The sequence below is a fragment of the Amblyomma mixtum genome, chromosome 1 (assembly GCF_055824585.1).
Source record: "Amblyomma mixtum isolate Tamu chromosome 1, ASM5582458v1, whole genome shotgun sequence".
Taxonomy (NCBI): domain Eukaryota; kingdom Metazoa; phylum Arthropoda; class Arachnida; order Ixodida; family Ixodidae; genus Amblyomma; species Amblyomma mixtum.
This window is the reverse complement of record NC_143012.1, coordinates 140,580,572-140,652,660: the sequence shown is the minus strand read 5'-3', so window position 1 is coordinate 140,652,660 and position 72,089 is coordinate 140,580,572.

Here is a 72,089-nt window from a genome sequence, read left to right as displayed (position 1 = left end):
GTCGGGTCAAGATCACATGCTCCATGAGTTTGGTCTGAGGTCAATGCTGAGCCTTTTGTTGGGTTTAGGAATAAACGTGCCTCTCGCATGTTGCCACGACAGACAAAGTCTGAAACGTACCATAGTACTGGGTAATAAGTCATTATCCTCAGCATAGCCTTGCAGGCGGGTCAAGATCACATGCTCCATGAGTTTGGTCTGAGGTTGTCAATGCTGAACCGTTTGTTGGGGTTAGGAATAAACGTGACTCTCGCATGTTTCCACGACTGATAAAGTCTGAAACGTACCATAGTACTGGGTAATAAGTCATTATCCTCAGCATAGCCTTGCAGTCGGGTCAAGATCACATGCTCCATGAGTTTGGTCTGAGGTTGTCAATGCTGAACCGTTTGATGGGTTTAGGAATAAACGTGACTCTCGCATGTTTCCACGACTGATAAAGTCTGAAACGTACCATAGTACTGGGTAATAAGTCATTATCCTCAGCATAGCCTTGCAGTCGGGTCAAGATCAGATGCTCCATGAGTTTGGTCTGAGGTTGTCAATGCTGAACCGTTTGTTGGGTTTAGGAATAAACGTGACTCTCGCATGTTTCCACGACTGATAAAGTCTGAAACGTACCATAGTACTGGGTAATAAGTCATTATCCTCAGCATAGCCTTGCAGTCGGGTCAAGATCACATGCTCCATGAGTTTGGTCTGAGGTTGTCAATGCTGAACCGTTTTTTGGGTTTAGGAATAAACGTGACTCTCGCATGTTTCCACGACTGATAAAGTCTGAAACGTACCATAGTACTGGGTAATAAGTCATTATCCTCAGCATAGCCTTGCACTCGGGTCAACATCAGATGCTCCATGAGTTTGGTCTGAGGTTGTCAATGCTGAACCTTTTGTTGGGTTTAGGATAAACGTGACTCTCGCATGTTTCCACGACTGATAAAGTCTGAGACGTACCATAGTACTGGGTAATAAGTCATTATCCTCAGCATAGCCTTCCAGTCGGGTCAAGATCACATGCTCCATGAGTTTGGTCTGAGGTTGTCAATGCCGAACCGTTTGTTGGGTTTTGGAATAAACGTGACTCTCGCATGTTTCCACGCCTGATAAAGTCTGAAACGTACCAAGTACTGGGTAATAAGTCATTATCCTCAGCATAGCCTTGCAGTCGGGTCAAGATCACATGCTCCATGAGTTTGGTCTGATGTTGTCAATGCTGAGCCTTTTGTTGGGTTTAGGAATAAACGTGACTCTCGCATGTTTCCACGACTGATAAAGTCTGAAACGTACCATAGTACTGGGTAATAAGTCATTATCCTCAGCATAGCCTTGCACTCGGGTCAACATCAGATGCTCCATGAGTTTGGTCTGAGGTTGTCAATGCTGAGCCTTTTGTTGGGTTTAGGAATAAACATGACTCGCATGTTTCCACGACTGATAAAGTCTGAAACGTACCATAGTACTGGGTAATAAGTCATTATCCTCAGCATAGCCTTCCAGTCGGGTCAAGATCACATGCTCCATGAGTTTGGTCTGAGGTTGTCAATGCCGAACCGTTTGTTGGGTTTTGGAATAAACGTGACTCTCGCATGTTTCCACGCCTGATAAAGTCTGAAACGTACCAAGTACTGGGTAATAAGTCATTATCCTCAGCATAGCCTTGCAGTCGGGTCAAGATCACATGCTCCATGAGTTTGGTCTGAGGTTGTCAATGCTGAACCGTTTGTTGGGTTTAGGAATAAACGTGACTCTCGCATGTTTCCACGACTGATAAAGTCTGGAACGTACCATAGTACTGGGTAATAAGTCATTATCCTCAGCATAGCCTTGCACTCGGGTCAAGATCAGATGCTCCATGAGTTTGGTCTGAGGTTGTCAATGCTGAACCTTTTGTTGGGTTTAGGAATAAACGTGACTCTCGCATGTTTCCACGACTGATAAAGTCTGAGACGTACCATAGTACCGGGTAATAAGTCATTATCCTCAGCATAGCCTTGCAGTCGGGTCAAGATCACATGCTCCATGAGTTTGGTCTGAGGTTGTCAATGCTGAGCCTTTTGTTGGGTTTAGGAATAAACGTGACTCTCGCATGTTGCCACGTCTGACAAAGTCTCAAACGTACCATAGTACTGGGTAATAAGTCATTATCCTCAGCATAGCCTTGCAGTCGGGTCAAGATCACATGCTCCATGATTTTGGTCTGAGGTTGTCAATGCTGAACCGTTTGTTGGGTTTAGGAATAAACGTGACTCTCGCATGTTTCCACGACTGATAAAGTCTGGAACGTACCATAGTACTGGATAATAAGTCATTATCCTCAGCATAGCCTTGCAGTCGGGTCAAGATCACATGCTCCATGAGTTTGGTCTGAGGTTGTCAATGCTGAGCCTTTTGTTGGGTTTAGGAATAAACGTGACTCTCGCATGTTGCCACGACTGACAAAGTCTGAAACGTACCATAGTACTGGGTAATAAGTCATTATCCTCAGCATAGCCTTACAGTCGGGTCAAGATCACATGCTCCATGAGTTTGGTCTGAGGTCAATGCTGAGCCTTTTGTTGAGTTTAGGAATAAACGTGACTCTCGCATGTTGCCACGACTGACAAAGTCTGAAACGTACCATAGTACTGGGTAATAAGTCATTATCCTCAGCATAGCCTTGCAGTCGGGTCAAGATCACATGCTCCATGAGTTTGGTCTGAGGTTGTCAATGCTGAGCCTTTTGTTGGGTTTAGGAATAAACGTGACTCTCGCATGTTGCCACGACTGACAAAGTCTCAAAGGTACCATAGTACTGGGTAATAAGTCATTATCCTCAGCATAGCCTTGCAGTCGGGTCAAGATCACATGCTCCATGAGTTTGGTCTGAGGTTGTCAATGCTGAGCCTTTTGTTGGGTTTAGGAATAAACGTTACTCTCGCATGTTGCCACGACTGACAAAGTCTCAAACGTACCATAGTACTGGGTAATAAGTCATTATCCTCAGCATAGCCTTGCAGTCGGGTCAAGATCACATACTCCATGAGTTTGGTCTGAGGTGAATGCTCAGCCTTTTGTTGGGTTTAGGAATAAACGTGACTCTCGCATGTTGCCACGACTGACAAAGTCTGAAACGTACCATAGTACTGGGTAATAAGTCATTATCCTCAGCATAGCCTTGCAGTCGGGTCAAGATCACATACTCCATGAGTTTGGTCTGAGGTGAATGCTCAGCCTTTTGTTGGGTTTAGGAATAAACGTGACTCTCGCATGTTGCCACGACTGACAAAGTCTGAAACGTACCATAGTACTGGGTAATAAGTCATTATCCTCAGCATAGCCTTGCAGTCGGGTCAAGATCACATGCTCCATGAGTTTGGTCTGAGGTTGTCAATGCTGAGCCTTTTGTTGGGTTTAGGAATAAACGTGCCTCTCGAATTTGCCACGACTGACAAAGTCTGAAACGTACCATAGTACTGGGTAATAAGTCATTATCCTCAGCATAGCCTTGCAGTCGGGTCACGATCACATGCTCCATGAGTTTGGTCTGAGGTCAATGCTGAGCCTTTTGTTGGGTTTAGGAATAAACGTGCCTCTCGCATGTTGCCACGACAGACAAAGTCTGAAACGTACCATAGTACTGGGTAATAAGTCATTATCCTCAGCATAGCCTTGCAGTCGGGTCAAGATCACATGCTCCATGAGTTTGGTCTGAGGTTGTCAATGCTGAACCGTTTGTTGGGGTTAGGAATAAACGTGACTCTCACATGTTTCCACGACTGATAAAGTCTGAAACGTACCATAGTACTGGGTAATAAGTCATTATCCTCAGCATAGCCTTGCAGTCGGGTCAAGATCACATGCTCCATGAGTTTGGTCTGAGGTTGTCAATACTGAACCGTTTGATGGGTTTAGGAATAAACGTGACTCTCGCATGTTTCCACGACTGATAAAGTCTGAAACGTACCATAGTACTGGGTAATAAGTCATAATCCTCAGCATAGCCTTGCAGTCGGGTCAAGATCAGATGCTCCATGAGTTTGGTCTGAGGTTGTCAATGCTGAACCGTTTGTTGGGTTTAGGAATAAACGTGACTCTCGCATGTTTCCACGACTGATAAAGTCTGAAACGTACCATAGTACTGGGTAATAAGTCATTATCCTCAGCATAGCCTTGCAGTCGGGTCAAGATCACATGCTCCATGAGTTTGGTCTGAGGTTGTCAATGCTGAACCGTTTTTTGGGTTTAGGAATAAACGTGACTCTCGCATGTTTCCACGACTGATAAAGTCTGAAACGTACCATAGTACTGGGTAATAAGTCATTATCCTCAGCATAGCCTTGCACTCGGGTCAACATCAGATGCTCCATGAGTTTGGTCTGAGGTTGTCAATGCTGAACCTTTTGTTGGGTTTAGGAATAAACGTGACTCTCGCATGTTTCCACGACTGATAAAGTCTGAGACGTACCATAGTACTGGGTAATAAGTCATTATCCTCAGCATAGCCTTGCAGTCGGGTCAAGATCACATGCTCCATGAGTTTGGTCTGAGGTTGTCAATGCTGAGCCTTTTGTTGGGTTTAGGAATAAACGTGACTCTCGCATGTTGCCACGACTGACAAAGTCTCAAAGGTACCATAGTACTGGGTAATAAGTCATTATCCTCAGCATAGCCTTGCAGTCGGGTCAAGATCACATGCTCCATGAGTTTGGTCTGAGGTTGTCAATGCTGAGCCTTTTGTTGGGTTTAGGAATAAACGTTACTCTCGCATGTTGCCACGACTGACAAAGTCTCAAACGCACCATAGTACTGGGTAATAAGTCATTATCCTCAGCATAGCCTTGCAGTCGGGTCAAGATCACATGCTCCATGAGTTTGGTCTGAGGTGAATGCTCAGCCTTTTGTTGGGTTTAGGAATAAACGTGACTCTCGCATGTTGCCACGACTGACAAAGTCTGAAACGTACCATAGTACTGGGTAATAAGTCATTATCCTCAGCATAGCCTTGCAGTCGGGTCAAGATCACATGCTCCATGAGTTTGGTCTGAGGTTGTCAATGCTGAGCCTTTTGTTGGGTTTAGGAATAAACGTGCCTCTCGAATTTGCCACGACTGACAAAGTCTGAAACGTACCATAGTACTGGGTAATAAGTCATTATCCTCAGCATAGCCTTGCAGTCGGGTCAAGATCACATGCTCCATGAGTTTGGTCTGAGGTCAATGCTGAGCCTTTTGTTGGGTTTAGGAATAAACGTGCCTCTCGCATGTTGCCACGACAGACAAAGTCTGAAACGTACCATAGTACTGGGTAATAAGTCATTATCCTCAGCATAGCCTTGCAGTCAGGTCAAGATCACATGCTCCATGAGTTTGGTCTGAGGTTGTCAATGCTGAACCGTTTGTTGGGGTTAGGAATAAACGTGACTCTCGCATGTTTCCACGACTGATAAAGTCTGAAACATACCATAGTACTGGGTAATAAGTCATTATCCTCAGCATAGCCTTGCAGTCGGGTCAAGATCACATGCTCCATGAGTTTGGTCTGAGGTTGTCAATGCTGAACCGTTTGATGGGTTTAGGAATAAACGTGACTCTCGCATGTTTCCACGACTGATAAAGTCTGAAACGTACCATAGTACTGGGTAATAAGTCATTATCCTCAGCATAGCCTTGCAGTCGGGTCAAGATCAGATGCTCCATGAGTTTGGTCTGAGGTTGTCAATGCTGAACCGTTTGTTGGGTTTAGGAATAAACGTGACTCTCGCATGTTTCCACGACTGATAAAGTCTGAAACGTACCATAGTACTGGGTAATAAGTCATTATCCTCAGCATAGCCTTGCAGTCGGGTCAAGATCACATGCTCCATGAGTTTGGTCTGAGGTTGTCAATGCTGAACCGTTTTTTGGGTTTAGGAATAAACGTGACTCTCGCATGTTTCCACGACTGATAAAGTCTGAAACGTACCATAGTACTGGGTAATAAGATATTATCCTCAGCATAGCCTTGCACTCGGGTCAACATCAGATGCTCCATGAGTTTGGTCTGAGGTTGTCAATGCTGAACCTTTTGTTGGGTTTAGGAATAAACGTGACTCTCGCATGTTTCCACGACTGATAAAGTCTGAGACGTACCATAGTACTGGGTAATAAGTCATTATCCTCAGCATAGCCTTGCAGTCGGGTCAAGATCACATGCTCCATGAGTTTGGTCTGAGGTTGTCAATGCTGAGCCTTTTGTTGGGTTTAGGAATAAACGTGACTCTCGCATGTTGCCACGACTGACAATGTCTGAAACGTACCATAGTACTGGGTAATAAGTCATTATCCTCAGCATAGCCTTACAGTCGGGTCAAGATCACATGCTCCATGAGTTTGGTCTGAGGTCAATGCTGAGCCTTTTGTTGAGTTTAGGAATAAACGTGACTCTCGCATGTTGCCACGACTGACAAAGTCTGAAACGTACCATAGTACTGGGTAATAAGTCATTATCCTCAGCATAGCCTTGCAGTCGGGTCAAGATCACATGCTCCATGAGTTTGGTCTGAGGTTGTCAATGCTGAGCCTTTTGTTGGGTTTAGGAATAAACGTGACTCTCGCATGTTGCCACGACTGACAAAGTCTCAAAGGTACCATAGTACTGGGTAATAAGTCATTATCCTCAGCATAGCCTTGCAGTCGGGTCAAGATCACATGCTCCATGAGTTTGGTCTGAGGTTGTCAATGCTGAGCCTTTTGTTGGGTTTAGGAATAAACGTTACTCTCGCATGTTGCCACGACTGACAAAGTCTCAAACGTACCATAGTACTGGGTAATAAGTCATTATCCTCAGCATAGCCTTGCAGTCGGGTCAAGATCACATGCTCCATGAGTTTGGTCTGAGGTGAATGCTCAGCCTTTTGTTGGGTTTAGGAATAAACGTGACTCTCGCATGTTGCCACGACTGACAAAGTCTGAAACGTACCATAGTACTGGGTAATAAGTCATTATCCTCAGCATAGCCTTGCAGTCGGGTCAAGATCACATGCTCCATGAGTTTGGTCTGAGGTTGTCAATGCTGAGCCTTTTGTTGGGTTTAGGAATAAACGTGCCTCTCGAATTTGCCACGACTGACAAAGTCTGAAACGTACCATAGTACTGGGTAATAAGTCATTATCCTCAGCATAGCCTTGCAGTCGGGTCAAGATCACATGCTCCATGAGTTTGGTCTGAGGTCAATGCTGAGCCTTTTGTTGGGTTTAGGAATAAACGTGCCTCTCGCATGTTGCCACGACAGACAAAGTCTGAAACGTACCATAGTACTGGGTAATAAGTCATTATCCTCAGCATAGCCTTGCAGTCGGGTCAAGATCACATGCTCCATGAGTTTGGTCTGAGGTTGTCAATGCTGAACCGTTTGTTGGGGTTAGGAATAAACGTGACTCTCGCATGTTTCCACGACTGATAAAGTCTGAAACGTACCATAGTACTGGGTAATAAGTCATTATCCTCAGCATAGCCTTGCAGTCGGGTCAAGATCACATGCTCCATGAGTTTGGTCTGAGGTTGTCAATGCTGAACTGTTTGATGGGTTTAGGAATAAACGTGACTCTCGCATGTTTCCACGACTGATAAAGTCTGAAACGTACCATAGTACTGGGTAATAAGTCATTATCCTCAGCATAGCCTTGCAGTCGGGTCAAGATCAGATGCTCCATGAGTTTGGTCTGAGGTTGTCAATGCTGAACCGTTTGTTGGGTTTAGGAATAAACGTGACTCTCGCATGTTTCCACGACTGATAAAGTCTGAAACGTACCATAGTACTGGGTAATAAGTCATTATCCTCAGCATAGCCTTGCAGTCGGGTCAAGATCACATGCTCCATGAGTTTGGTCTGAGGTTGTCAATGCTGAACCGTTTTTTGGGTTTAGGAATAAACGTGACTCTCGCATGTTTCCACGAATGATAAAGTCTGAAACGTACCATAGTACTGGGTAATAAGTCATTATCCTCAGCATAGCCTTGCACTCGGGTCAACATCAGATGCTCCATGAGTTTGGTCTGAGGTTGTCAATGCTGAACCTTTTGTTGGGTTTAGGAATAAACGTGACTCTCGCATGTTTCCACGACTGATAAAGTCTGAGACGTACCATAGTACTGGGTAATAAGTCATTATCCTCAGCATAGCCTTGCAGTCGGGTCAAGATCACATGCTCCATGAGTTTGGTCTGAGGTTGTCAATGCTGAACCGTTTGATGGGTTTAGGAATAAACGTGACTCTCGCAGGTTTCCACGACTGATAAAGTCTGAAACGTACCATAGTACTGGGTAATAAGTCATTATCCTCAGCATAGCCTTGCAGTCGGGTCAAGATCAGATGCTCCATGAGTTTGGTCTGAGGTTGTCAATGCTGAACCGTTTGTTGGGTTTAGGAATAAACGTGACTCTCGCATGTTTCCACGACTGATAAAGTCTGAAACGTACCATAGTACTGGGTAATAAGTCATTATCCTCAGCATAGCCTTGCAGTCGGGTCAAGATCACATGCTCCATGAGTTTGGTCTGAGGTTGTCGATGCTGAACCGTTTTTTGGGTTTAGGAATAAACGTGACTCTCGCATGTTTCCACGACTGATAAAGTCTGAGACGTACCATAGTACTGGGTAATAAGTCATTATCCTCAGCATAGCCTTCCAGTCGGGTCAAGATCACATGCTCCATGAGTTTGGTCTGAGGTTGTCAATGCCGAACCGTTTGTTGGGTTTTGGAATAAACGTGACTCTCGCATGTTTCCACGCCTGATAAAGTCTGAAACGTACCAAGTACTGGGTAATAAGTCATTATCCTCAGCATAGCCTTGCAGTCGGGTCAAGATCACATGCTCCATGAGTTTGGTCTGATGTTGTCAATGCTGAGCCTTTTGTTGGGTTTAGGAATAAACGTGACTCTCGCATGTTTCCACGACTGATAAAGTCTGAAACGTACCATAGTACTGGGTAATAAGTCATTATCCTCAGCATAGCCTTGCACTCGGGTCAACATCAGATGCTCCATGAGTTTGGTCTGAGGTTGTCAATGCTGAGCCTTTTGTTGGGTTTAGGAAAAAACATGACTCGCATGTTTCCACGACTGATAAAGTCTGAAACGTACCATAGTACTGGGTAATAAGTCATTATCCTCAGCATAGCCTTCCAGTCGGGTCAAGATCACATGCTCCATGAGTTTGGTCTGAGGTTGTCAATGCCGAACCGTTTGTTGGGTTTTGGAATAAACGTGACTCTCGCATGTTTCCACACCTGATAAAGTCTGAAACGTACCAAGTACTGGGTAATAAGTCATTATCCTCAGCATAGCCTTGCAGTCGGGTCAAGATCACATGCTCCATGAGTTTGGTCTGAGGTTGTCAATGCTGAACCGTTTGTTGGGTTTAGGAATAAACGTGACTCTCGCATGTTTCCACGACTGATAAAGTCTGGAACGTACCATAGTACTGGGTAATAAGTCATTATCCTCAGCATAGCCTTGCACTCGGGTCAAGATCAGATGCTCCATGAGTTTGGTCTGAGGTTGTCAATGCTGAACCTTTTGTTGGGTTTAGGAATAAACGTGACTCTCGCATGTTGCCACGACTGACAAAGTCTGAAACGTACCATAGTACTGGGTAATAAGTCATTATCCTCAGCATAGCCTTGCAGTCGGGTCAAGATCACATGCTCCATGAGTTTGGTCTGAGGTTGTCAATGCTGAACCGTTTTTTGGGTTTAGGAATAAACGTGACTCTCGCATGTTTCCACGACTGATAAAGTCTGAAACGTACCATAGTACTGGGTAATAAGTCATTATCCTCAGCATAGCCTTGCACTCGGGTCAACATCAGATGCTCCATGAGTTTGGTCTGAGGTTGTCAATGCTGAACCTTTTGTTGGGTTTAGGAATAAACGTGACTCTCGCATGTTTCCACGACTGATAAAGTCTGAGACGTACCATAGTACTGGGTAATAAGTCATTATCCTCAGCATAGCCTTGCAGTCGGGTCAAGATCACATGCTCCATGAGTTTGGTCTGAGGTTGTCAATGCTGAGCCTTTTGTTGGGTTTAGGAATAAACGTGACTCTCGCATGTTGCCACGACTGACAATGTCTGAAACGTACCATAGTACTGGGTAATAAGTCATTATCCTCAGCATAGCCTTACAGTCGGGTCAAGATCACATGCTCCATGAGTTTGGTCTGAGGTCAATGCTGAGCCTTTTGTTGAGTTTAGGAATAAACGTGACTCTCGCATGTTGCCACGACTGACAAAGTCTGAAACGTACCATAGTACTGGGTAATAAGTCATTATCCTCAGCATAGCCTTGCAGTCGGGTCAAGATCACATGCTCCATGAGTTTGGTCTGAGGTTGTCAATGCTGAGCCTTTTGTTGGGTTTAGGAATAAACGTGACTCTCGCATGTTGCCACGACTGACAAAGTCTCAAAGGTACCATAGTACTGGGTAATAAGTCATTATCCTCAGCATAGCCTTGCAGTCGGGTCAAGATCACATGCTCCATGAGTTTGGTCTGAGGTTGTCAATGCTGAGCCTTTTGTTGGGTTTAGGAATAAACGTTACTCTCGCATGTTGCCACGACTGACAAAGTCTCAAACGTACCATAGTACTGGGTAATAAGTCATTATCCTCAGCATAGCCTTGCAGTCGGGTCAAGATCACATGCTCCATGAGTTTGGTCTGAGGTGAATGCTCAGCCTTTTGTTGGGTTTAGGAATAAACGTGACTCTCGCATGTTGCCACGACTGACAAAGTCTGAAACGTACCATAGTACTGGGTAATAAGTCATTATCCTCAGCATAGCCTTGCAGTCGGGTCAAGATCACATGCTCCATGAGTTTGGTCTGAGGTTGTCAATGCTGAGCCTTTTGTTGGGTTTAGGAATAAACGTGCCTCTCGAATTTGCCACGACTGACAAAGTCTGAAACGTACCATAGTACTGGGTAATAAGTCATTATCCTCAGCATAGCCTTGCAGTCGGGTCAAGATCACATGCTCCATGAGTTTGGTCTGAGGTCAATGCTGAGCCTTTTGTTGGGTTTAGGAATAAACGTGCCTCTCGCATGTTGCCACGACAGACAAAGTCTGAAACGTACCATAGTACTGGGTAATAAGTCATTATCCTCAGCATAGCCTTGCAGTCGGGTCAAGATCACATGCTCCATGAGTTTGGTCTGAGGTTGTCAATGCTGAACCGTTTGTTGGGGTTAGGAATAAACGTGACTCTCGCATGTTTCCACGACTGATAAAGTCTGAAACGTACCATAGTACTGGGTAATAAGTCATTATCCTCAGCATAGCCTTGCAGTCGGGTCAAGATCACATGCTCCATGAGTTTGGTCTGAGGTTGTCAATGCTGAACTGTTTGATGGGTTTAGGAATAAACGTGACTCTCGCATGTTTCCACGACTGATAAAGTCTGAAACGTACCATAGTACTGGGTAATAAGTCATTATCCTCAGCATAGCCTTGCAGTCGGGTCAAGATCAGATGCTCCATGAGTTTGGTCTGAGGTTGTCAATGCTGAACCGTTTGTTGGGTTTAGGAATAAACGTGACTCTCGCATGTTTCCACGACTGATAAAGTCTGAAACGTACCATAGTACTGGGTAATAAGTCATTATCCTCAGCATAGCCTTGCAGTCGGGTCAAGATCACATGCTCCATGAGTTTGGTCTGAGGTTGTCAATGCTGAACCGTTTTTTGGGTTTAGGAATAAACGTGACTCTCGCATGTTTCCACGAATGATAAAGTCTGAAACGTACCATAGTACTGGGTAATAAGTCATTATCCTCAGCATAGCCTTGCACTCGGGTCAACATCAGATGCTCCATGAGTTTGGTCTGAGGTTGTCAATGCTGAACCTTTTGTTGGGTTTAGGAATAAACGTGACTCTCGCATGTTTCCACGACTGATAAAGTCTGAGACGTACCATAGTACTGGGTAATAAGTCATTATCCTCAGCATAGCCTTGCAGTCGGGTCAAGATCACATGCTCCATGAGTTTGGTCTGAGGTTGTCAATGCTGAACCGTTTGATGGGTTTAGGAATAAACGTGACTCTCGCAGGTTTCCACGACTGATAAAGTCTGAAACGTACCATAGTACTGGGTAATAAGTCATTATCCTCAGCATAGCCTTGCAGTCGGGTCAAGATCAGATGCTCCATGAGTTTGGTCTGAGGTTGTCAATGCTGAACCGTTTGTTGGGTTTAGGAATAAACGTGACTCTCGCATGTTTCCACGACTGATAAAGTCTGAAACGTACCATAGTACTGGGTAATAAGTCATTATCCTCAGCATAGCCTTGCAGTCGGGTCAAGATCACATGCTCCATGAGTTTGGTCTGAGGTTGTCGATGCTGAACCGTTTTTTGGGTTTAGGAATAAACGTGACTCTCGCATGTTTCCACGACTGATAAAGTCTGAGACGTACCATAGTACTGGGTAATAAGTCATTATCCTCAGCATAGCCTTCCAGTCGGGTCAAGATCACATGCTCCATGAGTTTGGTCTGAGGTTGTCAATGCCGAACCGTTTGTTGGGTTTTGGAATAAACGTGACTCTCGCATGTTTCCACGCCTGATAAAGTCTGAAACGTACCAAGTACTGGGTAATAAGTCATTATCCTCAGCATAGCCTTGCAGTCGGGTCAAGATCACATGCTCCATGAGTTTGGTCTGATGTTGTCAATGCTGAGCCTTTTGTTGGGTTTAGGAATAAACGTGACTCTCGCATGTTTCCACGACTGATAAAGTCTGAAACGTACCATAGTACTGGGTAATAAGTCATTATCCTCAGCATAGCCTTGCACTCGGGTCAACATCAGATGCTCCATGAGTTTGGTCTGAGGTTGTCAATGCTGAGCCTTTTGTTGGGTTTAGGAAAAAACATGACTCGCATGTTTCCACGACTGATAAAGTCTGAAACGTACCATAGTACTGGGTAATAAGTCATTATCCTCAGCATAGCCTTCCAGTCGGGTCAAGATCACATGCTCCATGAGTTTGGTCTGAGGTTGTCAATGCCGAACCGTTTGTTGGGTTTTGGAATAAACGTGACTCTCGCATGTTTCCACGCCTGATAAAGTCTGAAACGTACCAAGTACTGGGTAATAAGTCATTATCCTCAGCATAGCCTTGCAGTCGGGTCAAGATCACATGCTCCATGAGTTTGGTCTGAGGTTGTCAATGCTGAACCGTTTGTTGGGTTTAGGAATAAACGTGACTCTCGCATGTTTCCACGACTGATAAAGTCTGGAACGTACCATAGTACTGGGTAATAAGTCATTATCCTCAGCATAGCCTTGCACTCGGGTCAAGATCAGATGCTCCATGAGTTTGGTCTGAGGTTGTCAATGCTGAACCTTTTGTTGGGTTTAGGAATAAACGTGACTCTCGCATGTTGCCACGACTGACAAAGTCTGAAACGTACCATAGTACTGGGTAATAAGTCATTATCCTCAGCATAGCCTTGCAGTCGGGTCAAGATCACATGCTCCATGAGTTTGGTCTGAGGTTGTCAATGCTGAGCCTTTTGTTGGGTTTAGGAATAAACGTGACTCTCGCATGTTGCCACGTCTGACAAAGTCTCAAACGTACCATAGTACTGGGTAATAAGTCATTATCCTCAGCATAGCCTTGCAGTCGGGTCAAGATCACATGCTCCATGATTTTGGTCTGAGGTTGTCAATGCTGAACCGTTTGTTGGGTTTAGGAATAAACGTGACTCTCGCATGTTTCCACGACTGATAAAGTCTGGAACGTACCATAGTACTGGATAATAAGTCATTATCCTCAGCATAGCCTTGCAGTCGGGTCAAGATCACATGCTCCATGAGTTTGGTCTGAGGTTGTCAATGCTGAGCCTTTTGTTGGGTTTAGGAATAAACGTGACTCTCGCATGTTGCCACGACTGACAAAGTCTGAAACGTACCATAGTACTGGGTAATAAGTCATTATCCTCAGCATAGCCTTACAGTCGGGTCAAGATCACATGCTCCATGAGTTTGGTCTGAGGTCAATGCTGAGCCTTTTGTTGAGTTTAGGAATAAACGTGACTCTCGCATGTTGCCACGACTGACAAAGTCTGAAACGTACCATAGTACTGGGTAATAAGTCATTATCCTCAGCATAGCCTTGCAGTCGGGTCAAGATCACATGCTCCATGAGTTTGGTCTGAGGTTGTCAATGCTGAGCCTTTTGTTGGGTTTAGGAATAAACGTGACTCTCGCATGTTGCCACGACTGACAAAGTCTCAAAGGTACCATAGTACTGGGTAATAAGTCATTATCCTCAGCATAGCCTTGCAGTCGGGTCAAGATCACATGCTCCATGAGTTTGGTCTGAGGTTGTCAATGCTGAGCCTTTTGTTGGGTTTAGGAATAAACGTTACTCTCGCATGTTGCCACGACTGACAAAGTCTCAAACGTACCATAGTACTGGGTAATAAGTCATTATCCTCAGCATAGCCTTGCAGTCGGGTCAAGATCACATGCTCCATGAGTTTGGTCTGAGGTGAATGCTCAGCCTTTTGTTGGGTTTAGGAATAAACGTGACTCTCGCATGTTGCCACGACTGACAAAGTCTGAAACGTACCATAGTACTGGGTAATAAGTCATTATCCTCAGCATAGCCTTGCAGTCGGGTCAAGATCACATGCTCCATGAGTTTGGTCTGAGGTTGTCAATGCTGAGCCTTTTGTTGGGTTTAGGAATAAACGTGCCTCTCGAATTTGCCACGACTGACAAAGTCTGAAACGTACCATAGTACTGGGTAATAAGTCATTATTCTCCGCATAGCCTTGCAGTCGGGTCAAGATCACATGCTCCATGAGTTTGGTCTGAGGTCAATGCTGAGCCTTTTGTTGGGTTTAGGAATAAACGTGCCTCTCGCATGTTGCCACGACAGACAAAGTCTGAAACGTACCATAGTACTGGGTAATAAGTCATTATCCTCAGCATAGCCTTGCAGTCAGGTCAAGATCACATGCTCCATGAGTTTGGTCTGAGGTTGTCAATGCTGAACCGTTTGTTGGGGTTAGGAATAAACGTGACTCTCGCATGTTTCCACGACTGATAAAGTCTGAAACGTACCATAGTACTGGGTAATAAGTCATTATCCTCAGCATAGCCTTGCAGTCGGGTCAAGATCACATGCTCCATGAGTTTGGTCTGAGGTTGTCAATGCTGAACCGTTTGATGGGTTTAGGAATAAACGTGACTCTCGCATGTTTCCACGACTGATAAAGTCTGAAACGTACCATAGTACTGGGTAATAAGTCATTATCCTCAGCATAGCCTTGCAGTCGGGTCAAGATCAGATGCTCCATGAGTTTGGTCTGAGGTTGTCAATGCTGAACCGTTTGTTGGGTTTAGGAATAAACGTGACTCTCGCATGTTTCCACGACTGATAAAGTCTGAAACGTACCATAGTACTGGGTAATAAGTCATTATCCTCAGCATAGCCTTGCAGTCGGGTCAAGATCACATGCTCCATGAGTTTGGTCTGAGGTTGTCAATGCTGAACCGTTTTTTGGGTTTAGGAATAAACGTGACTCTCGCATGTTTCCACGACTGATAAAGTCTGAAACGTACCATAGTACTGGGTAATAAGTCATTATCCTCAGCATAGCCTTGCACTCGGGTCAACATCAGATGCTCCATGAGTTTGGTCTGAGGTTGTCAATGCTGAACCTTTTGTTGGGTTTAGGAATAAACGTGACTCTCGCATGTTTCCACGACTGATAAAGTCTGAGACGTACCATAGTACTGGGTAATAAGTCATTATCCTCAGCATAGCCTTGCAGTCGGGTCAAGATCACATGCTCCATGAGTTTGGTCTGAGGTTGTCAATGCTGAGCCTTTTGTTGGGTTTAGGAATAAACGTGACTCTCGCATGTTGCCACGACTGACAAAGTCTGAAACGTACCATAGTACTGGGTAATAAGTCATTATCCTCAGCATAGCCTTACAGTCGGGTCAAGATCACATGCTCCATGAGTTTGGTCTGAGGTCAATGCATAGCCTTTTGTTGAGTTTAGGAATAAACGTGACTCTCGCATGTTGCCACGACTGACAAAGTCTGAAACGTACCATAGTACTGGGTAATAAGTCATTATCCTCAGCATAGCCTTGCAGTCGGGTCAAGATCACATGCTCCATGAGTTTGGTCTGAGGTTGTCAATGCTGAGCCTTTTGTTGGGTTTAGGAATAAACGTGACTCTCGCATGTTGCCACGACTGACAAAGTCTCAAAGGTACCATAGTACTGGGTAATAAGTCATTATCCTCAGCATAGCCTTGCAGTCGGGTCAAGATCACATGCTCCATGAGTTTGGTCTGAGGTTGTCAATGCTGAGCCTTTTGTTGGGTTTAGGAATAAACGTTACTCTCGCATGTTGCCACGACTGACAAAGTCTCAAACGTACCATAGTACTGGGTAATAAGTCATTATCCTCAGCATAGCCTTGCAGTCGGGTCAAGATCACATGCTCCATGAGTTTGGTCTGAGGTGAATGCTCAGCCTTTTGTTGGGTTTAGGAATAAACGTGACTCTCGCATGTTGCCACGACTGACAAAGTCTGAAACGTACCATAGTACTGGGTAATAAGTCATTATCCTCAGCATAGCCTTGCAGTCGGGTCAAGATCACATGCTCCATGAGTTTGGTCTGAGGTTGTCAATGCTGAGCCTTTTGTTGGGTTTAGGAATAAACGTGCCTCTCGAATTTGCCACGACTGACAAAGTCTGAAACGTACCATAGTACTGGGTAATAAGTCATTATCCTCAGCATAGCCTTGCAGTCGGGTCACGATCACATGCTCCATGAGTTTGGTCTGAGGTCAATGCTGAGCCTTTTGTTGGGTTTAGGAATAAACGTGCCTCTCGCATGTTGCCACGACAGACAAAGTCTGAAACGTACCATAGTACTGGGTAATAAGTCATTATCCTCAGCATAGCCTTGCAGTCGGGTCAAGATCACATGCTCCATGAGTTTGGTCTGAGGTTGTCAATGCTGAACCGTTTGTTGGGGTTAGGAATAAACGTGACTCTCGCATGTTTCCACGACTGATAAAGTCTGAAACGTACCATAGTACTGGGTAATAAGTCATTATCCTCAGCATAGCCTTGCAGTCGGGTCAAGATCACATGCTCCATGAGTTTGGTCTGAGGTTGTCAATGCTGAACCGTTTGATGGGTTTAGGAATAAACGTGACTCTCGCATGTTTCCACGACTGATAAAGTCTGAAACGTACCATAGTACTGGGTAATAAGTCATTATCCTCAGCATAGCCTTGCAGTCGGGTCAAGATCAGATGCTCCATGAGTTTGGTCTGAGGTTGTCAATGCTGAACCGTTTGTTGGGTTTAGGAATAAACGTGACTCTCGCATGTTTCCACGACTGATAAAGTCTGAAACGTACCATAGTACTGGGTAATAAGTCATTATCCTCAGCATAGCCTTGCAGTCGGGTCAAGATCACATGCTCCATGAGTTTGGTCTGAGGTTGTCAATGCTGAACCGTTTTTTGGGTTTAGGAATAAACGTGACTCTCGCATGTTTCCACGACTGATAAAGTCTGAAACGTACCATAGTACTGGGTAATAAGTCATTATCCTCAGCATAGCCTTGCACTCGGGTCAACATCAGATGCTCCATGAGTTTGGTCTGAGGTTGTCAATGCTGAACCTTTTGTTGGGTTTAGGAATAAACGTGACTCTCGCATGTTTCCACGACTGATAAAGTCTGAGACGTACCATAGTACTGGGTAATAAGTCATTATCCTCAGCATAGCCTTGCAGTCGGGTCAAGATCACATGCTCCATGAGTTTGGTCTGAGGTTGTCAATGCTGAGCCTTTTGTTGGGTTTAGGAATAAACGTGACTCTCGCATGTTGCCACGACTGACAAAGTCTCAAAGGTACCATAGTACTGGGTAATAAGTCATTATCCTCAGCATAGCCTTGCAGTCGGGTCAAGATCACATGCTCCATGAGTTTGGTCTGAGGTTGTCAATGCTGAGCCTTTTGTTGGGTTTAGGAATAAACGTTACTCTCGCATGTTGCCACGACTGACAAAGTCTCAAACGCACCATAGTACTGGGTAATAAGTCATTATCCTCAGCATAGCCTTGCAGTCGGGTCAAGATCACATGCTCCATGAGTTTGGTCTGAGGTGAATGCTCAGCCTTTTGTTGGGTTTAGGAATAAACGTGACTCTCGCATGTTTCCACGACTGATAAAGTCTGAAACGTACCATAGTACTGGGTAATAAGTCATTATCCTCAGCATAGCCTTGCAGTCGGGTCAAGATCACATGCTCCATGAGTTTGGTCTGAGGTTGTCAATGCTGAACCGTTTTTTGGGTTTAGGAATAAACGTGACTCTCGCATGTTTCCACGACTGATAAAGTCTGAGACGTACCATAGTACTGGGTAATAAGTCATTATCCTCAGCATAGCCTTCCAGTCGGGTCAAGATCACATGCTCCATGAGTTTGGTCTGAGGTTGTCAATGCTGAGCCTTTTGTTGGGTTTAGGAATAAACGTGCCTCTCGAATTTGCCACGACTGACAAAGTCTGAAACGTACCATAGTACTGGGTAATAAGTCATTATCCTCCGCATAGCCTTGCAGTCGGGTCAAGATCACATGCTCCATGAGTTTGGTCTGAGGTCAATGCTGAGCCTTTTGTTGGGTTTAGGAATAAACGTGCCTCTCGCATGTTGCCACGACAGACAAAGTCTGAAACGTACCATAGTACTGGGTAATAAGTCATTATCCTCAGCATAGCCTTGCAGTCAGGTCAAGATCACATGCTCCATGAGTTTGGTCTGAGGTTGTCAATGCTGAACCGTTTGTTGGGGTTAGGAATAAACGTGACTCTCGCATGTTTCCACGACTGATAAAGTCTGAAACGTACCATAGTACTGGGTAATAAGTCATTATCCTCAGCATAGCCTTGCAGTCGGGTCAAGATCACATGCTCCATGAGTTTGGTCTGAGGTTGTCAATGCTGAACCGTTTGATGGGTTTAGGAATAAACGTGACTCTCGCATGTTTCCACGACTGATAAAGTCTGAAACGTACCATAGTACTGGGTAATAAGTCATTATCCTCAGCATGGCCTTGCAGTCGGGTCAAGATCAGATGCTCCATGAGTTTGGTCTGAGGTTGTCAATGCTGAACCGTTTGTTGGGTTTAGGAATAAACGTGACTCTCGCATGTTTCCACGACTGATAAAGTCTGAAACGTACCATAGTACTGGGTAATAAGTCATCCTCAGCATAGCCTTGCAGTCGGGTCAAGATCACATGCTCCATGAGTTTGGTCTGAGGTTGTCAATGCTGAACCGTTTTTTGGGTTTAGGAATAAACGTGACTCTCGCATGTTTCCACGACTGATAAAGTCTGAAACGTACCATAGTACTGGGTAATAAGTCATTATCCTCAGCATAGCCTTGCACTCGGGTCAACATCAGATGCTCCATGAGTTTGGTCTGAGGTTGTCAATGCTGAACCTTTTGTTGGGTTTAGGAATAAACGTGACTCTCGCATGTTTCCACGACTGATAAAGTCTGAGACGTACCATAGTGCTGGGTAATAAGTCATTATCCTCAGCATAGCCTTGCAGTCGGGTCAAGATCACATGCTCCATGAGTTTGGTCTGAGGTTGTCAATGCTGAGCCTTTTGTTGGGTTTAGGAATAAACGTGACTCTCGCATGTTGCCACGACTGACAAAGTCTGAAACGTACCATAGTACTGGGTAATAAGTCATTATCCTCAGCATAGCCTTACAGTCGGGTCAAGATCACATGCTCCATGAGTTTGGTCTGAGGTCAATGCTGAGCCTTTTGTTGAGTTTAGGAATAAACGTGACTCTCGCATGTTGCCACGACTGACAAAGTCTGAAACGTACCATAGTACTGGGTAATAAGTCATTATCCTCAGCATAGCCTTGCAGTCGGGTCAAGATCACATGCTCCATGAGTTTGGTCTGAGGTTGTCAATGCTGAGCCTTTTGTTGGGTTTAGGAATAAACGTGACTCTCGCATGTTGCCACGACTGACAAAGTCTCAAAGGTACCATAGTACTGGGTAATAAGTCATTATCCTCAGCATAGCCTTGCAGTCGGGTCAAGATCACATGCTCCATGAGTTTGGTCTGAGGTTGTCAATGCTGAGCCTTTTGTTGGGTTTAGGAATAAACGTTACTCTCGCATGTTGCCACGACTGACAAAGTCTCAAACGTACCATAGTACTGGGTAATAAGTCATTATCCTCAGCATAGCCTTGCAGTCGGGTCAAGATCACATGCTCCATGAGTTTGGTCTGAGGTGAATGCTCAGCCTTTTGTTGGGTTTAGGAATAAACGTGACTCTCGCATGTTGCCACGACTGACAAAGTCTGAAACGTACCATAGTACTGGGTAATAAGTCATTATCCTCAGCATAGCCTTGCAGTCGGGTCAAGATCACATGCTCCATGAGTTTGGTCTGAGGTTGTCAATGCTGAGCCTTTTGTTGGGTTTAGGAATAAACGTGCCTCTCGAATTTGCCACGACTGACAAAGTCTGAAACGTACCATAGTACTGGGTAATAAGTCATTATCCTCAGCATAGCCTTGCAGTCGGGTCACGATCACATGCTCCATGAGTTTGGTCTGAGGTCAATGCTGAGCCTTTTGTTGGGTTTAGGAATAAACGTGCCTCTCGCATGTTGCCACGACAGACAAAGTCTGAAACGTACCATAGTACTGGGTAATAAGTCATTATCCTCAGCATAGCCTTGCAGTCGGGTCAAGATCACATGCTCCATGAGTTTGGTCTGAGGTTGTCAATGCTGAACCGTTTGTTGGGGTTAGGAATAAACGTGACTCTCGCATGTTTCCACGACTGATAAAGTCTGAAACGTACCATAGTACTGGGTAATAAGTCATTATCCTCAGCATAGCCTTGCAGTCGGGTCAAGATCACATGCTCCATGAGTTTGGTCTGAGGTTGTCAATGCTGAACCGTTTGATGGGTTTAGGAATAAACGTGACTCTCGCATGTTTCCACGACTGATAAAGTCTGAAACGTACCATAGTACTGGGTAATAAGTCATTATCCTCAGCATAGCCTTGCAGTCGGGTCAAGATCAGATGCTCCATGAGTTTGGTCTGAGGTTGTCAATGCTGAACCGTTTGTTGGGTTTAGGAATAAACGTGACTCTCGCATGGTTCCACGACTGATAAAGTCTGAAACGTACCATAGTACTGGGTAATAAGTCATTATCCTCAGCATAGCCTTGCAGTCGGGTCAAGATCACATGCTCCATGAGTTTGGTCTGAGGTTGTCAATGCTGAACCGTTTTTTGGGTTTAGGAATAAACGTGACTCTCGCATGTTTCCACGACTGATAAAGTCTGAAACGTACCATAGTACTGGGTAATAAGTCATTATCCTCAGCATAGCCTTGCACTCGGGTCAACATCAGATGCTCCATGAGTTTGGTCTGAGGTTGTCAATGCTGAACCTTTTGTTGGGTTTAGGAATAAACGTGACTCTCGCATGTTTCCACGACTGATAAAGTCTGAGACGTACCATAGTACTGGGTAATAAGTCATTATCCTCAGCATAGCCTTGCAGTCGGGTCAAGATCACATGCTCCATGAGTTTGGTCTGAGGTTGTCAATGCTGAGCCTTTTGTTGGGTTTAGGAATAAACGTGACTCTCGCATGTTGCCACGACTGACAAAGTCTCAAAGGTACCATAGTACTGGGTAATAAGTCATTATCCTCAGCATAGCCTTGCAGTCGGGTCAAGATCACATGCTCCATGAGTTTGGTCTGAGGTTGTCAATGCTGAGCCTTTTGTTGGGTTTAGGAATAAACGTGACTCTCGCATGTTTCCACGACTGATAAAGTCTGAAACGTACCATAGTACTGGGTAATAAGTCATTATCCTCAGCATAGCCTTGCACTCGGGTCAACATCAGATGCTCCATGAGTTTGGTCTGAGGTTGTCAATGCTGAGCCTTTTGTTGGGTTTAGGAATAAACATGACTCGCATGTTTCCACGACTGATAAAGTCTGAAACGTACCATAGTACTGGGTAATAAGTCATTATCCTCAGCATAGCCTTCCAGTCGGGTCAAGATCACATGCTCCATGAGTTTGGTCTGAGGTTGTCAATGCCGAACCGTTTGTTGGGTTTTGGAATAAACGTGACTCTCGCATGTTTCCACGCCTGATAAAGTCTGAAACGTACCAAGTACTGGGTAATAAGTCATTATCCTCAGCATAGCCTTGCAGTCGGGTCAAGATCACATGCTCCATGAGTTTGGTCTGAGGTTGTCAATGCTGAACCGTTTGTTGGGTTTAGGAATAAACGTGACTCTCGCATGTTTCCACGACTGATAAAGTCTGGAACGTACCATAGTACTGGGTAATAAGTCATTATCCTCAGCATAGCCTTGCACTCGGGTCAAGATCAGATGCTCCATGAGTTTGGTCTGAGGTTGTCAATGCTGAACCTTTTGTTGGGTTTAGGAATAAACGTGACTCTCGCATGTTTCCACGACTGATAAAGTCTGAGACGTACCATAGTACTGGGTAATAAGTCATTATCCTCAGCATAGCCTTGCAGTCGGGTCAAAATCACATGCTCCATGAGTTTGGTCTGAGGTCAATGCTGAGCCTTTTGTTGGGTTTAGGAATAAACGTGACTCTCGCATGTTGCCACGACTGACAAAGTCTGAAACGTACCATAGTACTGGGTAATAAGTCATTATCCTCAGCATAGCCTTGCAGTCGGGTCAAGATCACATGCTCCATGAGTTTGGTCTGAGGTTGTCAATGCTGAGCCTTTTGTTGGGTTTAGGAATAAACGTGACTCTCGCATGTTGCCACGTCTGACAAAGTCTGAAACGTACCATAGTACTGGGTAATAAGTCATTATCCTCAGCATAGCCTTGCAGTCGGGTCAAGATCACATGCTCCATGAGTTTGGTCTGAGGTTGTCAATGCTGAACCGTTTGTTGGGTTTAGGAATAAACGTGACTCTCGCATGTTTCCAAGACTGATAAAGTCTGAAACGTACCATAGTACTGGGTAATAAGTCATTATCCTCAGCATAGCCTTGCAGTCGGGTCAAGATCACATGCTCCATGAGTTTGGTCTGAGGTTGTCAATGCTGAACCGTTTTTTGGGTTTAGGAATAAACGTGACTCTCGCATGTTTCCACGACTGATAAAGTCTGAAACGTACCATAGTACTGGGTAATAAGTCATTATCCTCAGCATAGCCTTGCACTCGGGTCAACATCAGATGCTCCATGAGTTTGGTCTGAGGTTGTCAATGCTGAACCTTTTGTTGGGTTTAGGAATAAACGTGACTCTCGCATGTTTCCACGACTGATAAAGTCTGAGACGTACCATAGTACTGGGTAATAAGTCATTATCCTCAGCATAGCCTTGCAGTCGGGTCAAGATCACATGCTCCATGAGTTTGGTCTGAGGTTGTCAATGCTGAGCCTTTTGTTGGGTTTAGGAATAAACGTGACTCTCGCATGTTGCCACGACTGACAAAGTCTGAAACGTACCATAGTACTGGGTAATAAGTCATTATCCTCAGCATAGCCTTACAGTCGGGTCAAGATCACATGCTCCATGAGTTTGGTCTGAGGTCAATGCTGAGCCTTTTGTTGAGTTTAGGAATAAACGTGACTCTCGCATGTTGCCACGACTGACAAAGTCTGAAACGTACCATAGTACTGGGTAATAAGTCATTATCCTCAGCATAGCCTTGCAGTCGGGTCAAGATCACATGCTCCATGAGTTTGGTCTGAGGTTGTCAATGCTGAGCCTTTTGTTGGGTTTAGGAATAAACGTGACTCTCGCATGTTGCCACGACTGACAAAGTCTCAAAGGTACCATAGTACTGGGTAATAAGTCATTATCCTCAGCATAGCCTTGCAGTCGGGTCAAGATCACATGCTCCATGAGTTTGGTCTGAGGTTGTCAATGCTGAGCCTTTTGTTGGGTTTAGGAATAAACGTTACTCTCGCATGTTGCCACGACTGACAAAGTCTCAAACGTACCATAGTACTGGGTAATAAGTCATTATCCTCAGCATAGCCTTGCAGTCGGGTCAAGATCACATGCTCCATGAGTTTGGTCTGAGGTGAATGCTAAGCCTTTTGTTGGGTTTAGGAATAAACGTGACTCTCGCATGTTGCCACGACTGACAAAGTCTGAAACGTACCATAGTACTGGGTAATAAGTCATTATCCTCAGCATAGCCTTGCAGTCGGGTCAAGATCACATGCTCCATGAGTTTGGTCTGAGGTTGTCAATGCTGAGCCTTTTGTTGGGTTTAGGAATAAACGTGCCTCTCGAATTTGCCACGACTGACAAAGTCTGAAACGTACCATAGTACTGGGTAATAAGTCATTATCCTCAGCATAGCCTTGCAGTCGGGTCACGATCACATGCTCCATGAGTTTGGTCTGAGGTCAATGCTGAGCCTTTTGTTGGGTTTAGGAATAAACGTGCCTCTCGCATGTTGCCACGACAGACAAAGTCTGAAACGTACCATAGTACTGGGTAATAAGTCATTATCCTCAGCATAGCCTTGCAGTCGGGTCAAGATCACATGCTCCATGAGTTTGGTCTGAGGTTGTCAATGCTGAACCGTTTGTTGGGGTTAGGAATAAACGTGACTCTCGCATGTTTCCACGACTGATAAAGTCTGAAACGTACCATAGTACTGGGTAATAAGTCATTATCCTCAGCATAGCCTTGCAGTCGGGTCAAGATCACATGCTCCATGAGTTTGGTCTGAGGTTGTCAATGCTGAACCGTTTTTTGGGTTTAGGAATAAACGTGACTCTCGCATGTTTCCACGACTGATAAAGTCTGAAACGTACCATAGTACTGGGTAATAAGTCATTATCCTCAGCATAGCCTTGCACTCGGGTCAACATCAGATGCTCCATGAGTTTGGTCTGAGGTTGTCAATGCTGAACCTTTTGTTGGGTTTAGGAATAAACGTGACTCTCGCATGTTTCCACGACTGATAAAGTCTGAGACGTACCATAGTACTGGGTAATAAGTCATTATCCTCAGCATAGCCTTGCAGTCGGGTCAAGATCACATGCTCCATGAGTTTGGTCTGAGGTTGTCAATGCTGAGCCTTTTGTTGGGTTTAGGAATAAACGTGACTCTCGCATGTTGCCACGACTGACAAAGTCTCAAAGGTACCATAGTACTGGGTAATAAGTCATTATCCTCAGCATAGCCTTGCAGTCGGGTCAAGATCACATGCTCCATGAGTTTGGTCTGAGGTTGTCAATGCTGAGCCTTTTGTTGGGTTTAGGAATAAACGTTACTCTCGCATGTTGCCACGACTGACAAAGTCTCAAACGCACCATAGTACTGGGTAATAAGTCATTATCCTCAGCATAGCCTTGCAGTCGGGTCAAGATCACATGCTCCATGAGTTTGGTCTGAGGTGAATGCTCAGCCTTTTGTTGGGTTTAGGAATAAACGTGACTCTCGCATGTTTCCACGACTGATAAAGTCTGAAACGTACCATAGTACTGGGTAATAAGTCATTATCCTCAGCATAGCCTTGCAGTCGGGTCAAGATCACATGCTCCATGAGTTTGGTCTGAGGTTGTCAATGCTGAACCGTTTTTTGGGTTTAGGAATAAACGTGACTCTCGCATGTTTCCACGACTGATAAAGTCTGAGACGTACCATAGTACTGGGTAATAAGTCATTATCCTCAGCATAGCCTTCCAGTCGGGTCAAGATCACATGCTCCATGAGTTTGGTCTGAGGTTGTCAATGCTGAGCCTTTTGTTGGGTTTAGGAATAAACGTGCCTCTCGAATTTGCCACAACTGACAAAGTCTGAAACGTACCATAGTACTGGGTAATAAGTCATTATCCTCCGCATAGCCTTGCAGTCGGGTCAAGATCACATGCTCCATGAGTTTGGTCTGAGGTCAATGCTGAGCCTTTTGTTGGGTTTAGGAATAAACGTGCCTCTCGCATGTTGCCACGACAGACAAAGTCTGAAACGTACCATAGTACTGGGTAATAAGTCATTATCCTCAGCATAGCCTTGCAGTCAGGTCAAGATCACATGCTCCATGAGTTTGGTCTGAGGTTGTCAATGCTGAACCGTTTGTTGGGGTTAGGAATAAACGTGACTCTCGCATGTTTCCACGACTGATAAAGTCTGAAACGCACCATAGTACTGGGTAATAAGTCATTATCCTCAGCATAGCCTTGCAGTCGGGTCAAGATCACATGCTCCATGAGTTTGGTCTGAGGTTGTCAATGCTGAACCGTTTGATGGGTTTAGGAATAAACGTGACTCTCGCATGTTTCCACGACTGATAAAGTCTGAAACGTACCATAGTACTGGGTAATAAGTCATTATCCTCAGCATAGCCTTGCAGTCGGGTCAAGATCAGATGCTCCATGAGTTTGGTCTGAGGTTGTCAATGCTGAACCGTTTGTTGGGTTTAGGAATAAACGTGACTCTCGCATGTTTCCAAGACTGATAAAGTCTGAAACGTACCATAGTACTGGGTAATAAGTCATTATCCTCAGCATAGCCTTGCAGTCGGGTCAAGATCACATGCTCCATGAGTTTGGTCTGAGGTTGTCAATGCTGAACCGTTTTTTGGGTTTAGGAATAAACGTGACTCTCGCATGTTTCCACGACTGATAAAGTCTGAAACGTACCATAGTACTGGGTAATAAGTCATTATCCTCAGCATAGCCTTGCACTCGGGTCAACATCAGATGCTCCATGAGTTTGGTCTGAGGTTGTCAATGCTGAACCTTTTGTTGGGTTTAGGAATAAACGTGACTCTCGCATGTTTCCACGACTGATAAAGTCTGAGACGTACCATAGTACTGGGTAATAAGTCATTATCCTCAGCATAGCCTTGCAGTCGGGTCAAGATCACATGCTCCATGAGTTTGGTCTGAGGTTGTCAATGCTGAGCCTTTTGTTGGGTTTAGGAATAAACGTGACTCTCGCATGTTGCCACGACTGACAAAGTCTGAAACGTACCATAGTACTGGGTAATAAGTCATTATCCTCAGCATAGCCTTACAGTCGGGTCAAGATCACATGCTCCATGAGTTTGGTCTGAGGTCAATGCTGAGCCTTTTGTTGAGTTTAGGAATAAACGTGACTCTCGCATGTTGCCACGACTGACAAAGTCTGAAACGTACCATAGTACTGGGTAATAAGTCATTATCCTCAGCATAGCCTTGCAGTCGGGTCAAGATCACATGCTCCATGAGTTTGGCCTGAGGTTGTCAATGCTGAGCCTTTTGTTGGGTTTAGGAATAAACGTGACTCTCGCATGTTGCCACGACTGACAAAGTCTCAAAGGTACCATAGTACTGGGTAATAAGTCATTATCCTCAGCATAGCCTTGCAGTCGGGTCAAGATCACATGCTCCATGAGTTTGGTCTGAGGTTGTCAATGCTGAGCCTTTTGTTGGGTTTAGGAATAAACGTTACTCTCGCATGTTGCCACGACTGACAAAGTCTCAAACGTACCATAGTACTGGGTAATAAGTCATTATCCTCAGCATAGCCTTGCAGTCGGGTCAAGATCACATGCTCCATGAGTTTGGTCTGAGGTGAATGCTCAGCCTTTTGTTGGGTTTAGGAATAAACGTGACTCTCGCATGTTGCCACGACTGACAAAGTCTGAAACGTACCATAGTACTGGGTAATAAGTCATTATCCTCAGCATAGCCTTGCAGTCGGGTCAAGATCACATGCTCCATGAGTTTGGTCTGAGGTTGTCAATGCTGAGCCTTTTGTTGGGTTTAGGAATAAACGTGCCTCTCGAATTTGCCACGACTGACAAAGTCTGAAACGTACCATAGTACTGGGTAATAAGTCATTATCCTCAGCATAGCCTTGCAGTCGGGTCACGATCACATGCTCCATGAGTTTGGTCTGAGGTCAATGCTGAGCCTTTTGTTGGGTTTAGGAATAAACGTGCCTCTCGCATGTTGCCACGACAGACAAAGTCTGAAACGTACCATAGTACTGGGTAATAAGTCATTATCCTCAGCATAGCCTTGCAGTCGGGTCAAGATCACATGCTCCATGAGTTTGGTCTGAGGTTGTCAATGCTGAACCGTTTGTTGGGGTTAGGAATAAACGTGACTCTCGCATGTTTACACGACTGATAAAGTCTGAAACGTACCATAGTACTGGGTAATAAGTCATTATCCTCAGCATAACCTTGCAGTCGGGTCAAGATCACATGCTCCATGAGTTTGGTCTGAGGTTGTCAATGCTGAACCGTTTTTTGGGTTTAGGAATAAACGTGACTCTCGCATGTTTCCACGACTGATAAAGTCTGAAACGTACCATAGTACTGGGTAATAAGTCATTATCCTCAGCATAGCCTTGCACTCGGGTCAACATCAGATGCTCCATGAGTTTGGTCTGAGGTTGTCAATGCTGAACCTTTTGTTGGGTTTAGGAATAAACGTGACTCTCGCATGTTTCCACGACTGATAAAGTCTGAGACGTACCATAGTACTGGGTAATAAGTCATTATCCTCAGCATAGCCTTGCAGTCGGGTCAAGATCACATGCTCCATGAGTTTGGTCTGAGGTTGTCAATGCTGAGCCTTTTGTTGGGTTTAGGAATAAACGTGACTCTCGCATGTTGCCACGACTGACAAAGTCTCAAAGGTACCATAGTACTGGGTAATAAGTCATTATCCTCAGCATAGCCTTGCAGTCGGGTCAAGATCACATGCTCCATGAGTTTGGTCTGAGGTTGTCAATGCTGAGCCTTTTGTTGGGTTTAGGAATAAACGTTACTCTCGCATGTTGCCACGACTGACAAAGTCTCAAACGCACCATAGTACTGGGTAATAAGTCATTATCCTCAGCATAGCCTTGCAGTCGGGTCAAGATCACATGCTCCATGAGTTTGGTCTGAGGTGAATGCTCAGCCTTTTGTTGGGTTTAGGAATAAACGTGACTCTCGCATGTTTCCACGACTGATAAAGTCTGAAACGTACCATAGTACTGGGTAATAAGTCATTATCCTCAGCATAGCCTTGCAGTCGGGTCAAGATCACATGCTCCATGAGTTTGGTCTGAGGTTGTCAATGCTGAACCGTTTTTTGGGTTTAGGAATAAACGTGACTCTCGCATGTTTCCACGACTGATAAAGTCTGAGACGTACCATAGTACTGGGTAATAAGTCATTATCCTCAGCATAGCCTTCCAGTCGGGTCAAGATCACATGCTCCATGAGTTTGGTCTGAGGTTGTCAATGCTGAGCCTTTTGTTGGGTTTAGGAATAAACGTGCCTCTCGAATTTGCCACGACTGACAAAGTCTGAAACGTACCATAGTACTGGGTAATAAGTCATTATCCTCCGCATAGCCTTGCAGTCGGGTCAAGATCACATGCTCCATGAGTTTGGTCTGAGGTCAATGCTGAGCCTTTTGTTGGGTTTAGGAATAAACGTGCCTCTCGCATGTTGCCACGACAGACAAAGTCTGAAACGTACCATAGTACTGGGTAATAAGTCATTATCCTCAGCATAGCCTTGCAGTCAGGTCAAGATCACATGCTCCATGAGTTTGGTCTGAGGTTGTCAATGCTGAACCGTTTGTTGGGGTTAGTAATAAACGTGACTCTCGCATGTTTCCACGACTGATAAAGTCTGAAACGTACCATAGTACTGGGTAATAAGTCATTATCCTCAGCATAGCCTTGCAGTCGGGTCAAGATCACATGCTCCATGAGTTTGGTCTGAGGTTGTCAATGCTGAACCGTTTGATGGGTTTAGGAATAAACGTGACTCTCGCATGTTTCCACGACTGATAAAGTCTGAAACGTACCATAGTACTGGGTAATAAGTCATTATCCTCAGCATAGCCTTGCAGTCGGGTCAAGATCAGATGCTCCATGAGTTTGGTCTGAGGTTGTCAATGCTGAACCGTTTGTTGGGTTTAGGAATAAACGTGACTCTCGCATGTTTCCACGACTGATAAAGTCTGAAACGTACCATAGTACTGGGTAATAAGTCATTATCCTCAGCATAGCCTTGCAGTCGGGTCAAGATCACATGCTCCATGAGTTTGGTCTGAGGTTGTCAATGCTGAACCGTTTTTTGGGTTTAGGAATAAACGTGACTCTCGCATGTTTCCACGACTGATAAAGTCTGAAACGTACCATAGTACTGGGTAATAAGTCATTATCCTCAGCATAGCCTTGCACTCGGGTCAACATCAGATGCTCCATGAGTTTGGTCTGAGGTTGTCAATGCTGAACCTTTTGTTGGGTTTAGGAATAAACGTGACTCTCGCATGTTTCCACGACTGATAAAGTCTGAGACGTACCATAGTACTGGGTAATAAGTCATTATCCTCAGCATAGCCTTGCAGTCGGGTCAAGATCACATGCTCCATGAGTTTGGTCTGAGGTTGTCAATGCTGAGCCTTTTGTTGGGTTTAGGAATAAACGTGACTCTCGCATGTTGCCACGACTGACAAAGTCTGAAACGTACCATAGTACTGGGTAATAAGTCATTATCCTCAGCATAGCCTTACAGTCGGGTCAAGATCACATGCTCCATGAGTTTGGTCTGAGGTCAATGCTGAGCCTTTTGTTGAGTTTAGGAATAAACGTGACTCTCGCATGTTGCCACGACTGACAAAGTCTGAAACGTACCATAGTACTGGGTAATAAGTCATTATCCTCAGCATAGCCTTGCAGTCGGGTCAAGATCACATGCTCCATGAGTTTGGTCTGAGGTTGTCAATGCTGAGCCTTTTGTTGGGTTTAGGAATAAACGTGACTCTCGCATGTTGCCACGACTGACAAAGTCTCAAAGGTACCATAGTACTGGGTAATAAGTCATTATCCTCAGCATAGCCTTGCAGTCGGGTCAAGATCACATGCTCCATGAGTTTGGTCTGAGGTTGTCAATGCTGAGCCTTTTGTTGGGTTTAGGAATAAACGTTACTCTCGCATGTTGCCACGACTGACAAAGTCTCAAACGTACCATAGTACTGGGTAATAAGTCATTATCCTCAGCATAGCCTTGCAGTCGGGTCAAGATCACATGCTCCATGAGTTTGGTCTGAGGTGAATGCTCAGCCTTTTGTTGGGTTTAGGAATAAACGTGACTCTCGCATGTTGCCACGACTGACAAAGTCTGAAACGTACCATAGTACTGGGTAATAAGTCATTATCCTCAGCATAGCCTTGCAGTCGGGTCAAGATCACATGCTCCATGAGTTTGGTCTGAGGTTGTCAATGCTGAGCCTTTTGTTGGGTTTAGGAATAAACGTGCCTCTCGAATTTGCCACGACTGACAAAGTCTGAAACGTACCATAGTACTGGGTAATAAGTCATTATCCTCAGCATAGCCTTGCAGTCGGGTCACGATCACATGCTCCATGAGTTTGGTCTGAGGTCAATGCTGAGCCTTTTGTTGGGTTTAGGAATAAACGTGCCTCTCGCATGTTGCCACGACAGACAAAGTCTGAAACGTACCATAGTACTGGGTAATAAGTCATTATCCTCAGCATAGCCTTGCAGTCGGGTCAAGATCACATGCTCCATGAGTTTGGTCTGAGGTTGTCAATGCTGAACCGTTTGTTGGGGTTAGGAATAAACGTGACTCTCGCATGTTTCCACGACTGGTAAAGTCTGAAACGTACCATAGTACTGGGTAATAAGTCATTATCCTCAGCATAGCCTTGCAGTCGGGTCAAGATCACATGCTCCATGAGTTTGGTCTGAGGTTGTCAATGCTGAACCGTTTGATGGGTTTAGGAATAAACGTGACTCTCGCATGTTTCCACGACTGATAAAGTCTGAAACGTACCATAGTACTGGGTAATAAGTCATTATCCTCAGCATAGCCTTGCAGTCGGGTCAAGATCAGATGCTCCATGAGTTTGGTCTGAGGTTGTCAATGCTGAACCGTTTGTTGGGTTAAGGAATAAACGTGACTCTCGCATGTTTCCACGACTGATAAAGTCTGAAACGTACCATAGTACTGGGTAATAAGTCATTATCCTCAGCATAGCCTTGCAGTCGGGTCAAGATCACATGCTCCATGAGTTTGGTCTGAGGTTGTCAATGCTGAACCGTTTTTTGGGTTTAGGAATAAACGTGACTCTCGCATGTTTCCACGACTGATAAAGTCTGAAACGTACCATAGTACTGGGTAATAAGTCATTATCCTCAGCATAGCCTTGCACTCGGGTCAACATCAGATGCTCCATGAGTTTGGTCTGAGGTTGTCAATGCTGAACCTTTTGTTGGGTTTAGGAATAAACGTGACTCTCGCATGTTTCCACGACTGATAAAGTCTGAGACGTACCATAGTACTGGGTAATAAGTCATTATCCTCAGCATAGCCTTGCAGTCGGGTCAAGATCACATGCTCCATGAGTTTGGTCTGAGGTTGTCAATGCTGAGCCTTTTGTTGGGTTTAGGAATAAACGTGACTCTCGCATGTTGCCACGACTGACAAAGTCTCAAAGGTACCATAGTACTGGGTAATAAGTCATTATCCTCAGCATAGCCTTGCAGTCGGGTCAAGATCACATGCTCCATGAGTTTGGTCTGAGGTTGTCAATGCTGAGCCTTTTGTTGGGTTTAGGAATAAACGTTACTCTCGCATGTTGCCACGACTGACAAAGTCTCAAACGCACCATAGTACTGGGTAATAAGTCATTATCCTCAGCATAGCCTTGCAGTCGGGTCAAGATCACATGCTCCATGAGTTTGGTCTGAGGTGAATGCTCAGCCTTTTGTTGGGTTTAGGAATAAACGTGACTCTCGCATGTTTCCACGACTGATAAAGTCTGAAACGTACCATAGTACTGGGTAATAAGTCATTATCCTCAGCATAGCCTTGCAGTCGGGTCAAGATCACATGCTCCATGAGTTTGGTCTGAGGTTGTCAATGCTGAACCGTTTTTTGGGTTTAGGAATAAACGTGACTCTCGCATGTTTCCACGACTGATAAAGTCTGAGACGTACCATAGTACTGGGTAATAAGTCATTATCCTCAGCATAGCCTTCCAGTCGGGTCAAGATCACATGCTCCATGAGTTTGGTCTGAGGTTGTCAATGCCGAACCGTTTGTTGGGTTTTGGAATAAACGTGACTCTCGCATGTTTCCACGCCTGATAAAGTCTGAAACGTACCAAGTACTGGGTAATAAGTCATTATCCTCAGCATAGCCTTGCAGTCGGGTCAAGATCACATGCTCCATGAGTTTGGTCTGATGTTGTCAATGCTGAGCCTTTTGTTGGGTTTAGGAATAAACGTGACTCTCGCATGTTTCCACGACTGATAAAGTCTGAAACGTACCATAGTACTGGGTAATAAGTCATTATCCTCAGCATAGCCTTGCACTCGGGTCAACATCAGATGCTCCATGAGTTTGGTCTGAGGTTGTCAATGCTGAGCCTTTTGTTGGGTTTAGGAATAAACATGACTCGCATGTTTCCACGACTGATAAAGTCTGAAACGTACCATAGTACTGGGTAATAAGTCATTATCCTCAGCATAGCCTTCCAGTCGGGTCAAGATCACATGCTCCATGAGTTTGGTCTGAGGTTGTCAATGCCGAACCGTTTGTTGGGTTTTGGAATAAACGTGACTCTCGCATGTTTCCACGCCTGATAAAGTCTGAAACGTACCAAGTACTGGGTAATAAGTCATTATCCTCAGCATAGCCTTGCAGTCGGGTCAAGATCACATGCTCCATGAGTTTGGTCTGAGGTTGTCAATGCTGAACCGTTTGTTGGGTTTAGGAATAAACGTGACTCTCGCATGTTTCCACGACTGATAAAGTCTGGAACGTACCATAGTACTGGGTAATAAGTCATTATCCTCAGCATAGCCTTGCACTCGGGTCAAGATCAGATGCTCCATGAGTTTGGTCTGAGGTTGTCAATGCTGAACCTTTTGTTGGGTTTAGGAATAAACGTGACTCTCGCATGTTTCCACGACTGATAAAGTCTGAGACGTACCATAGTACTGGGTAATAAGTCATTATCCTCAGCATAGCCTTGCAGTCGGGTCAAAATCACATGCTCCATGAGTTTGGTCTGAGGTCAATGCTGAGCCTTTTGTTGGGTTTAGGAATAAACGTGACTCTCGCATGTTGCCACGACTGACAAAGTCTGAAACGTACCATAGTACTGGGTAATAAGTCATTATCCTCAGCATAGCCTTGCAGTCGGGTCAAGATCACATGCTCCATGAGTTTGGTCTGAGGTTGTCAATGCTGAGCCTTTTGTTGGGTTTAGGAATAAACGTGACTCTCGCATGTTGCCACGTCTGACAAAGTCTCAAACGTACCATAGTACTGGGTAATAAGTCATTATCCTCAGCATAGCCTTGCAGTCGGGTCAAGATCACATGCTCCATGATTTTGGTCTGAGGTTGTCAATGCTGAACCGTTTGTTGGGTTTAGGAATAAACGTGACTCTCGCATGTTTCCACGACTGATAAAGTCTGGAACGTACCATAGTACTGGATAATAAGTCATTATCCTCAGCATAGCCTTGCAGTCGGGTCAAGATCACATGCTCCATGAGTTTGGTCTGAGGTTGTCAATGCTGAGCCTTTTGTTGGGTTTAGGAATAAACGTGACTCTCGCATGTTGCCACGACTGACAAAGTCTGAAACGTACCATAGTACTGGGTAATAAGTCATTATCCTCAGCATAGCCTTACAGTCGGGTCAAGATCACATGCTCCATGAGTTTGGTCTGAGATCAATGCTGAGCCTTTTGTTGAGTTTAGGAATAAACGTGACTCTCGCATGTTGCCACGACTGACAAAGTCTGAAACGTACCATAGTACTGGGTAATAAGTCATTATCCTCAGCATAGCCTTGCAGTCGGGTCAAGATCACATGCTCCATGAGTTTGGTCTGAGGTTGTCAATGCTGAGCCTTTTGTTGGGTTTAGGAATAAACGTGACTCTCGCATGTTGCCACGACTGACAAAGTCTCAAAGGTACCATAGTAATGGGTAATAAGTCATTATCCTCAGCATAGCCTTGCAGTCGGGTCAAGATCACATGCTCCATGAGTTTGGTCTGAGGTTGTCAATGCTGAGCCTTTTGTTGGGTTTAGGAATAAACGTTACTCTCGCATGTTGCCACGACTGACAAAGTCTCAAACGTACCATAGTACTGGGTAATAAGTCATTATCCTCAGCATAGCCTTGCAGTCGGGTCAAGATCACATGCTCCATGAGTTTGGTCTGAGGTGAATGCTCAGCCTTTTGTTGGGTTTAGGAATAAACGTGACTCTCGCATGTTGCCACGACTGACAAAGTCTGAAACGTACCATAGTACTGGGTAATAAGTCATTATCCTCAGCATAGCCTTGCAGTCGGGTCAAGATCACATGCTCCATGAGTTTGGTCTGAGGTTGTCAATGCTGAGCCTTTTGTTGGGTTTAGGAATAAACGTGCCTCTCGAATTTGCCACGACTGACAAAGTCTGAAACGTACCATAGTACTGGGTAATAAGTCATTATCCTCCGCATAGCCTTGCAGTCGGGTCAAGATCACATGCTCCATGAGTTTGGTCTGAGGTCAATGCTGAGCCTTTTGTTGGGTTTAGGAATAAACGTGCCTCTCGCATGTTGCCACGACAGACAAAGTCTGAAACGTACCATAGTACTGGGTAATAAGTCATTATCCTCAGCATAGCCTTGCAGTCAGGTCAAGATCACATGCTCCATGAGTTTGGTCTGAGGTTGTCAATGCTGAACCGTTTGTTGGGGTTAGGAATAAACGTGACTCTCGCATGTTTCCACGACTGATAAAGTCTGAAACGTACCATAGTACTGGGTAATAAGTCATTATCCTCAGCATAGCCTTGCAGTCGGGTCAAGATCACATGCTCCATGAGTTTGGTCTGAGGTTGTCAATGCTGAACCGTTTGATGGGTTTAGGAATAAACGTGACTCTCGCATGTTTCCACGACTGATAAAGTCTGAAACGTACCATAGTACTGGGTAATAAGTCATTATCCTCAGCATAGCCTTGCAGTCGGGTCAAGATCAGATGCTCCATGAGTTTGGTCTGAGGTTGTCAATGCTGAACCGTTTGTTGGGTTTAGGAATAAACGTGACTCTCGCATGTTTCCACGACTGATAAAGTCTGAAACGTACCATAGTACTGGGTAATAAGTCATTATCCTCAGCATAGCCTTGCAGTCGGGTCAAGATCACATGCTCCATGAGTTTGGTCTGAGGTTGTCAATGCTGAACCGTTTTTTGGGTTTAGGAATAAACGTGACTCTCGCATGTTTCCACGACTGATAAAGTCTGAAACGTACCATAGTACTGGGTAATAAGTCATTATCCTCAGCATAGCCTTGCACTCGGGTCAACATCAGATGCTCCATGAGTTTGGTCTGAGGTTGTCAATGCTGAACCTTTTGTTGGGTTTAGGAATAAACGTGACTCTCGCATGTTTCCACGACTGATAAAGTCTGAGACGTACCATAGTACTGGGTAATAAGTCATTATCCTCAGCATAGCCTTGCAGTCGGGTCAAGATCACATGCTCCATGAGTTTGGTCTGAGGTTGTCAATGCTGAGCCTTTTGTTGGGTTTAGGAATAAACGTGACTCTCGCATGTTGCCACGACTGACAAAGTCTGAAACGTACCATAGTACTGGGTAATAAGTCATTATCCTCAGCATAGCCTTACAGTCGGGTCAAGATCACATGCTCCATGAGTTTGGTCTGAGGTCAATGCTGAGCCTTTTGTTGAGTTTAGGAATAAACGTGACTCTCGCATGTTGCCACGACTGACAAAGTCTGAAACGTACCATAGTACTGGGTAATAAGTCATTATCCTCAGCATAGCCTTGCAGTCGGGTCAAGATCACATGCTCCATGAGTTTGGTCTGAGGTTGTCAATGCTGAGCCTTTTGTTGGGTTTAGGAATAAACGTGACTCTCGCATGTTGCCACGACTGACAAAGTCTCAAAGGTACCATAGTACTGGGTAATAAGTCATTATCCTCAGCATAGCCTTGCAGTCGGGTCAAGATCACATGCTCCATGAGTTTGGTCTGAGGTTGTCAATGCTGAGCCTTTTGTTGGGTTTAGGAATAAACGTTACTCTCGCATGTTGCCACGACTGACAAAGTCTCAAACGTACCATAGTACTGGGTAATAAGTCATTATCCTCAGCATAGCCTTGCAGTCGGGTCAAGATCACATGCTCCATGAGTTTGGTCTGAGGTGAATGCTCAGCCTTTTGTTGGGTTTAGGAATAAACGTGACTCTCGCATGTTGCCACGACTGACAAAGTCTGAAACGTACCATAGTACTGGGTAATAAGTCATTATCCTCAGCATAGCCTTGCAGTCGGGTCAAGATCACATGCTCCATGAGTTTGGTCTGAGGTTGTCAATGCTGAGCCTTTTGTTGGGTTTAGGAATAAACGTGCCTCTCGAATTTGCCACGACTGACAAAGTCTGAAACGTACCATAGTACTGGGTAATATGTCATTATCCTCAGCATAGCCTTGCAGTCGGGTCACGATCACATGCTCCATGAGTTTGGTCTGAGGTCAATGCTGAGCCTTTTGTTGGGTTTAGGAATAAACGTGCCTCTCGCATGTTGCCACGACAGACAAAGTTTGAAACGTACCATAGTACTGGGTAATAAGTCATTATCCTCAGCATAGCCTTGCAGTCGGGTCAAGATCACATGCTCCATGAGTTTGGTCTGAGGTTGTCAATGCTGAACCGTTTGTTGGGGTTAGGAATAAACGTGACTCTCGCATGTTTCCACGACTGATAAAGTCTGAAACGTACCATAGTACTGGGTAATAAGTCATTATCCTCAGCATAGCCTTGCAGTCGGGTCAAGATCACATGCTCCATGAGTTTGGTCTGAGGTTGTCAATGCTGAACCGTTTGATGGGTTTAGGAATAAACGTGACTCTCGCATGTTTCCACGACTGATAAAGTCTGAAACGTACCATAGTACTGGGTAATAAGTCATTATCCTCAGCATAGCCTTGCAGTCGGGTCAAGATCAGATGCTCCATGAGTTTGGTCTGAGGTTGTCAATGCTGAACCGTTTGTTGGGTTTAGGAATAAACGTGACTCTCGCATGTTTCCACGACTGATAAAGTCTGAAACGTACCATAGTACTGGGTAATAAGTCATTATCCTCAGCATAGCCTTGCAGTCGGGTCAAGATCACATGCTCCATGAGTTTGGTCTGAGGTTGTCAATGCTGAACCGTTTTTTGGGTTTAGGAATAAACGTGACTCTCGCATGTTTCCACGACTGATAAAGTCTGAAACGTACCATAGTACTGGGTAATAAGTCATTATCCTCAGCATAGCCTTGCACTCGGGTCAACATCAGATGCTCCATGAGTTTGGTCTGAGGTTGTCAATGCTGAACCTTTTGTTGGGTTTAGGAATAAACGTGACTCTCGCATGTTTCCACGACTGATAAAGTCTGAGACGTACCATAGTACTGGGTAATAAGTCATTATCCTCAGCATAGCCTTGCAGTCGGGTCAAGATCACATGCTCCATGAGTTTGGTCTGAGGTTGTCAATGCTGAGCCTTTTGTTGGGTTTAGGAATAAACGTGACTCTCGCATGTTGCCACGACTGACAAAGTCTCAAAGGTACCATAGTACTGGGTAATAAGTCATTATCCTCAGCATAGCCTTGCAGTCGGGTCAAGATCACATGCTCCATGAGTTTGGTCTGAGGTTGTCAATGCTGAGCCTTTTGTTGGGATTAGGAATAAACGTTACTCTCGCATGTTGCCACGACTGACAAAGTCTCAAACGCACCATAGTACTGGGTAATAAGTCATTATCCTCAGCATAGCCTTGCAGTCGGGTCAAGATCACATGCTCCATGAGTTTGGTCTGAGGTGAATGCTCAGCCTTTTGTTGGGTTTAGGAATAAACGTGACTCTCGCATGTTGCCACGACTGACAAAGTCTGAAACGTACCATAGTACTGGGTAATAAGTCATTATCCTCAGCATAGCCTTGCAGTCGGGTCAAGATCACATGCTACATGAGTTTGGTCTGAGGTTGTCAATGCTGAGCCTTTTGTTGGGTTTAGGAATAAACGTGCCTCTCGAATTTGCCACGACTGACAAAGTCTGAAACGTACCATAGTACTGGGTAATAAGTCATTATCCTCAGCATAGCCTTGCAGTCGGGTCAAGATCACATGCTCCATGAGTTTGGTCTGAGGTCAATGCTGAGCCTTTTGTTGGGTTTAGGAATAAACGTGCCTCTCGCATGTTGCCACGACAGACAAAGTCTGAAACGTACCATAGTACTGGGTAGTAAGTCATTATCCTCAGCATAGCCTTGCAGTCAGGTCAAGATCACATGCTCCATGAGTTTGGTCTGAGGTTGTCAATGCTGAACCGTTTGTTGGGGTTAGGAATAAACGTGACTCTCGCATGTTTCCACGACTGATAAAGTCTGAAACGTACCATAGTACTGGGTAATAAGTCATTATCCTCAGCATAGCCTTGCAGTCGGGTCAAGATCACATGCTCCATGAGTTTGGTCTGAGGTTGTCAATGCTGAACCGTTTGATGGGTTTAGGAATAAGCGTAACTCTCGCATGTTTCCACGACTGATAAAGTCTGAAACGTACCATAGTACTGGGTAATAAGTCATTATCCTCAGCATAGCCTTGCAGTCGGGTCAAGATCAGATGCTCCATGAGTTTGGTCTGAGGTTGTCAATGCTGAACCGTTTGTTGGGTTTAGGAATAAACGTGACTCTCGCATGTTTCCACGACTGATAAAGTCTGAAACGTACCATAGTACTGGGTAATAAGTCATTATCCTCAGCATAGCCTTGCAGTCGGGTCAAGATCACATGCTCCATGAGTTTGGTCTGAGGTTGTCAATGCTGAACCGTTTTTTGGGTTTAGGAATAAACGTGACTCTCGCATGTTTCCACGACTGATAAAGTCTGAAACGTACCATAGTACTGGGTAATAAGTCATTATCCTCAGCATAGCCTTGCACTCGGGTCAACATCAGATGCTCCATGAGTTTGGTCTGAGGTTGTCAATGCTGAACCTTTTGTTGGGTTTAGGAATAAACGTGACTCTCGCATGTTTCCACGACTGATAAAGTCTGAGACGTACCATAGTACTGGGTAATAAGTCATTATCCTCAGCATAGCCTTGCAGTCGGGTCAAGATCACATGCTCCATGAGTTTGGTCTGAGGTTGTCAATGCTGAGCCTTTTGTTGGGTTTAGGAATAAACGTGACTCTCGCATGTTGCCACGACTGACAAAGTCTGAAACGTACCATAGTACTGGGTAATAAGTCATTATCCTCAGCATAGCCTTGCAGTCGGGTCAAGATCACATGCTCCATGAGTTTGGTCTGAGGTCAATGCTGAGCCTTTTGTTGAGTTTAGGAATAAACGTGACTCTCGCATGTTGCCACGACTGACAAAGTCTGAAACGTACCATAGTACTGGGTAATAAGTCATTATCCTCAGCATAGCCTTGCAGTCGGGTCAAGATCACATGCTCCATGAGTTTGGTCTGAGGTTGTCAATGCTGAGCCTTTTGTTGGGTTTAGGAATAAACGTGACTCTCGCATGTTGCCACGACTGACAAAGTCTCAAAGGTACCATAGTACTGGGTAATAAGTCATTATCCTCAGCATAGCCTTGCAGTCGGGTCAAGATCACATGCTCCATGAGTTTGGTCTGAGGTTGTCAATGCTGAGCCTTTTGTTGGGTTTAGGAATAAACGTTACTCTCGCATGTTGCCACGACTGACAAAGTCTCAAACGTACCATAGTACTGGGTAATAAGTCATTATCCTCAGCATAGCCTTGCAGTCGGGTCAAGATCACATGCTCCATGAGTTTGGTCTGAGGTGAATGCTCAGCCTTTTGTTGGGTTTAGGAATAAACGTGACTCTCGCATGTTGCCACGACTGACAAAGTCTGAAACGTACCATAGTACTGGGTAATAAGTCATTATCCTCAGCATAGCCTTGCAGTCGGGTCAAGATCACATGCTCCATGAGTTTGGTCTGAGGTTGTCAATGCTGAGCCTTTTGTTGGGTTTAGGAATAAACGTGCCTCTCGAATTTGCCACGACTGACAAAGTCTGAAACGTACCATAGTACTGGGTAATATGTCATTATCCTCAGCATAGCCTTGCAGTCGGGTCACGATCACATGCTCCATGAGTTTGGTCTGAGGTCAATGCTGAGCCTTTTGTTGGGTTTAGGAATAAACGTGCCTCTCGCATGTTGCCACGACAGACAAAGTCTGAAACGTACCATAGTACTGGGTAATAAGTCATTATCCTCAGCATAGCCTTGCAGTCGGGTCAAGATCACATGCTCCATGAGTTTGGTCTGAGGTTGTCAATGCTGAACCGTTTGTTGGGGTTAGGAATAAACGTGACTCTCGCATGTTTCCACGACTGATAAAGTCTGAAACGTACCATAGTACTGGGTAATAAGTCATTATCCTCAGCATAGCCTTGCAGTCGGGTCAAGATCACATGCTCCATGAGTTTGGTCTGAGGTTGTCAATGCTGAACCGTTTGATGGGTTTAGGAATAAACGTGACTCTCGCATGTTTCCACGACTGATAAAGTCTGAAACGTACCATAGTACTGGGTAATAAGTCATTATCCTCAGCATAGCCTTGCAGTCGGGTCAAGATCAGATGCTCCATGAGTTTGGTCTGAGGTTGTCAATGCTGAACCGTTTGTTGGGTTTAGGAATAAACGTGACTCTCGCATGTTTCCACGACTGATAAAGTCTGAAACGTACCATAGTACTGGGTAATAAGTCATTATCCTCAGCATAGCCTTGCAGTCGGGTCAAGATCACATGCTCCATGAGTTTGGTCTGAGGTTGTCAATGCTGAACCGTTTTTTGGGTTTAGGAATAAACGTGACTCTCGCATGTTTCCACGACTGATAAAGTCTGAAACGTACCATAGTACTGGGTAATAAGTCATTATCCTCAGCATAGCCTTGCACTCGGGTCAACATCAGATGCTCCATGAGTTTGGTCTGAGGTTGTCAATGCTGAACCTTTTGTTGGGTTTAGGAATAAACGTGACTCTCGCATGTTTCCACGACTGATAAAGTCTGAGACGTACCATAGTACTGGGTAATAAGTCATTATCCTCAGCATAGCCTTGCAGTCGGGTCAAGATCACATGCTCCATGAGTTTGGTCTGAGGTTGTCAATGCTGAGCCTTTTGTTGGGTTTAGGAATAAACGTGACTCTCGCATGTTGCCACGACTGACAAAGTCTCAAAGGTACCATAGTACTGGGTAATAAGTCATTATCCTCAGCATAGCCTTGCAGTCGGGTCAAGATCACATGCTCCATGAGTTTGGTCTGAGGTTGTCAATGCTGAGCCTTTTGTTGGGATTAGGAATAAACGTTACTCTCGCATGTTGCCACGACTGACAAAGTCTCAAACGCACCATAGTACTGGGTAATAAGTCATTATCCTCAGCATAGCCTTGCAGTCGGGTCAAGATCACATGCTCCATGAGTTTGGTCTGAGGTGAATGCTCAGCCTTTTGTTGGGTTTAGGAATAAACGTGACTCTCGCATGTTGCCACGACTGACAAAGTCTGAAACGTACCATAGTACTGGGTAATAAGTCATTATCCTCAGCATAGCCTTGCAGTCGGGTCAAGATCACATGCTACATGAGTTTGGTCTGAGGTTGTCAATGCTGAGCCTTTTGTTGGGTTTAGGAATAAACGTGCCTCTCGAATTTGCCACGACTGACAAAGTCTGAAACGTACCATAGTACTGGGTAATAAGTCATTATCCTCAGCATAGCCTTGCAGTCGGGTCAAGATCACATGCTCCATGAGTTTGGTCTGAGGTCAATGCTGAGCCTTTTGTTGGGTTTAGGAATAAACGTGCCTCTCGCATGTTGCCACGACAGACAGTCTGAAACGTACCATAGTACTGGGTAGTAAGTCATTATCCTCAGCATAGCCTTGCAGTCAGGTCAAGATCACATGCTCCATGAGTTTGGTCTGAGGTTGTCAATGCTGAACCGTTTGTTGGGGTTAGGAATAAACGTGACTCTCGCATGTTTCCACGACTGATAAAGTCTGAAACGTACCATAGTACTGGGTAATAAGTCATTATCCTCAGCATAGCCTTGCAGTCGGGTCAAGATCACATGCTCCATGAGTTTGGTCTGAGGTTGTCAATGCTGAACCGTTTGATGGGTTTAGGAATAAACGTGACTCTCGCATGTTTCCACGACTGATAAAGTCTGAAACGTACCATAGTACTGGGTAATAAGTCATTATCCTCAGCATAGCCTTGCAGTCGGGTCAAGATCAGATGCTCCATGAGTTTGGTCTGAGGTTGTCAATGCTGAACCGTTTGTTGGGTTTAGGAATAAACGTGACTCTCGCATGTTTCCACGACTGATAAAGTCTGAAACGTACCATAGTACTGGGTAATAAGTCATTATCCTCAGCATAGCCTTGCAGTCGGGTCAAGATCACATGCTCCATGAGTTTGGTCTGAGGTTGTCAATGCTGAACCGTTTTTTGGGTTTAGGAATAAACGTGACTCTCGCATGTTTCCACGACTGATAAAGTCTGAAACGTACCATAGTACTGGGTAATAAGTCATTATCCTCAGCATAGCCTTGCACTCGGGTCAACATCAGATGCTCCATGAGTTTGGTCTGAGGTTGTCAATGCTGAACCTTTTGTTGGGTTTAGGAATAAACGTGACTCTCGCATGTTTCCACGACTGATAAAGTCTGAGACGTACCATAGTACTGGGTAATAAGTCATTATCCTCAGCATAGCCTTGCAGTCGGGTCAAGATCACATGCTCCATGAGTTTGGTCTGAGGTTGTCAATGCTGAGCCTTTTGTTGGGTTTAGGAATAAACGTGACTCTCGCATGTTGCCACGACTGACAAAGTCTGAAACGTACCATAGTACTGGGTAATAAGTCATTATCCTCAGCATAGCCTTGCAGTCGGGTCAAGATCACATGCTCCATGAGTTTGGTCTGAGGTCAATGCTGAGCCTTTTGTTGAGTTTAGGAATAAACGTGACTCTCGCATGTTGCCACGACTGACAAAGTCTGAAACGTACCATAGTACTGGGTAATAAGTCATTATCCTCAGCATAGCCTTGCAGTCGGGTCAAGATCACATGCTCCATGAGTTTGGTCTGAGGTTGTCAATGCTGAGCCTTTTGTTGGGTTTAGGAATAAACGTGACTCTCGCATGTTGCCACGACTGACAAAGTCTCAAAGGTACCATAGTACTGGGTAATAAGTCATTATCCTCAGCATAGCCTTGCAGTCGGGTCAAGATCACATGCTCCATGAGTTTGGTCTGAGGTTGTCAATGCTGAGCCTTTTGTTGGGTTTAGGAATAAACGTTACTCTCGCATGTTGCCACGACTGACAAAGTCTCAAACGTACCATAGTACTGGGTAATAAATCATTATCCTCAGCATAGCCTTGCAGTCGGGTCAAGATCACATGCTCCATGAGTTTGGTCTGAGGTGAATGCTCAGCCTTTTGTTGGGTTTAGGAATAAACGTGACTCTCGCATGTTGCCACGACTGACAAAGTCTGAAACGTACCATAGTACTGGGTAATAAGTCATTATCCTCAGCATAGCCTTGCAGTCGGGTCAAGATCACATGCTCCATGAGTTTGGTCTGAGGTTGTCAATGCTGAGCCTTTTGTTGGGTTTAGGAATAAACGTGCCTCTCGAATTTGCCACGACTGACAAAGTCTGAAACGTACCATAGTACTGGGTAATAAGTCATTATCCTCAGCATAGCCTTGCAGTCGGGTCAAGATCACATGCTCCATGAGTTTGGTCTGAGGTCAATGCTGAGCCTTTTGTTGGGTTTAGGAATAAACGTGCCTCTCGCATGTTGCCACGACAGACAAAGTCTGAAACGTACCATAGTACTGGGTAATAAGTCATTATCCTCAGCATAGCCTTGCAGTCGGGTCAAGATCACATGCTCCATGAGTTTGGTCTGAGGTTGTCAATGCTGAACCGTTTGTTGGGGTTAGGAATAAACGTGACTCTCGCATGTTTCCACGACTGATAAAGTCTGAAACGTACCATAGTACTGGGTAATAAGTCATTATCCTCAGCATAGCCTTGCAGTCGGGTCAAGATCACATGCTCCATGAGTTTGGTCTGAGGTTGTCAATGCTGAACCGTTTTTTGGGTTTAGGAATAAACGTGACTCTCGCATGTTTCCACGACTGATAAAGTCTGAAACGTACCATAGTACTGGGTAATAAGTCATTATCCTCAGCATAGCCTTGCACTCGGGTCAACATCAGATGCTCCATGAGTTTGGTCTGAGGTTGTCAATGCTGAACCTTTTGTTGGGTTTAGGAATAAACGTTACTCTCGCATGTTGCCACGACTGACAAAGTCTCAAACGTACCATAGTACTGGGTAATAAGTCATTATCCTCAGCATAGCCTTGCAGTCGGGTCAAGATCACATGCTCCATGAGTTTGGACTGAGGTGAATGCTCAGCCTTTTGTTGGGTTTAGGAATAAACGTGACTCTCGCATGTTGCCACGACTGACAAAGTCTGAAACGTACCATAGTACTGGGTAATAAGTCATTATCCTCAGCATAGCCTTGCAGTCGGGTCAAGATCACATGCTCCATGAGTTTGGTCTGAGGTCAATGCTGAGCCTTTTGTTGGGTTTAGGAATAAACGTGCCTCTCGCATGTTGCCACGACAGACAAAGTCTGAAACGTACCATAGTACTGGGTAATAAGTCATTATCCTCAGCATAGCCTTGCAGTCGGGTCAAGATCACATGCTCCATGAGTTTGGTCTGAGGTCAATGCTGAGCCTTTTGTTGGGTTTAGGAATAAACGTGCCTCTCGCATGTTGCCACGACAGACAAAGTCTGAAACGTACCATAGTACTGGGTAATAAGTCATTATCCTCAGCATAGCCTTGCAGTCGGGTCAAGATCACATGCTCCATGAGTTTGGTCTGAGGTCAATGCTGAGCCTTTTGTTGGGTTTAGGAATAAACGTGCCTCTCGCATGTTGCCACGACAGACAAAGTCTGAAACGTACCATAGTACTGGGTAATAAGTCATTATCCTCAGCATAGCCTTGCAGTCGGGTCAAGATCACATGCTCCATGAGTTTGGTCTGAGGTTGTCAATGCTGAACCGTTTGTTGGGGTTAGGAATAAACGTGACTCTCGCATGTTTCCACGACTGATAAAGTCTGAAACGTACCATAGTACTGGGTAATAAGTCATTATCCTCAGCATAGCCTTGCAGTCGGGTCAAGATCAGATGCTCCATGAGTTTGGTCTGAGGTTGTCAATGCTGAACCGTTTGTTGGGTTTAGGAATAAACGTGACTCTCGCATGTTTCCACGACTGATAAAGTCTGAAACGTACCATAGTACTGGGTAATAAGTCATTATCCTCAGCATAGCCTTGCAGTCGGGTCAAGATCACATGCTCCATGAGTTTGGTCTGAGGTTGTCAATGCTGAACCGTTTTTTGGGTTTAGGAATAAACGTGACTCTCGCATGTTTCCACGACTGATAAAGTCTGAAACGTACCATAGTACTGGGTAATAAGTCATTATCCTCAGCATAGCCTTGCACTCGGGTCAACATCAGATGCTCCATGAGTTTGGTCTGAGGTTGTCAATGCTGAACCTTTTGTTGGGTTTAGGAATAAACGTGACTCTCGCATGTTTCCACGACTGATAAAGTCTGAGACGTACCATAGTACTGGGTAATAAGTCATTATCCTCAGCATAGCCTTGCAGTCGGGTCAAGATCACATGCTCCATGAGTTTGGTCTGAGGTCAATGCTGAGCCTTTTGTTGGGTTTAGGAATAAACGTGACTCTCGCATGTTGCCACGACTGACAAAGTCTGGAACATACCATAGTACTGGGTAATAAGTCATTATCCTCAGCATAGCCTTGCAGTCGGGTCAAGATCACATGCTCCATGAGTTTGGTCTGATGTTGTCAATGCTGAGCCTTTTGTTGGGTTTAGGAATAAACGTGACTCTCGCATGTTGCCACGACTGACAAAGTCTCAAACGTACCATAGTACTGGGTAATAAGTCATTATCCTCAGCATAGCCTTGCAGTCGGGTCAAGATCACATGCCCCATGAGTTTGGTCTGAGGTCAATGCTGAGCCTTTTGTTGGGTTTAGGAATAAACGTGACTCTCGCATGTTGCCACGACTGACAAAGTCTGAAACGTACCATAGTACTGGGTAATAAGTCATTATCCTCAGCATAGCCTTGCAGTCGGGTCGAGATCACATGCTCCATGAGTTTGGTCTGAGGTCAATGCTGAGCCTTTTGTTGGGTTTAGGAATAAACGTGACTCTCGCATGTTGCCACGACTGACAAAGTCTGAAGCGTACCATAGTAATGGGTAATAAGTCATTATCCTCAGCATAGCCTTGCAGTCGGGTCAAGATCACATGCTCCATGAGTTTGGTCTGAGGTTGTCAATGCTGAGCCTTTTGTTGGGTTTAGGAATAAAGGTGACTCTCGCATGTTGCCACGACTGACAAAGTCTGAAACGTACCATAGTACTGGGTAATAAGTCATTATCCTCAGCATAGCCTTGCAGTCGGGTCAAGATCACATGCTCCATGAGTTTGGTCTGAGGTCAATGCTGAGCCTTTTGTTGGGTTTAGGAATAAACATGACTCTCGCATGTTGCCACGACTGACAAAGTCTCAAAGGTACCATAGTACTGGGTAATAAGTCATTATCCTCAGCATAGCCTTGCAGTCGGGTCAAGATCACATGCTCCATGAGTTTGGTCTGAGGTCAATGCTGAGCCTTTTGTTGGGTTTAGGAATAAACGTGACTCTCGCATGTTGCCACGACTGACAAAGTCTGAAACGTACCATAGTACTGGGTAATAAGTCATTATCCTCAGCATAGCCTTGCAGTCGGGTCAAGATCACATGCTCCATGAGTTTGGTCTGAGGTTGTCAATGCTGAGCCTTTTGTTGGGTTTAGGAATAAACGTGACTCTCGCATGTTGCCACGACTGACAGTCTCAAACGTACCATAGTACTGGGTAATAAGTCATTATCCTCAGCATAGCCTTGCAGTTGGGTCAAGATCACATGCTCCATGAGTTTGGTCTGAGGTCAATGCTGAGCCTTTTGTTGGGTTTAGGAATAAACGTGACTCTCGCATGTTGCCACGACTGACAAAGTCTGAAACGTACCATAGTACTGGGTAATAAGTCATTATCCTCAGCATAGCCTTGCAGTCGGGTCAAGATCACATGCTCCATGAGTTTGGTCTGAGGTTGTCAATGCTGAGCCTTTTGTTGGGTTTAGGAATAAACGTGACTCTCGCATGTTGCCACCACTGACAAAGTCTGAAACGTACGATAGTACTGGGTAATAAGTCATTATCCTCAGCATAGCCTTGCAGTCGGGTCAAGATCACATGCTCCATGAGTTTGGTCTGAGGTCAATGCTGAGCCTTTTGTTGGGTTTAGGAATAAACGTGACTCTCGCATGTTGCCACGACTGACAAAGTCTGAAACGTACCATAGTACTGGGTAATAGGTCATTATCCTCAGCATAGCGTTGCAGCCGGGTAAAGATCACATGCTCCATGAGTTTGGTCTGAGGTTGTCAATGCTGAGCCTTTTGTTGGGTTTAGGAATAAACGTGACTCTCGCATGTTGCCACGACTGACAAAGTCTCAAACGTACCATAGTACTGGGTAATAAGTGATTATCCTTAGCATAGCCTTGCAGTCGGGTCAAGATCACATGCTCCATGAGTTTGGTCTGAGGTGAATGCTCAGCCTTTTGTTGGGTTTAGGAATAAACGTGACTCTCGCATGTTGCCACGACTGACAAAGTCTGAAACGTACCATAGTACTGGGTAATAAGTCATTATCCTCAGCATAGCCTTGCAGTCGGGTCAAGATCACATGCTCCATGAGTTTGGTCTGAGGTTGTCAATGCTGAGCCTTTTGTTGGGTTTAGGAATAAACGTGCCTCTCGCATGTTGCCACGACTGACAAAGTCTGAAACGTACCATAGTACTGGGTAATAAGTCATTATCCTCAGCATAGCCTTGCAGTCGGGTCAAGATCACATGCTCCATGAGTTTGGTCTGAGGTCAATGCTGAGCCTTTTGTTGGGTTTAGGAATAAACGTGCCTCTCGCATGTTGCCACGACTGACAAAGTCTGAAACGTACCATAGTACTGGGTAATAAGTCATTATCCTCAGCATAGCCTTGCAGTCGGGTCAAGATCACATGCTCCATGAGTTTGGTCTGAGGTTGTCAATGCTGAACCGTTTGTTGGGGTTAGGAATAAACGTGACTCTCGCATGTTTCCACGACTGATAAAGTCTGAAACGTACCATAGTACTGGGTAATAAGTCATTATCCTCAGCATAGCCTTGCAGTTGGGTCAAGATCACATGCTCCATGAGTTTGGTCTGAGGTTGTCAATGCTGAACCGTTTGATGGGTTTAGGAATAAACGTGACTCTCGCATGTTTCCACGACTGATAAAGTCTGAAACGTACCTTAGTACTGGGTAATAAGTCATTATCCTCAGCATAGCCTTGCAGTCGGGTCAAGATCAGATGCTCCATGAGTTTGGTCTGAGGTTGTCAATGCTGAACCGTTTGTTGGGTTTAGGAATAAACGTGACTCTCGCATGTTTCCACGACTGATAAAGTCTGAAACGTACCATAGTACTGGGTAATAAGTCATTATCCTCAGCATAGCCTTGCAGTCGGGTCAAGATCACATGCTCCATGAGTTTGGTCTGAGGTTGTCAATGCTGAACCGTTTTTTGGGTTTAGGAATAAACGTGACTCTCGCATGTTTCCACGACTGATAAAGTCTGAAACGTACCATAGTACTGGGTAATAAGTCATTATCCTCAGCATAGCCTTGCACTCGGGTCAACATCAGATGCTCCATGAGTTTGGTCTGAGGTTGTCAATGCTGAACCTTTTGTTGGGTTTAGGAATAAACGTGACTCTCGCATGTTTCCACGACTGATAAAGTCTGAGACGTACCATAGTACTGGGTAATAAGTCATTATCCTCAGCATAGCCTTGAAGTCGGGTCAAGATCACATGCTCCATGAGTTTGGTCTGAGGTCAATGCTGAGCCGTTTGTTGGGTTTAGGAATAAACGTGACTCTCGCATGTTGCCACGACTGACAAAGTCTGGAACATACCATAGTACTGGGTAATAAGTCATTATCCTCAGCATAGCCTTGCAGTCGGGTCAAGATCACATGCTCCATGAGTTTGGTCTGATGTTGTCAATGCTGAGCCTTTTGTTGGGTTTAGGAATAAACGTGACTCTCGCATGTTGCCACGACTGACAGTCTCAAACGTACCATAGTACTGGGTAATAAGTCATTATCCTCAGCATAGCCTTGCAGTCGGGTCAAGATCACATGCTCCATGAGTTTGGTCTGAGGTCAATGCTGAGCCTTTTGTTGGGTTTAGGAATAAACGTGACTCTCGCATGTTGCCACGACTGACAAAGTGAAACGTACCATAGTACTGGGTAATAAGTCATTATCCTCAGCATAGCCTTGCAGTCGGGTCAAGATCACATGCTCCATGAGTTTGGTCTGAGGTCAATGCTGAGCCTTTTGTTGGGTTTAGGAATAAACGTGGCTCTCGCATGTTGCCACGACTGACAAAGTCTGAAGCGTACCATAGTACTGGGTAATAAGTCATTATCCTCAGCATAGCCTTGCAGTCGGGTCAAGATCACATGCTCCATGAGTTTGGTCTGAGGTTGTCAATGCTGAGCCTTTTGTTGGGTTTAGGAATAAACGTGACTCTCGCATGTTTCCACGACTGACAAAGTCTGAAACGTACCATAGTACTGGGTAATAAGTCATTATCCTCAGCATAGCCTTGCAGTCGGGTCAAGATCACATGCTCCATGAGTTTGGTCTGAGGTCAATGCTGAGCCTTTTGTTGGGTTTAGGAATAAACATGACTCTCGCATGTTGCCACGACTGACAAAGTCTCAAAGGTACCATAGTACTGGGTAATAAGTCATTATCCTCAGCATAGCCTTGCAGTCGGGTCAAGATCACATGCTCCATGAGTTTGGTCTGAGGTCAATGCTGAGCCTTTTGTTGGGTTTAGGAATAAACGTGACTCTCGCATGTTGCCACGACTGACAAAGTCTGAAACGTACCATAGTACTGGGTAATAAGTCATTATCCTCAGCATAGCCTTGCAGTCGGGTCAAGATCACATGCTCCATGAGTTTGGTCTGAGGTTGTCAATGCTGAGCCTTTTGTTGGGTTTAGGAATAAACGTGACTCTCGCATGTTGCCACGTCTGACAAAGTCTCAAACGTACCATAGTACTGGGTAATAAGTCATTATCCTCAGCATAGCCTTGCAGTTGGGTCAAGATCACATGCTCCATGAGTTTGGTCTGAGGTCAATGCTGAGCCTTTTGTTGGGTTTAGGAATAAACGTGACTCTCGCATGTTGCCACGACTGACAAAGTCTGAAACGTACCATAGTACTGGGTAATAAGTCATTATCCTCAGCATAGCCTTGCAGTCGGGTCAAGATCACATGCTCCATGAGTTTGGTCTGAGGATGTCAATGCTGAGCCTTTTGTTGGGTTTAGGAATAAACGTGACTCTCGCATGTTGCCACCACTGACAAAGTCTGAAACGTACGATAGTACTGGGTAATAAGTCATTATCCACAGCATAGCCTTGCAGTCGGGTCAAGATCACATGCTCCATGAGTTTGGTCTGAGGTCAATGCTGAGCCTTTTGTTGGGTTTAGGAATAAACGTGACTCTCGCATGTTGCCACGACTGACAAAGTCTGAAACGTACCATAGTGCTGGGTAATAAGTCATTATCCTCAGCATAGCCTTGCAGTCGGGTAAAGATCACATGCTCCATGAGTTTGGTCTGAGGTTGTCAATGCTGAGCCTTTTGTTGGGTTTAGGAATAAACGTGACTCTCGCATGTTGCCACGACTGACAAAGTCTCAAACGTACCATAGTACTGGGTAATAAGTCATTATCCTTAGCATAGCCTTGCAGTCGGGTCAAGATCACATGCTCCATGAGTTTGGTCTGAGGTGAATGCTCAGCCTTTTGATGGGTTTAGGAATAAACGTGACTCTCGCATGTTGCCACGACTGACAAAGTCTGAAACGTACCATAGTACTGGGTAATAAGTCATTATCCTCAGCATAGCCTTGCAGTCGGGTCAAGATCACATGCTCCATGAGTTTGGTCTGAGGTTGTCAATGCTGAGCCTTTTGTTGGGTTTAGGAATAAACGTGCCTCTCGCATGTTGCCACGACTGACAAAGTCTGAAACATACCATAGTACTGGGTAATAAGTCATTATCCTCAGCATAGCCTTGCAGTCGGGTCAAGATCACATGCTCCATGAGTTTGGTCTGAGGTCAATGCTGAGCCTTTTGTTGGGTTTAGGAATAAACGTGCCTCTCGCATGTTGCCACGACTGACAAAGTCTGAAACGTACCATAGTACTGGGTAATAAGTCATTATCCTCAGCATAGCCTTGCAGTCGGGTCAAGATCACATGCTCCATGAGTTTGGTCTGAGGTTGTCAATGCTGAACCGTTTGTTGGGGTTAGGAATAAACGTGACTCTCGCATGTTTCCACGACTGATAAAGTCTGAAACGTACCATAGTACTGGGTAATAAGTCATTATCCTCAGCATAGCCTTGCAGTCGGGTCAAGATCACATGCTCCATGAGTTTGGTCTGAGGTTTTCAATGCTGAACCGTTTGTTGGGTTTAGGAATAAACGTGACTCTCGCATGTTTCCACGACTGATAAAGTCTGAAACGTACCATAGTACTGGGTAATAAGTCATTATCCTCAGAATAGCCTTGCAGTCGGGTCAAGATCAGATGCTCCATGAGTTTGGTCTGAGGTTGTCAATGCTGTACCGTTTGTTGGGTTTAGGAATAAACGTGACTCTCGCATGTTTCCACGACTGATAAAGTCTGAAACGTACCATAGTACTGGGTAATAAGTCATTATCCTCAGCATAGCCTTGCACTCGGGTCAAGATCAGATGCTCCATGAGTTTGGTCTGAGGTTGTCAATGCTGAACCTTTTGTTGGGTTTAGGAATAAACGTGACTCTCGCATGTTTCCACGACTGATAAAGTCTGAGACGTACCATAGTACTGGGTAATAAGTCATTATCCTCAGCATAGCCTTGCAGTCGGGTCAAGATCACATGCTCCATGAGTTTGGTCTGAGGTTGTCAATGCTGAACCTTTTGTTGGGTTTGGGAATAAACGTGACTCTCGCATGTTTCCACGACTGATAAAGTCTGAGACGTACCATAGTACTGGGTAATAAGTCATTATCCTCAGCATAGCCTTGCAGTCGGGTCAAGATCACATGCTCCATGAGTTTGGTCTGAGGTCAATGCTGAGCCTTTTGTTGGGTTTAGGAATAAACGTGACTCTCGCATGTTGCCACGACTGACAAAGTCTGAAACATACCATAGTACTGGGTAATAAGTCATTATCCTCAGCATAGCCTTGCAGTCGGGTCAAGATCACATGCTCCATGAGTTTGGTCTGATGTTGTCAATGCTGAGCCTTTTGTTGGGTTTAGGAATAAACGTGACTCTCGCATGTTGCCACGACTGACAAAGTCTGAAACGTACCATAGTACTGGGTAATAAGTCATTATCCTCAGCATAGCCTTGCAGTCGGGTCAAGATCACATGCTCCATGAGTTTGGTCTGAGGTTGTCAATGCTGAGCCTTTTGTTGGGTTTAGGAATAAACGTGACTCTCGCATGTTGCCACGTCTGACAAAGTCTCAAACGTACCATAGTACTGGGTAATAAGTCATTATCCTCAGCATAGCCTTGCAGTTGGGTCAAGATCACATGCTCCATGAGTTTGGTCTGAGGTCAATGCTGAGCCTTTTGTTGGGTTTAGGAATAAACGTGACTCTCGCATGTTGCCACGACTGACAAAGTCTCAAACGTACCATAGTACTGGGTAATAAGTCATTATCCTTAGCATAGCCTTGCAGTCGGGTCAAGATCACATGCTCCATGAGTTTGGTCTGAGGTGAATGCTCAGCCTTTTGATGGGTTTAGGAATAAACGTGACTCTCGCATGTTGCCACGACTGACAAAGTCTGAAACGTACCATAGTACTGGGTAATAAGTCATTATCCTCAGCATAGCCTTGCAGTCGGGTCAAGATCACATGCTCCATGAGTTTGGTCTGAGGTTGTCAATGCTGAGCCTTTTGTTGGGTTTAGGAATAAACGTGCCTCTCGCATGTTGCCACGACTGACAAAGTCTGAAACATACCATAGTACTGGGTAATAAGTCATTATCCTCAGCATAGCCTTGCAGTCGGGTCAAGATCACATGCTCCATGAGTTTGGTCTGAGGTCAATGCTGAGCCTTTTGTTGGGTTTAGGAATAAACGTGCCTCTCGCATGTTGCCACGACTGACAAAGTCTGAAACGTACCATAGTACTGGGTAATAAGTCATTATCCTCAGCATAGCCTTGCAGTCGGGTCAAGATCACATGCTCCATGAGTTTGGTCTGAGGTTGTCAATGCTGAACCGTTTGTTGGGGTTAGGAATAAACGTGACTCTCGCATGTTTCCACGACTGATAAAGTCTGAAACGTACCATAGTACTGGGTAATAAGTCATTATCCTCAGCATAGCATTGCAGTCGGGTCAAGATCACATGCTCCATGAGTTTGGTCTGAGGTTTTCAATGCTGAACCGTTTGTTGGGTTTAGGAATAAACGTGACTCTCGCATGTTTCCACGACTGATAAAGTCTGAAACGTACCATAGTACTGGGTAATAAGTCATTATCCTCAGAATAGCCTTGCAGTCGGGTCAAGATCAGATGCTCCATGAGTTTGGTCTGAGGTTGTCAATGCTGTACCGTTTGTTGGGTTTAGGAATAAACGGGACTCTCGCATGTTTCCACGACTGATAAAGTCTGAAACGTACCATAGTACTGAGTAATAAGTCATTATCCTCAGCATAGCCTTGCACTCGGGTCAAGATCAGATGCTCCATGAGTTTGGTCTGAGGTTGTCAATGCTGAACCTTTTGTTGGGTTTAGGAATAAACGTGACTCTCGCATGTTTCCACGACTGATAAAGTCTGAGACGTACCATAGTACTGGGTAATAAGTCATTATCCTCAGCATAGCCTTGCAGTCGGGTCAAGATCACATGCTCCATGAGTTTGGTCTGAGGTCAATGTTGAGCCTTTTGTTGGGTTTAGGAATAAACGTGACTCTCGCATGTTTCCACGACTGATAAAGTCTGAAACGTACCATAGTACTGGGTAATAAGTCATTATCCTCAGCATAGCCTTGCACTCGGGTCAAGATCAGATGCTCCATGAGTTTGGTCTGAGGTTGTCAATGCTGAACCTTTTGTTGGGTTTGGGAATAAACGTGACTCTCGCATGTTTCCACGACTGATAAAGTCTGAGACGTACCATAGTACTGGGTAATAAGTCATTATCCTCAGCATAGCCTTGCAGTCGGGTCAAGATCACATGCTCCATGAGTTTGGTCTGAGGTCAATGCTGAGCCTTTTGTTGGGTTTAGGAATAAACGTGACTCTCGCATGTTGCCACGACTGACAAAGTCTGAAACATACCATAGTACTGGGTAATAAGTCATTATCCTCAGCATAGCCTTGCAGTCGGGTCAAGATCACATGCTCCATGAGTTTGGTCTGATGTTGTCAATGCTGAGCCTTTTGTTGGGTTTAGGAATAAACGTGACTCTCGCATGTTGCCACGACTGACAGTCTCAAACGTACCATAGTACTGGGTAATAAGTCATTATCCTCAGCATAGCCTTGCAGTCGGGTCAAGATCACATGCTCCATGAGTTTGGTCTGAGGTCAATGCTGAGCCTTTTGTTGGGTTTAGGAATAAACGTGACTCTCGCATGTTGCCACGACTGACAAAGTCTGAAGCGTACCATAGTACTGGGTAATCAGTCATTATCCTCAGCATAGCCTTACAGTCGGGTCAAGATCACATGCTCCATGAGTTTGGTCTGAGGTTGTCAATGCTGAGCCTTTTGTTGGGTTTAGGAATAAACGTGACTCTCGCATGTTGCTACGACTGACAAAGTCTGAAACGTACCATAGTACTGGGTAATAAGTCATTATCCTCAGCATAGCCTTGCAGTCGGGTCAAGGTCACATGCTCCATGAGTTTGGTCTGAGGTTGTCAATGCTGAACCGTTTTTTGGGTTTAGGAATAAACGTGACTCTCGCATGTTTCCACGACTGATAAAGTCTGAAACGTACCATAGTACTGGGTAATAAGTCATTATCCTCAGCATAGCCTTGCACTCGGGTCAACATCAGATGCTCCATGAGTTTGGTCTGAGGTTGTCAATGCTGAACCTTTTGTTGGGTTTAGGAATAAACGTGACTCTCGCATGTTTCCACGACTGATAAAGTCTGAGACGTACCATAGTACTGGGTAATAAGTCATTATCCTCAGCATAGCCTTGCAGTCGGGTCAAGATCACATGCTCCATGAGTTTGGTCTGAGGTCAATGCTGAGCCTTTTGTTGGGTTTAGGAATAAACGTGACTCTCGCATGTTGCCACGACTGACAAAGTGAAACGTACCATAGTACTGGGTAATAAGTCATTATCCTCAGCATAGCCTTGCAGTCGGGTCAAGATCACATGCTCCATGAGTTTGGTCTGAGGTCAATGCTGAGCCTTTTGTTGGGTTTCGGAATAAACGTGACTCTCGCATGTTGCCACGACTGACAAAGTCTGAAGCGTACCATAGTACTGAGTAATAAGTCATTATCCTCAGCATAGCCTTGCAGTCGGGTCAAGATCACATGCTCCATGAGTTTGGTCTGAGGTTGTCAATGCTGAGCCTTTTGTTGGGTTTAGGAATAAACGTGACTCTCGCATGTTGCCACGACTGACAAAGTCTGAAACGTACCATAGTACTGGGTAATAAGTCATTATCCTCAGCATAGCCTTGCAGTCGGGTCAAGATCACATGCTCCTTGAGTTTGGTCTGAGGTCAATGCTGAGCGTTTTGTTGGGTTTAGGAATAAACATGACTCTCGCATGTTGCCACGACTGACAAAGTCTCAAAGGTACCATAGTACTGGGTAATAAGTCATTATCCTCAGCATGGCCTTGCAGTCGGGTCAAGATCACATGCTCCATGAGTTTGGTCTGAGGTCAATGCTGAGCCTTTTGTTGGGTTTAGGAATAAACATGACTCTCGCATGTTGCCACGACTGACAAAGTCTGAAACGTACCATAGTACTGGGTAATAAGTCATTATCCTCAGCATAGCCTTGCAGTCGGGTCAAGATCACATGCTCCATGAGTTTGGTCTGAGGTTGTCAATGCTGAGCCTTTTGTTGGGTTTAGGAATAAACGTGACTCTCGCATGTTGCCACGTCTGACAAAGTCTCAAACGTACCATAGTACTGGGTAATAAGTCATTATCCTCAGCATAGCCTTGCAGTTGGGTCAAGATCACATGCTCCATGAGTTTGGTCTGAGGTCAATGCTGAGCCTTTTGTTGGGTTTAGGAATAAACGTGACTCTCGCATGTTGCCACGACTGACAAAGTCTGAAACGTACCATAGTACTGGGTAATAAGTCATTATCCCAGCATAGCCTTGCAGTCGGGTCAAGATCACATGCTCCATGAGTTTGGTCTGAGGTTGTCAATGCTGAGCCTTTTGTTGGGTTTAGGAATAAACGTGACTCTCGCATGTTGCCACCACTGACAAAGTCAGAAACGTACGATAGTACTGGGTAATAAGTCATTATCCTCAGCATAGCCTTGCAGTCGGGTCAAGATCACATGCTCCATGAGTTTGGTCTGAGGTCAATGCTGAGCCTTTTGTTGGGTTTAGGAATAAACGTGACTCTCGCATGTTGCCACGACTGACAAAGTCTGAAACGTACCATAGTACTGGGTAATAAGTCATTATCCTCAGCATAGCCTTGCAGTCGGGTAAAGGTCACATGCTCCATGAGTTTGGTCTGAGGTTGTCAATGCTGAGCCTTTTGTTGGGTTTAGGAATAAACGTGACTGTCGCATGTTGCCACGACTGACAAAGTCTCAAACGTACCATAGTACTGGGTAATAAGTCATTATCCTTAGCACAGCCTTGCAGTCGGGTCAAGATCACATGCTCCATGAGTTTGGTCTGAGGTGAATGCTCAGCCTTTTGTTGGGTTTAGGAATAAACGTGACTCTCGCATGTTGCCACGACTGACAAAGTCTGAAACGTACCATAGTACTGGGTAATAAGTCATTATCCTCAGCATAGCCTTGCAGTCGGGTCAAGATCACATGCTCCATGAGTTTGGTCTGAGGTTGTCAATGCTGAGCCTTTTGTTGGGTTTAGGAATAAACGTGCCTCTCGCATGTTGCCACGACTGACAAAGTCTGAAACGTACCATAGTACTGGGTAATAAGTCATTATCCTCAGCATAGCCTTGCAGTCGGGTCAAGATCACATGCTCCATGAGTTTGGTCTGAGGTCAATGCTGAGCCTTTTGTTGGGTTTAGGAATAAACGTGCCTCTCGCATGTTGCCACGACTGACAAAGTCTGAAACGTACCATAGTACTGGGTAATAAGTCATTATCCTCAGCATAGCCTTGCAGTCGGGTCAAGATCACATGCTCCATGAGTTTGGTCTGAGGTTGTCAATGCTGAACCGTTTGTTGGGGTTAAAAATAAACGTAACTCTCGCATGTTTCCACGACTGATAAAGTCTGAAACGTACCATAGTACTGGGTAATAAGTCATTATCCTCAGCATAGCCTTGCAGTCGGGTCAAGATCATATGCTCCATGAGTTTGGTCTGAGGTTTTCAATGCTGAACCATTTGTTGGGTTTAGGAATAAACGTGACTCTCGCATGTTTCCACGACTGATAAAGTCTGAAACGTACCATAGTACTGGGTAATAAGTCATTATCCTCAGAATAGCCTTGCAGTCGGGTCAAGATCAGATGCTCCATGAGTTTGGTCTGAGGTTGTCAATGCTGTACCGTTTGTTGGGTTTAGGAATAAACGTCACTCTCGCATGTTTCCACGACTGATAAAGTCTGAAACGTACCATAGTACTGGGTAATAAGTCATTATCCTCAGCATAGCCTTGCAGTCGGGTCAAGATCAGATGCTCCATGAGTTTGGTCTGAGGTTGTCAATGCTGAACCTTTTGTTGGGTTTAGGAATAAACGTGACTCTCCCATGTTTCCACGACTGATAAAGTCTGAGACGTACCATAGTACTGGGTAATAAGTCATTATCCTCAGCATAGCCTTGCAGTCGGGTCAAGATCACATGCTCCATGAGTTTGGTCTGAGGTCAATGCTGAGCCTTTTGTTGGGTTTAGGAATAAACGTGACTCTCGCATGTTTCCACGACTGATAAAGTCTGAAACGTACCATAGTACTGGGTAATAAGTCATTATCCTCAGCATAGCCTTGCACTCGGGTCAAGATCAGATGCTCCATGAGTTTGGTCTGAGGTTGTCAATGCTGAACCTTTTGTTGGGTTTAGGAATAAACGTGACTCTCGCATGTTTCCACGACTGATAAAGTCTGAGACGTACCATAGTACTGGGTAATAAGTCATTATCCTCAGCATAGCCTTGCAGTCGGGTCAAGATCACATGCTCCATGAGTTTGGTCTGAGGTCAATGCTGAGCCTTTTGTTGGGTTTAGGAATAAACGTGACTCTCGCATGTTGCCACGACTGACAAAGTCTGAAACATACCATAGTACTGGGTAATAAGTCATTATCCTCAGCATAGCCTTGCAGTCGGGTCAAGATCACATGCTCCATGAGTTTGGTCTGATGTTGTCAATGCTGAGCCTTTTGTTGGGTTTAGGAATAAACGTGACTCTCGCATGTTGCCACGACTGACAAAGTCTCAAACGTACCATAGTACTGGGTAATAAGTCATTATCCTCAGCATAGCCTTGCAGTCGGGTCAAGATCACATGCTCCATGAGTTTGGTCTGAGGTCAATGCTGAGCCTTTTGTTGGGTTTAGGAATAAACGTGACTCTCGCATGTTGCCACGACTGACAAAGTCTGAAACGTACCATAGTACTGGGTAATAAGTCATTATCCTCAGCATAGCCTTGCAGTCGGGTCAAGATCACATGCTCCATGAGTTTGGTCTGAGGTCAATGCTGAGCCTTTTGTTGGGTTTAGGAATAAACGTGACTCTCGCATGTTGCCACGACTGACAAAGTCTGAAGCGTACCATAGTACTGGGTAATAAGTCATTATCCTCAGCATAGCCTTGCAGTTGGGTCAAGATCACATGCTCCATGAGTTTGGTCTGAGGTCAATGCTGAGCCTTTTGTTGGGTTTAGGAATAAACGTGACTCTCGCATGTTGCCACGACTGACAAAGTCTGAAACGTACCATAGTACTGGGTAATAAGTCATTATCCTCAGCATAGCCTTGCAGTCGGGTCAAGATCACATGCTCCATGAGTTTGGTCTGAGGTTGTCAATGCTGAGCCTTTTGTTGGGTTTAGGAATAAACGTGACTCTCGCATGTTGCCACCACTGACAAAGTCTGAAACGTACCATAGTACTGGGTAATAAGTCATTATCCTCAGCATAGCCTTGCAGTCGGGTCAAGATCACATGCTCCATGAGTTTGGTCTGAGGTCAATGCTGAGCCTTTTGTTGGGTTTAGGAATAAACGTGCCTCTCGCATGTTCCCACGACTGACAAAGTCTGAAGCGTACCATAGTACTGGGTAATAAGTCATTATCCTCAGCATAGCCTTGCAGTCGGGTCAAGATCACATGCTCCATGAGTTTGGTCTGAGGTTGTCAATGCTGAGCCTTTTGTTGGGTTTAGGAATAAACGTGACTCTCGCATGTTGCCACGACTGACAAAGTCTGAAACGTACCATAGTACTGGGTAATAAGTCATTATCCTCAGCATAGCCTTGCAGTCGGGTCAAGATCACATGCTCCATGAGTTTGGTCTGAGGTCAATGCTGAGCCTTTTGTTGGGTTTAGGAATAAACATGACTCTCGCATGTTGCCACGACTGACAAAGTCTCAAAGGTACCATAGTACTGGGTAATAAGTCATTATCCTCAGCATAGCCTTGCAGTCGGGTCAAGATCACATGCTCCATGAGTTTGGTCTGAGGTCAATGCTGAGCCTTTTGTTGGGTTTAGGAATAAACGTGACTCTCGCATGTTGCCACGACTGACAAAGTCTGAAACGTACCATAGTACTGGGTAATAAGTCATTATCCTGAGCATAGCCTTTCAGTCGGGTCAAGATCACATGCTCCATGAGTTTGGTCTGAGGTCAATGCTGAGCCTTTTGTTGGGTTTAGGAATAAACGTGACTCTCGCATGTTGCCACGACTGACAAAGTCTCAAACGTACCATAGTACTGGGTAATAAGTCATTATCCTCAGCATAGCCTTGCAGTTGGGTCAAGATCACATGCTCCATGAGTTTGGTCTGAGGTTGTCAATGCTGAACCGTTTTTTGGGTTTAGGAATAAACGTGACTCTCGCATGTTTCCACGACTGATAAAGTCTGAAACGTACCATAGTACTGGGAATAAGTCATTATCCTCAGCATAGCCTTGCACTCGGGTCAAGATCAGATGCTCCATGAGTTTGGTCTGAGGTTGTCAATGCTGAACCTTTTGTTGGGTTTAGGAATAAACGTGACTCTCGCATGTTTCCACGACTGATAAAGTCTGAGACGTACCATAGTACTGGGTAATAAGTCATTATCTTCAGCATAGCCTTGCAGTCGGGTCAAGATCACATGCTCCATGAGTTTGGTCTGAGGTCAATGCTGAGCCTTTTGTTGGGTTTAGGAATAAACGTGACTCTCGCATGTTGCCACGACTGATAAAGTCTGAGACGTACCATAGTACTGGGTAATAAGTCATTATCCTCAGCATAGCCTTGCAGTCGGGTCAAGATCACATGCTCCATGAGTTTGGTCTGAGGTCAATGCTGAGCCTTTTGTTGGGTTTAGGAATAAACGTGACTCTCGCATGTTGCCACGACTGACAAAGTCTCAAACGTACCATAGTACTGGGTAATAAGTCATTATCCTCAGCATAGCCTTGCAGTCGGGTCAAGATCACATGCTCCATGAGTTTGGTCTGAGGTCAATGCTGAGCCTTTTGTTGGGTTTAGGAATAAACGTGACTCTCGCATGTTGCCACGACTGACAAAGTCTGAAACGTACCATAGTACTGGGTAATAAGTCATTATCCTCAGCATAGCCTTGCAGTCGGGTCAAGATCACATGCTCCATGAGTTTGGTCTGAGGTCAATGCTGAGCCTTTTGTTGGGTTTAGGAATAAACGTGACTCTCGCATGTTGCCACGACTGACAAAGTCTGAAGCGTACCATAGTACTGGGTAATAAGTCATTATCCTCAGCATAGCCTTGCAGTCGGGTCAAGATCACATGCTCCATGAGTTTGGTCTGAGGTTGTCAATGCTGAGCCTTTTGTTGGGTTTAGGAATAAACGTGACTCTCGCATGTTGCTACGACTGACAAAGTCTGAAACGTACCATAGTACTGGGTAATAAGTCATTATCCTCAGCATAGCCTTGCAGTCGGGTCAAGATCACATGCTCCATGAGTTTGGTCTGAGGTCAATGCTGAGCCTTTTGTTGGGTTTAGGAATAAACATGACTCTCGCATGTTGCCACGACTGACAAAGTCTCAAAGGTACCATAGTACTGGGTAATAAGTCATTATCCTCAGCATAGCCTTGCAGTCGGGTCAAGATCACATGCTCCATGAGTTTGGTCTGAGGTCAATGCTGAGCCTTTTGTTGGGTTTAGGAATAAACGTGACTCTCGCATCTTGCCACGACTGACAAAGTCTGAAACTTACCATAGTACTGGGTAATAAGTCATTATCCTCAGCATAGCCTTGCAGTCGGGTCAAGATCACATGCTCCATGAGTTTGGTCTGAGGTTGTCAATGCTGAGCCTTTTGTTGGGTTTAGGAATAAACGTGACTCTCGCATGTTGCCACGACTGACAAAGTCTCAAACGTACCATAGTACTGGGTAATAAGTCATTATCCTCAGCATAGCCTTGCAGTTGGGTCAAGATCACATGCTCCATGAGTTTGGTCTGAGGTCAATGCTGAGCCTTTTGTTGGGTTTAGGAATAAACGTGACTCTCGCATGTTGCCACGACTGACAAAGTCTGAAACGTACCATAGTACTGGGTAATAAGTCATTATCCTCAGCATAGCCTTGCAGTCGGGTCAAGATCACATGCTCCATGAGTTTGGTCTGAGGTTGTCAATGCTGAGCCTTTTGTTGGGTTTAGGAATAAACGTGACTCTCGCATGTTGCCACCACTGACAAAGTCTGAAACGTACCATAGTACTGGGTAATAAGTCATTATCCTCAGCATAACCTTGCAGTCGGGTCAAGATCACATGCTCCATGAGTTTGGTCTGAGGTTGTCAATGCTGAGCCTTTTGTTGGGTTTAGGAATAAACGTGACTCTCGCATGTTGCCACGACTGACAAAGTCTCAAACGTACCATAGTACTGGGTAATAAGTCATTATCCTCAGCATAGCCTTGCAGTTGGGTCAAGATCACATGCTCTTTGAGTTTGGTCTGAGGTCAATGCTGAGCCTTTTGTTGGCTTTAGGAATAAACGTGACTCTCGCATGTTGCCACGACTGACAAAGTCTGAAACGTACCATAGTACTGGGTAATAAGTCATTATCCTCAGCATAGCCTTGCAGTCGGGTCAAGATCACATGCTCCATGAGTTTGGTCTGAGGTTGTCAATGCTGAGCCTTTTGTTGGGTTTAGGAATAAACGTGACTCTCGCATGTTGCCACGACTAACAAAGTGTGAAACGTAAAATAGTGCTGGGTACTAAGTCATTATCCTCAGCATAGCCTTGCAGTCAGGTCAAGATCACATGCTCCATGAGTTTGGTCTGAGGTTGTCAATGCTGAGCCTTTTGTTGGGTTTAGGAATAAACGTGACTCTCGCATGTTGACACGACTAAGAAAGTGTGAAACGTAAAATAGTACTGGGTACTAAGTCATTTTCCTCAGCATAGCCTTGCGGTCAGGTCAAGATCACATGCTCCATGAGTTTGGTCTGAGGTTGTCAATGCTGAGCCTTTTGTTGGGTTTAGGAATAAATGTGACTCCCGCATGTTTCCACGACTGACGCAGTTCTCCTTTATGCCAATATTCATTCAGTAACTACCGAGACAGATTTACGATCTAGATTTCGCAGCATCCTATTTGTGACACCGTTCGGTCCCGCGGCTGATGTTGTGCGAAGGTGACCGATTGCAGCCCATGTCTCAAGCGTCCGTTATGTCTCTCTCCAGCTCCTCGATGGTAGCACCCGTGTAGCTGTTAAGGGCGTCGCTTTTAGACGTGTTCAGGCATCTCTTCCGAAGTTCGCCCAGGAGCTCCGCGTCTTTTCCGAGGAATCCGTGTATGATTTCGCTCATGCGAGATCTGGTAGTAGATTTCGAGTGGGATCTAAGAGGTGCCTCAAGAGGAGCCAGGCCCTTTTGTTGCCTAATTGACCATTTAGGTAGTCGCATATCTGGCCTCATTGTTGCCTAGCTAGGTAGGGTGTGTGGGCATCGATCTGTCCCTGTAGTTTGGTTGCCTTTAGCTTAAGTGCCCTGTTGTGGTTTTGTTTTTTCCATCTATTGAGGATGCTTTTATGTGCTTCCCAGAGATGTAGAGGCTTGGAGTCAGCCGTTGGCTGATCTTCCGTCGCCTCCACCTCGTTGGTCGTCTTGCGCACGTCATTTTTAAGCTGCTCTACCCAACTGTCTAGTTTTCGATGTTAGTGGGAGCGGTCTCTTCTCTGAGTTTTCTAAAGTTACCCCAATCCGTGAGCGTCGTGCTTGTTTGAATTGACTTGTGTGCGGACGTATAAAACGAGATTGTTATGATTCAGTGATCGCTGCCTGCCGTATTTCCGGTGTTACGCCATTTGGCTTGAGTTATATTCTTGGCGAAGGTCAGGTTGGATGTGGTATCCCTGCTGACGCTGTTGCCTATCCGCGTATTGGAGTGCGGATCATTAAGTAAAGTTTCCCATAGCTTCGTGCCTTTATTGGTGGATTTAACGTATCCCCACTCAGCATGGGATGTGTTAGTCTCCGACTACGAGGAGTTGCGCTCCTTTAGTGAAGTGCATAATCTTACGCAATAAATTTGGAACAGCGAGCCCTTTATCTTGGGGACAGCTGTACACATTAAGTATGAAAGATTTCTGCCTCCTCTTTTGCGAAGAACAACCTCTATCAGTGTAATTAGGGGTTACGCCATCGAATTCGTGCTGGATAGCCATGATGTTTCTCTGCACTAGGATAGCGGTTAATTGTTCCTTTTTGGTGTCCACGCCTTTCTGCATAAAGCTTTTGAATCCCTCTAATTTGGTTTATCCTCTATTCTCCTGGAGCGCTATTACGTCCGGAGTTTCTTCAGTATTCTGGATTAGAAGCTGCAGGTGATCTTTCTTGGGAAGTGCCTTCAGTTCCACTGGCTTATGCTAATTCTATGCGGGCGGGGGGCCATATTGCCCACGAATTGGTTGCATTCCGCGTGTAGTGATCTTGACTGCTAGATTGGCCATTTCTTTCTTAACTTCGTCTACGATAAAGCTTTTGAATTATTTATTTATTATTTATTTTATTTATTTCATAATAGTGCAGGCCACTGCTTGGCCCAAGCAGGAGTGAACTTACATTGTTACATAACTAAAAGAATAAAATTATTCAATATTAGCAGCGCACGGATACCAAAAGAATAAAACTGTCGTGTTTTGCCGGGGACAGCAGACGAAGGCCAGGTGGGTGGAAAACCGAACGTGGTTTATTCCATCACAGCTCGCAGTGGAATGCCCGGTGGCCGAGCAGCGCGGCTTATCTTCTAGCCAGCTCTCGCGATCGTCGCGCCGCCGCTATCGCTCTAGCCGCGACGATTACACAACACTCCTCCCCTTTTATTTAGAGGGTGCAATTGTATCCTTATACAATAGTTGAAAGCCAGCTATATGGTATATCTATTTCTATGGTATATTATATGGTATATATAATATTATATATACCATATAATACCATATACCATATACCATACCATATGGTATGGTCCCCAATAAACGGACAACGATAATGTGAGCCATAAAAGGCTTTCGCCTTAAAACACGCTCGGACAGCTTCACGGCATCCCGCCGGCGCGCGCGTCTCCTCTCCAGCTCTTCCGCGCGTCTCCAGCTCTTTGCTTTCTGCCTGTCCACCGAGCCGGAATAGCCGGGTTCGAACCCGACCACGGCGGCTGCGTTTCGATGGAGGCGGAGCGCAAAAGGTGCCCGTGTGCTGTGCGATGTCAGCACACGTTAAAGATCTCCAGGTGGTCGAAATTATTCGGGAGACCTCCACTACCAACGTCACTAGATGTAATCTATAGTAACGTTGATGAAAACTACATCACCATGAACTTTATGCACGAAGTGTTTCACTATATCTTCCCCGTGAAAGTGCAGGTCGCAAACTGCGCAAGAGCTGGTCAGCTCCTTATCCAACCTGGATAAAGGCCGTCGCCACTGTTGAAGCCGCACATCGTCAGCGGGCGGCTTAAAAAAAATGCCTTTTTTTTCGGCCGAGCATTTCGTACAATCGTAGCCACTTCGGCAACCAGTCACAAAGCAACGAGGCATGTTTTCTCACATTCAGGAACTGTCGCAGGCTGACACGATATACACACACTTACAATGATCAACGATGATGAAATGCAGTCAGACAATATTTGGAAAACCTGTTCCTGCCTTGATTTTGGAGCGGACAAGTCAAGCTGCGTCGCACGATCCGCAAAGCACGCAGGTCTAGCGCATGGACGCTACACTTTGGACGCTACTGTGATAAGTTGCAGCGGAAGCACACATCGGGGCACAAGCTGCGTCGACAGATCTCGCCAAGACTCACAGGGAAAACGATCACTACGCAACACAGTTGAAGGCAACAAACACCCAGCAGCCTGCGTTGACTTCGACAGCGCTGGTGCCGAGAAGCCGTGGGCACCGTAAACACTATATTTCTATGGTATATCTGACAGCGCAGAAGAAACGTGGTCTGAGTCGGAGGAACAACTTCTAGATTTAATAAACAATACCATGAACACTGATATCAGCCAGTCAGACTTTTCCCGCGCGCATAGAATTGGGAGTTTCGTAACAGGGAAAACCCGTCCGCTTGTAGCAAGTTTTCAAAACTACAAAACAAAAGAACTAGTCTTTTCAAAACGTGATCTGTTGAAGAATACAGGAAAAGGAATGAGTGGAGACTTCTGCCAAGCCACGCGCAATATCAGAAAAAAATTAATAGAGTATGGTAAATCCAAGGGCAGCACATCTTTCAAACTTCGGTATAAAAAATTTTTTCTGTGTGGAAAGTGCTACACATATGACGAGAATCGGGGTACTATCCGCGAAATCGGTAATTCCTCTGAAGGCACAACTGAAGACACAATTGAAAACACTACTGAAAACTCAAGAGAGGCTCATGACCGACCTCTCCGCTCTGGTCGCGCGCGATCGAAAATATAGGACCACGAGAGGGGAGGTGCTTCGAAAAGCTTCGACTACTCTCTCCTGTACTCGAACATTCGTAGTCTTTATCCCAAAAAGGATGAGTTATGCGCTATGATCGATGACTGCAACGCTGATATCATTGTATTAACAGAAACTTGGCTAAATAGCAAAATAACGAATAATGAATTGTTGAAATGTGAAAAGCGGTATGTTGTCTTCCGGAGTGACCGAACAGGCAGAGTTGGTGGCGGTGTCCTAATTGCTATTAATGAGTGTATTGACTGCTTTCTAGTACCTATTGCTACGAATTTAGAGCTAATCTGGTGCTGCATAAATCTTAATTTTTAAAAAGTAATCCTAGGTGCATGTTACCGATCCCCTTCGACGGACACATCATTTTGCGATAACCTACACGATTCCTTAAATCAGATTATCACCCGTTTCCCTGCAGCTGAAATCTTGCTCTTAGGCGACTTCAATTTTCCGAATATTGTTTGGTCACATAACAATCCCTTTTCTACCCCTTCGTCCGCTGAATCCAACTTGTTTCTTTCCATTTGTTCAGACTTCAGCCTATCACAGATTGTTAGTCTTCCCACACGTGTAACGCAAAACACATCATCACTACTTGACCTCCTTCTTACGTCATCAGCGGATAACTTATCCGCGGTTTCACACCTGCCTGGGCTGAGCGATCATGATATTGAAGCCCGAGAAATGCCACTTTGGTTATGAGGAGCTCCTTTTCCTGGGCCATGTCGTCAGCCATCGTGGAGTCCGGCCGGATCCTGCTAAAACAGCTGCCGTCGCCAACTTTCCCACTCCTTCGGACAAGAAAACGGTCAGGCGTTTTTTGGGCCTTTGCGCGTATTACCGGCGGTTCATTGCCAACTTTTCCCGACTTGCTGCACCGTTGACGCATCTTACAAGAGAGGACGTCCCATTCACGTGGACAGAACAGCAGCAGCAGGCATTTGATGAATTACGGCGACGCTTGCAAACCACGCCTGTCCTTGGTCATTTCGATTCTCGTGCGGAGACTCTCGTCCACACAGATGCCAGCAACGTGGGTCTCGGTGCTGTACTCGTCCAGTGGCAGGACGGCGCTGAGCGCGTAATAGCATACGCCAGCCGCACTCTGTCTCGTGCCGAATCTAATTATTCCACGACCGAAAAAGAATGCCTTGCCGTGGTATGGGCTGTGACAAAATTTCGACCTTACCTGTACGGCCGACATTTTCAAGTTGTAACCGACCACCACTCTCTCTGCTGGTTGACGGACTTACGAGATCCCTCTGGCCGCACGCGCGTTGGAGCTTACGCCTTCAGGAGTTTGACATGTCCATCGTCTATAAATCAGGGCGCCAGCACAACGATGCCGACTGCTTGTCCAGATATCCAGTCGAGGCTGCGCGCGACGACGACGAACCGGACTTTCCTCTCATCGCAGCCGTAGACGCAGCGACTATTTCCAGTCAGCAACGTGAGGACCCGGCGCTGAAACCTCTCATCGACTTCCTGGAAGCCCGTACCGAGGAGGTTCCCCAGCCCTTCGCAAGAACCCAGTCCTCCTTTTGTCTGCGCAACAACGTGCTGTACAAAGCCAACTTTTCTCCAACCGGAAGCGACTACCTCCTCGTCGTTCCAGCGAATCTCCGTGAAGAAATCTTGCAGGCGTGTCACGACGAGCCCACCGCAGGTCACCTCGGCTACGCCCGCACTCTGGCTCGGATCAAAAGGAGCTATTACTGGCCTAAGCTTGCGGCGACTGTACGACACTATGTGCGCACGTGCCGTAATTGTCAACGACGAAAAACACCCCCTGTCAAGTCAGCTGGACTTTTACATCCCGTTCAAGTGCCCAGACTCCCGTTTGAGCAAGTTGGCATGGACCTTCTCGGCCCTTTTCCAACTTCATCTTCGGGAAACCGGTGGATTATCGTCGCTACTGATTACCTTACGCGCTACGCTGAAACCAAGGCCCTCCAGCGCGGCACAGCAGCCGAGGCTGCGAAATTTTTCGTGGAACGCATCGTCCTCCGGCATGGCGCTCCAGCACTAATTATCACGGATAGAGGCACCGCTTTCACTGCCAAACTCTTGGAATCCCTCATGCGGCTGAGTGGCACTACTCACAGGAAAACAACCGCCTACCATCCCCAGACGAATGGCCTGACCGAGCGCCTCAACAAAACTCTCGTCGACATGCTGTCCATGTATGTTGACATTGAGCATCGATCTTGGGACAATATCCTGCCATATATTACTTTCGCGTATAACACGGCTCAACAGGAAACCACGCGGAGGACGCCCTTCTGTCTGTTGTACGGCCGCGAAGTGTCGACAATGTTGGAAGCAATGCTGCCCCATGATGGCCGCAATGCTGCCCCATGATGGCCGCGACCCCGACGTTGGCGCCGAGGAGTTCACGCTTCGCGCAGAAGAAGCTCGACAACTTGCAAGAGTGCGCATCCTGAACCAACAAGACCGTGACGCCCGACGTTACAACCGCCGCCACAGACTGATGACGTTCGCCCCGGACGACAAAGTGTGGGTATCGACCCCCATTCGACGCCGTGGCCTTTCCGAAAAACTGCTCAAGCAGTATTTCGGCCCCTACCGAGTTCTCCGTCAGCTAAGCGACGTAACCTATGAAGTCCTCCCTGATGGGGCTTCCCGGACTACTCGCCGTCAGCAGAGACCAGAGATTGTTCATGTAGTGCGGATGAAGCCCTATTTTTCGCGAGACATTCAGTGACTAAGTGCTGTGCGTTACTCTGTTTTTTTTTTGTTTCTTTCTCCCCATTTTCTTGTTAAAGCAACGGGCCGATGCTCTTTCCGAGAGGGAGGGTAATGCCGGGTCTACAACAATAGCCGCTCGGCGGCTGTTTGGCACGCAGCTCGTGCGCCACGCGGTTCGCTGCTGAAGAAGACGAAGCTCGACGTTCCATCCTGGCCGTCTCGGTGTGCACTGGCATCATCTCGGTGTTGGCGTTCCTCTGCCGTCTGGACGCGGCGCTACCTGTACCAACTGCTACGTGACAATATATTACACTTCACGCTAACTGTGACTCAAACAAAAATTAGCCGACAGAAAAGAAAATTTCGTGATTATAACAAAGCTGATTATACCATCATCAACAGTAAACTCTGCTCATTTTTAGATGTTTTTTTTGCCGCTCTGTCAGGATCGGCCCATAGAAACTAACTCGCGCATGTTCAAAGAAAAAATTTCAGAATTAATCAACCGACACGTCCCCCTTAGAGCCGCCTACACCAACAGTAAAGCCCCTTGGTATAACACATACTTAAACAAACAAAGGAAGGGGAATGAGGGGCTCGTTATAAATATGACAGAAGCCAACAGCCACAGAAACCAAGGGGCACAGAGGAATTTTTTTTAAAACTAATTTATTAATTTTGTGGTGTTGATCAATTTCGAATATTACTGAATATGTTATCGCTTAAAGCTAATTGATTAGAAAAGCAGAAGAAAAAACAACCATGTGCCGCCGGTGGGATCCGAACCCACGACCTCCGAATTACGCGTCCGGTGCTCTACCTCTGAGCTACGGCGACGGCTGTCAAACCTTCTGCTTTCGGGGGTATTTATGTTTACAAGTAACCTAACCTTGAGAGTGTCCATCAGCGCCACCCACGTTCATAAGCGGCGGACGTAGAACGTCCTGAGCACGGTGGAAGAATATACTAGGTGTCAACGACAGCGCATTTCCAGCAGGCGATGTTGACGACCGTCCGCTCGTGTTTTCTGGGAGCGTCGTGAGATGGCGCCAGCAGATTAGGGGGTCAGCGGGCGTGTGGGCGGCGTGTGTGCCGGCGACTGCATTTGGAGTGATCGCTGCGCTTGTTTTTGTGCCACGTGTCTTTCTTTGCCCATTATATTTTCCGTCATACACTCCTGTGTATTGTGTGATGGGTAAAAGCTGTTTCGTCCCTCCCTGTTGATGACAAGCGTAGCATATTTGTCTTTTCGGATGCTCCGCATCTTATGAAATGTTTGCGCAACCGTCTGCATTCCCAAAAGGTTCTAAACTTTCCTGGTGGCCGTGTCCAATGGACACACTATGATAAGCTTTTTGTTCAAGACCAAAAGCAGCCTGGAAACTTGCGTGTTTGCCACAAGCTCACATATGCATACCCATATTAATCCGAGATGCGCGTAAAACTCGCTCCCAACTGTTCAGTCGAAGTGTGACCAGCGAGCTGGAGTTTTACTAGCAAAGAAAAAAAAAGTGGGACTGGAGAATGTTAAAGGCACGGTAGAATTCACCTTGTAATTTAACGATCTGTTTGACGCACTCAATCGCAATCATTCCAAAGAAGGCATCAGTG